The sequence below is a fragment of the Salvia hispanica genome, chromosome 4 (genome assembly GCF_029641045.1).
Source record: "Salvia hispanica isolate PSC_SH4W2 chromosome 4, Shi_PSC_v1, whole genome shotgun sequence".
Taxonomy (NCBI): Eukaryota; Viridiplantae; Streptophyta; class Magnoliopsida; order Lamiales; family Lamiaceae; genus Salvia; species Salvia hispanica.
This window is the reverse complement of record NC_142695.1, coordinates 17,806,649-17,867,596: the sequence shown is the minus strand read 5'-3', so window position 1 is coordinate 17,867,596 and position 60,948 is coordinate 17,806,649. Positions and strand designations below refer to the sequence as shown.

Genomic DNA, 60,948 nt, shown 5'->3' with positions numbered 1-60,948 from the left:
CTACATTTTTTATACCTTAATTTTTCCATAATATCAAAAGGTGATTTTGGACCAAAAAAAACAAAAATGCCATTAAGAGCTTTAAGACTATCCCCATTGGTGACACCCATCCAACCCAACCCCAATCAACTTTTGAATTAAATAATCATTTCTCTTTCATCCACATATACAACCCCCAACTTATTAAAACTTTTACCTCCATCAATGACTCCAACTCAACCCCAATACATATTTTCTTTTTCATATACTTTCAATCAATATAAATTTTATATTTATTCAAATATATTAAAAAACTCATATAAAATTATATAAATTATTTTATAATTCAAATTTATAATAAAAATTATTACACATCCATATATAAGTGAAGTACAATATAATAAAAATACACAAATAAAAGAAATACGGTACAATAATAGAAAATAAACAAACCAAATTACAAACTAAAGTGAAAAATAAGAAAGATTACTAAAAAAGATAAACATTACAAATTCAACTATTTGTGCCAAATTTATCCCAAATGTGCTCAATCAAATCATCTCGAAGGACAATATGAGCTTCTCTATTGCGGAGTTGATCTCGATTTGTTATATAAGAAAACAAACTTCCAATTCGTTGAGTAGAGTAGCAAAAAGCTTCAGCATTTCCTTCTTGTGCTCTTATAGGTGTATCTTCAAAAAACTCAGTAGGATCATGAGGACGTTTTGCACTAAAAAAGAGTTCAAATATACTGTGGAGTAGTTCACTTATAAGAAGGCATGTATTGTGTTGTCACCTTTACAGATGGATTTTGTGTGCAGTCCACACACTATGCAATGTGTAGCTAATAAATTTATGAGAAGGTGCTGATAGCTGATTGGTTGATCAGAACTCTGGATTCTATCTTCCACTGCGTAAAAGGATTTTGTAGTTACTTTGTATTTTAAGTTAGTACTTTGTATTTTAAGTTAGGTAATTGAAAACGAGAGCTGTCTTAACAAATCAATTAATTTCGTCTGTAATGATACGATACAATTAGATAAAAGGAAAATATTATGAATGCATGAGTGTTGATTATATACATTGATTGTGTAATAAGTAAAATATTCAATCCACTTAATATGTGTATGTAAATTCGTTCGTGGAGCAAAGTTTTCAGTACTTAGTTATGAATTTGAAGTGAGACAGTATATAAGTTAGTACTCCTATATATTAAAATGGATACTAAAGCCTCACCGAAAAGGATTAAGAAGCAAGTAACTTACTCTAGTTCCTATATTAATTTCACTTAGCATTAATAATATTAATAACAATTTTAAAGTATTCGAATCCATCAAAATACATATAAATCAAAATAAATATCGTAAAACATGAATTGAAGGAGAATGATAACTACATATGTGCTTACAGGGGTACATTATAATGATAACCCCAATTTGTGTGATAACCCTATAACTAAATCTCCACCACACATTTTTAAAATATGTGGTCTAGATTTAATCTAACAAAACTATCATTTTATCAAATAAAACTATCATTTTCGAATATATTAAGGGCAAAATTGTCATTTCAATTTTAAAATTGGTGGGAAAAAAAAAAACGATCTGAATTCATCTCAGACTCAAACACTCTGAATCGAATTTCAAACCCTACGAATCGAAGGAAACACTCAAACACTCTGAATCGCATTTGAAACCCTACGAATCGAAGGAAAAATCATCACAATTCTGGAATATGTCGAAGGAAATCATAGTTTTTTCATCGAAGAAAGGTTGGATGAAGTTTATTACTTATTTCACTTTTGATTTTGATCGATTTATCATTTTGCTGATGATTTTCTCGATTATTTTTAGATTCTGTAGTTTTTTAGTGTAGATATTTCTTATATTTATACAATATCGTTCATGCATAACAATATATGCTGCTGGTGTGTGTTTTGCTTTGTTTATGTGTGTTTTGCTTTGTGTGTTGCTATGTGTTTGCATGATCTGTTTAAATGTAGATAAAATGATACTTTCTGATAAAATGATAGTTTCAGATTATAAAATGATAGTTTCATGGGATATATGGAATAAAATGATAGTTTCTGAATGAAAAAATGATAGTTTCATGGGATAAAATGATACTTTATGTTTGTTTGTGTGTGTGTCCTGATGCTACTGCTGCTGTGTTTTTGTGTGTGTTGTTGTGTGTGTCTCTGTGTTTTTGTATGTAGAAATTGTGCCTTTGCTTGATAAAATGATACTTTGGGTGCATAAAATGATAGTTTCTGAAAATGATAAAATGATACTTTGTAAATAGTGTTTTGTTCTACTTAAGTGACAAGTTATTCCCTCTCTGCTTTTTTAAACTCATTGAAATATAGAAAATGATAGTTTCAGAAGAAAAAATGATAATTGCCCTTGATAAAATGATAGTTTCAGATTATAAAATGATAGTTTCATGGGATATGGAATAAAATGATAGTTTCATGAGATAAAATGATAGTTTCTGAATGAAAAAATGATAGTTTCATGGGATAAAATGATACTTTATGTTTGTTTGTGTGTGTGTCCTGATGCTACTGCTGCTGTGTTTTTGTGTGTGTTGTTGTGTGTGTCTCTGTGTTTTTGTATGTAGAAATTGTGCCTTTGCTTGATAAAATGATACTTTGGGTGCATAAAATGATAGTTTCTGAAAATTATAAAATGATACTTTGTAAATAGTGTTTTGTTCTACTTAAGTGACAAGTTATTCCCTCTCTGCTTTTTTAAACTCATTGAAATATAGAAAATGATAGTTTCAGAAGAAAAAATGATAATTGCCCTTAATAAAATGATAGTTTCAGATTATAAAATGATAGTTTCATGGGATATGGAATAAAATGATAGTTTCATGGGATAAAATGATAGTTTCTGAATGAAAAAATGATAGTTTCATGGGATAAAATAATACTTTATGTTTGTTTGTGTGTGTGTCCTGATGCTACTGCTGCTGTGTTTTTGTGTGTGTTGTTGTATGTATCTCTGTGTTTTTGTATGTAGAAATTGTGCCTTTGCTTGATAAAATGATACTTTGGGTGCATAAAATGATAGTTTCTGAAAATGATAAAATGATACTTTGTAAGTAGTGTTTTGTTCTACTTAAGTGACAAGTTATTCCCTCTCTGCTTTTTTAAACTCATTGAAATATAGAAAATGATAGTTTCAGAAGAAAAAATGATAATTGCCCTTGATAAAATGATAGTTTCAGATTATAAAATGATACATTGACTTTATATAATGACATAAACTGTTTAACACACTGAAATCTTTTGTTTATTAGGAAAGAACATTCGTGATGATGATGATGATCAACGTAGAACATTAGCAGAAGAAGTAGAACATATAAGAAATAAGAAGAAAAGAAAGAATGACGATACAACTGATGGTAAGACAGCATCAAAGAAGAGCAAGAAAAAAGTTGTTCAAGATATTGCAGTCATTAGGATAGCAACTTTGGCAGGAAGAAGGAATACTGACTTCTTCGTTGACATGCTTGAATCTCTAAACGAGAATCAAAGAAGAGCTGTTAGAGAGATTGGGTTTGGCGCACTCCTAAACTTCAATATAAGAAGTTTCCCAAGAGCATTAGCGTATTATCTAATCAACAACTTTAACAGTAAAACTTCATCAATTGAGTTGAACAGTGGGGAATCACTGTTTTTAGATGATGAAGATGTTCACATAACTCTTGGGTTCCCGATTGGATCTTTACCTATCAATAAAAGCAAATTTCAGAAAAATACCCACATCAAAACTGAAATTGCTAAATTCTGTAAAGGTGGAGAGAAAAAAATGGTGCCAAAGTATGTTGTAGAGCAGATGGAGAGAGACAAAGAAGGTGGTGAGTTCTTCAAATGGACTTTTATGGTTCTCATGGAGTATGCCTTGATTAACACTCCTGCTGATGGAAATTTGAGGCCAAAAATTTTAGATTACATAGCTGATGTTGAGAAGATCAAAGAATACAATTGGTGTGGCTATGTCATATCCAGATTGCATGAAACACAAAAGAGGTGGAAAAAAGACACAGCAAAGATATTTACCGGGCCAGTTATCTTTGTAGTGGTAAGAATATATTTGTTTTCCATTGTCTATGAATCTATTTACAGAAAAACTAATATTTAGTTTTTGTTTAATGTAGGCTTGTTACGTGGACAAGATTCTCTTTGAAAAAAAAATGGTGCCAAGATGTTACCCAACAGTGAAAGGATGGACTGCAGAACTGTTGAAAGATAGACAAAGAGCAGAAATGGAGAATTCAACATTTGGTCTGGGTCATATGTATGACCGATATAAAAAGCAGCCACATGAAGAAAATGATAAAGATGACGAAGAAGATGAATCTCAAGATGTAGAAGTTTTGAAGACAAATGATCATCATGATCATGATGAAGTGGGGACAACCAATGAATGGGAGAATTTCATAAATGAATGGAAGGGAGCTGCAAAGGATGTTAAAGCCTCAATGTTGAAGATGGTTGATGTCCTTGAAGCAGCGCCGGATAAACTCAGGAATCTCAATAGCTTTAAGATAATCTGTGATACAACGAGAAATGCAATGGGATTGAGAGAGGAAGGTGTGAAGCATGTTATAGAAAGTCAGGATACAATGACACAGGCTATAAACAATGATGAAACTGATGATCCTGAATGGATTGATATCATGATTGAGTTAACTAAAGCTGCTGAGAGGACATATATATTGAAAAATAAGAATGAGTTCCCTACCTTCACTCTGATACCTGAATGTGATGACAGTCCTAATGAGAATCAAGAATTTAATCGGGAAAAGGATGTGGAGAAGGAAAAAGATGATGAGGTGGAAAACGAGCAAGAGAAACAGAATGAAAGCGAAAAGGAAAAGGCTAATAAAGCAGCTGTAAAAGAAAAGGAAAAAGTTTCAGAGAAAGAAGTTCAGAATGAAGAATATGAGGTAACTTTTAAAAATGATAGTTTAAGTACATAAAATGATTGTTTATATGTTTAAAATGATATATGTTTGATGATGTTTTTTGGTAGTTCTGTTTTATTTGAAAACTGATACTTTTGAATCATAAAATGATAGTTTAAGCGGATAAAATGATACTTTTGCCTGATAAAATGATAAAATGATACTTTTGCATGATAAAATGATAGAAATTGTGCTTTTGCATGATAAAATGATAAAATGATACTTTTGCCTGAAAAAAATAATAGAAATTGTGCTTTTGCATAATAAAATGATAAAATGATACTTTTGCATCATAAAATGATACTTTTGCATCATAAAATAGTATCCCTTCTGTCAATAACAATTTATATTTTTTTAAAATGAAAGCATGACAGAGTTGATAACATAATATCCACTGTCATCAAGGATATAAATGTTGAAAAAGGAGATGATGAAGTTTTAAAACAGAGAGAATAAAATTTGAATAAAGACAAAGGGAAGAAGATGGTTTCTCAAGATCAAGATCCTCCAGTCGAAAAGGAGAAGGAGAAAGTGGTCAGAACAACAAAGAAAATTGTTGAAGCAATGTGCTCTCCCTACAATGTCAGAGCAGTAAATCTGAAAGGAAAGCTGAATAAAGAAGAGAGAGAAATAATGTACTGGTTGATGAAAGATGAAGAAAGTGAACAGTAAGTTTTGAATTACATAATTATATTCTTATTCAGTTCTTTTAACTAACATTAAATATGAATTTGAAATCAGTTATGAGGTAGTTTATGAGAACGACAAGATCACATTGTTCAAGATTGACTTCCACAGCTCCACATTCATACGTCAGGATCAACATCATAGATGCATGGGTTGTGTTCCTCAACTACAATGAAAAATTCAAATCAAAGGCATCACCGAGTCGTCTTTTCATCAACACCACACCTACGGTACAGTAAACGAGTAAATAAATAATAGTATTACATTAAAAGTTAAAATATATTTACAAAAATGTAAACATGACAGATTTACAACATTACTGCAAGGAGATCTGGTTGGACTGAAGCAGAGAGTCGAGAAAGATTTTGCTCAAACTTGAATGAATTTGTGTCACAGATTGAAAATTTCAAATGGGAAAATTATGACCTGGTAAGTCATAATTAGATATACATTACAGAACAAGGGTGCGTTATAATGGTAACCCATATTTATGTGATAAGCTAATAACCCTATCATTTTATGGGTCAAAAGTATCATTTTTACTAAAAATGATATTTTTCGTCCATAAAATGATATTCTGTTCTACAAAATGATACTTTTCATCCATAAAATGAGGGTTATTAGGTTATCACAATAAATATGGGTTATGATATGATCACATCCCTTACAGAACAACATACCTATATTTTTGAAAATGACATTTATATATAATGTTTTGAAAATTAGATATTCTTTCCAATCTGGGCGTACGAACATTATTATATCATCTGCTTCAATCTCAAAATGCAAATGATGGATGTGATTGACAATTCTCTGGTTAGTCAAGATTTACTTGAGAAGAAATATGAAGATGCACCAAGTACTCTGGTATGTTTAGTTAAATGCATTCAGTATTTATTAGTTAAAATGCATTGACTATAATTCAGTATGGAACATAATATAATTTTTAATCAACCTCATGTATGTTTTGTGTTATTTGAATAGAGAAATTTCTTCCGAACTTATCTTGGAAATGGACTCAATCCATCAATGGGAAGAACTGTCAAACTGTCAAAAACCAGATACATGAATATGCCATGGCAGAACGATACAAATAAAGTTGACTGTGGAATTTATGTGATGCGCCATTTGGAGACTTACATGGGTGGTCCTGTTCGTAACTGGAATTCGGGTTTAACGAAGAAGGGAACAGAGTCTTTCATAAAACTTCGTGCCAGATATACTGAAGCATTGCTTATTGGAGATACTAACAAGAAGGCTTTTGAGACACTTACAATGATAAAGAAGAAGTTTGATAATGACAGCAAAAAAGAAGAAATTGATGTTGAAAAGATGATTAGAGAATTTAAACCCCCTATATACTAACTTCTATGACTTGATAATAGCGTTTTGTAATAGTGGTTTCGAATATAATCACCCAAATTATCATTTTATCTGCTACAACTATGATTTTGTCATTATATCGTTTTATCAGTCAGAAGTATCATTTTATCATTTTATCTGCTGAAAGTATCATTTTATCAACTGCGAGTATCATTTTATAATTTTATAAGTCAGAAGTATCATTTTATCAGCTTATATATCATTTTGTGAGATTAAAACATCATTTTATCCGTTGATAGTATCATTTTATCAGCTTATATGTCATTTTTTCCAGCTTATACATCATTTTATAAGGTTATTGTCATTTTATTTGCTGCGAGTATCATTTTTTCAGGTTAAAGTATCATTTTATCAGTTTATAAACAAAAGAATGATGTTATCAGCCAAAGTATCATTTTATCAGTCAGAAGTATCATTTTATCATTTTATCTGCTGAAAGTATCATTTTATCAACTGCGAGTATCATTTTATAATTTTATAAGCCAAAAGTATCATTTTATCAGCTTATATATCATTTTTTATGTCATTTTTTCAGGTTAAAGTATCATTTTATCAGTTTATAAACAAAAGAATGATGTTATCAGCTAAAGTATCATTTTATCAGTCAGAAGTATCATTTTATCAACTGCGAGTATCATTTTATCAACTGCGAGTATCATTTTATCAGCTTATATATCATTTTTTATGTCATTTTTTCAGGTTAAAGTATCATTTTATCAGTTTATAAACAAAAGAATGAGTTTATCAGCCAAAATGTCATTTTATACACCTAAAATACCTAAACTATATCAAATGGCTTCAATCTGACTTCTCATTGACTCTACCACAATTTCTTGAATCATGACGACCCATCTCATGACATTTACCACACCGTCGTAGAGGCTTATTTGCTTTCCTTATTGCACTCTGCCTCTTTGCTACTTTGCCATTAGCTGATCCTTTAGTACTAACAACGTCTGGAGGATGTACATCAATTACATCAGGTACTGCCATTCCATAAAAATCCTCAACCATCTTCTTCTTTTCAATGACTGAAGGTGCTGCACAATTTCCAAACATATGCTGTTCCAAATCATCAAGACCAGCACTTAACAAAGACAAATGATCCATACTTCCTTCAGACTTTTGGACTAATCGATAAAAGTTGGAGAACAACTTTTTCTTAACTTCCTGCTTTTCATCCAAATCTGCAAGATAAAAGATAACATTATTACAATAAGTACTATCATTTCTCTGACTGAAAAATAGAATTTTTACAAATAAAGGTTAAAAATGGAACACACGTTCAAATGGTTGTTGTTCCTCAGATGGTAGACCATGTGCTGTCTTTAGTAAAGAGCTCTTCAACCACCTTCGACCAAAATATTTCTCAGGAATGAGATTAGCAGACTTATTCTTCAACAAACAAAATATATGACAAAATAACAAACCAATTCTGGAAAACTTCTTGCAACTACAGTCGAATGTGTCTTGCTTACAATCATACATAACATCCAATGTTCTACCATATTGGTCCTTGACCTGATGCTTCTTGATGTTATCCTCAACAGTAGTTATAGAAACAATCTCACACACAATACTTATTTCCTGTTGTACATGTTTGAAAATAGAATCAGTGTAGATTGTAGATGCATGCTTCTCAATAGGCAATTGGGTTGACAAATCAGGAATAGTTGAGTAATCCAAGTAGTTCATCGTGAATTGGCATTCCTTTGATCTCCCACAGCATAATTAAAGAAATTGATGAACTGTACAAGATTTGCACGTGGCTTTGTGTAGTTTTTAAAAAAGCTATTCTCCGATTCAGACATCGATGTAGTCCTAAGAAGCGACCCCATGGGAAAATCTCGAAAATAAGCAGGAACCCAGAATTCTCTATCTTCAAACATTGATCCAAACCAGTGCACGTCTTCTAATCCATACCGTTCCATTATATCATTCCATATTATATCAAACTCATCAGGCTCTAACAAATCAGACCAAACACATGCATTCAACTCTTTTTTGAAATCTTCATTACCAAGTAAAGATTTAGGCAACTTATCTGACACCTTAACCATGATATGCCACATACACCATCGGTGCCTTGTTTGTAAAAGTACTTGTTGAACAGCAAGTTTGATCCCCCAATCTTGATCAGTGATAATCAATTTGGGTGCTACCCCCATGCATCGAACAAAACAGCCAAACAACCAAGAATAGGATTCTCTACCTTCACTTGATAACAAGCCAGCTCCAAATGTAACTGGTCTAGAATGGTTATCTTTTCCAGTGAATGGAGCAAAAATCATGCAATACCTTCAGAATATAACATAAAAATGAATTATATTTATCAGCTATGAGTATCATTTTATCAGCTATGAGTATCATTTTATCAGCCAGAAGTATCATTTTATCAGCAATGAGTATCATTTTATCAGCCAAAAGTATCATTTTATCAGCGATGAGTATCATTTTATCAGCCAAAAGTATAATTTTATCAGCAATGAGTATCATTTTATCAGCCAAAAGTATCATTTTATTAGTAAGAAGTATCATTTTATCAGCAATGAGTATCATTTTATCAGCCAAAAGTATCATTTTATCTGCAATGAGTATCATTTTATCAGCCAAAAGTATCATTTTATCAGCAATGAGTATCATTTTATCAGCTATTGACAGAAGGGATACTATTTTATGATGCAAAAGTATCATTTTATCATTTTATTATGCAAAAGCACAATTTCTATCATTTTATCATGCAAAAGTATCATTTTATTAGTAAGAACTATCATTTTATCTACTGCAAGTATCATTTTATCAGCAATGAGTATCATTTTATCAGATATGAGTATCATTTTATCAGCAAAAAGTATCATTTTATGTCTATTAGCAACAAAAGTAATATACCTGTTAGTGTTGTATGTTGAATCAAATGAAATTACATCTCCAAACATATGATAATTTCGTCTTGAAATAGCATCAGCCCAAAAGAGTCTAGTTAACTTTCCATGAGATCCTATCTCAATTTCATAATAGAAGGCATCAGATGATTCCTTTTGAGAACGCATATAATCAAAAATCATTTGAGCATCTGAACCATCAATATTGGACATAATATCACGATAACCATTTCTAATATCAATAATATCACATCCAACATTTTCAGGTCCACCCATTATCTCCTTCAAAAGTTTGAATGTGAGAGTGGGACCAATATTACAACTGCCACAATCCTCCATAAACCTCCGATGAATAGGATCCAGATTGCGATTGGCCATCATAAAATGCCTATGCTCATCCGCAACCATTAAGTGATTATGATACTCAACAAACTGATAAACCTCATATCCTCTGCTCTTGCCATCTGAATAATATCTCAAATTGAGCTTAGCAAGACATTCACACCTAAATGACTGACACCTACGCTTCTTAAAAGACACTTCAGTTGATTGGGATGCATGACCAGGTATAAAATTCTTAGAGCCTTGTCTGTTGCAAGCCAAATACTGTCACTTAGTAATACCTTGAACTGATTTGTTACCCATTTTACGAATGCCAAAACCAACTGAACGAGCATAATGTTCATAGAAACCAACTGCTTCTACTAATGTATTGAATTTCATACCAATCATTGGCTTCAAAGCATCATCACAAACAGGAATGTACATACCTACAAATCAGTAAAAGTGTCATTTTATCATAGTATCATTTTATCATAATATCATTTTATGCACTAAAAGTATCATTTTATGCAGTAAAAATATCATGTTATGCAATAAACCTATCATCACAAACAGGAATGTAAATACCTACAAATCAGTAATAGAATCATTTTATCATAGTATCATTTTATCATAGTATCATTTTATCCGACAAAACTATCATGTTATGCAGTAAACTTATCATCACAAACAGGAATGTACATACCTACAAATCAGTAATAGTATCATTTTATCATAGTATCATTTTATCATAATATCATTTTATCCGACAAAACTATCATGTTATGCAGTAAACCTAACATTTATAAGCCAAAAGTATCATTTTAACACATAATCGACAATACATAATATAATCAAATAAGAATTTCAGTACATCAGAAACATAAACCAATCAACAACTAATATTAATCTAAAATCAAATTCAATACATGAATATGAACACAATCAATAAGCTAAATAATAGATAATGATTGTTACCTTCGTTATTTGCTACAAATTCCATCGAAGCAAATTTTCACAGCAATTGAAGAGGTAATCAATGAAAATAAGAACGCAAAATTGAAAACATCTTCCCGATCACAATTATGGAAACAAAATCTGAAGACTATGGAAAATGAATCAAATATGGAGCCTATGGAAACAAAATAAGCGAGAAGTATGGAAACAAAATCGCAGAGAAGAGGAGAGAATCAAATTGAGTGATCTGGATCAAAATGGAAACAAAATCACAGAGAAGATGAGAGAATCGAAAATCGCTGAAAAGAAACCGATGAGAAGAGCGTGAAATCTGGAGTGAATCTGGAGCGAAATTCAAAAATTAAATTAGCGAAATGACATATTTACCCTCTGCGCCTATTTTTATTAAGTAAATCTAAGTTTGAATCTCAACCACAAGATTATAAAATATGTGTGGTCCAGATTTAGTTATAGAGTTATCATGTGATTTGAGAGTTATGATATGATCGCATCTCTGTGCTTACATAAGATTTGTAATCAAATAGTAATACTAATAGCGTAATTTGTGTAATAATATGGGATTAAGAGGTACTCCGTTTCAGCTGGTGCTGTGTGTTAATTAAAAATATTCATTTAAATATTAAAAGGGGATAAAGTCTTTTTCTACCTTAGGTAGTTATAGAATCTCATGTCTTCCTCTTAATTTTCATAAAATTACATATATTTCCATATCTCTCTCATAATATCTCATAATCAAATTTACGTATTTTATTCTAATTATTCTCGATTCTCAAGAGCAGAATCAGGCAATCTATGATTTTCCTTAAAGTTTCCTTTTAAGAAGAATAAGTTCGTAAAACTTGTTTAGGAATCCGGAAATTAGGTCGCAACTCGCAAATGAAATAATGGTATAACTTGACAGTACATAGTATATACATACAGTAGGTCCTTGGTCCTTGTAAAGAGGGCTGAGAATGGAGATTCATTGAATGCACAAGAAGGATTTGCAAACAAAAGCAGGCATGGGTAAAAAAGGTGTGCATGAAATGCAAAGATTATTTTTTAAAAAAAAATTGAAAGCGGTGTGATTCATTACATGGTTCACAACTTTTTTAAGTAGCACATAATGCAATGGTCGAGAAACAACATAAGCGATCTATGAAAGGGAATCGTAAGTTGAGTCATGCTCATCTAAAATTTATTGAGGATTACACCAAAGTTTACATTGGTCTCACTCTAACATTCAACTTTATTGACAAAGTTTTTCATGGTTATGAATATTATGGGATGCACCGTGTAACAAATTGTTCTCGTGATATCAAGGAAAAAATGGAAGTAGCTGATGTTCAATTGATTTTGAATTAAATGCGTAAGAAATAATACTTTGAGTCATTTTATTAGAAATTTCAATTAGGATCCAAAGGCAAACTAACAAGTTTGTTTTGGTCCGATGTTGAATCCAAGAGAATTTATCATATGTTTGATGATATTGTAGCATTCGACACAACATATGGAACAAACATGTAGTATTGAATTTACTGATATATTTTAAGTTATGAACTGACATTTAGCATATCTTGAATTGGCATAGATCCTTTTATATACTCGTTGACATAGATGGAGGACTTGTATTAAATTTAGTTTTAGTTTTAGTTTGTGTTTGCATTATGATGTTGTGGCTGATAATTTTCTCTGTTTTATTTAATAGGTATTGTATGATCTTTGGTCTATTTACTGGTAAATATAATCATGATTGCCTAATAATGTTTGCAGGTAGATTTGTAATTAATGAGAATGTAGTCTCATTCTCATGGTTATTCAGTGAAATACATGAGTGTCCAGGATTGAGGAATGAAACTTACAGTGGAAAAGATTTTGGTTGGTACCAGTCATCGCCTATGCATATGGCACGTAATGAGCAAACTTTTCAGTAAGGTCCCAGAAACAGCTCTTGCAAATAAAGATTTTATTTGAAATTATACCTATTGGAGTCACATGAATTTGAAGAATTATGAATGAGTTGCAAAATGAAGTTTGGTTTAAGACAATGTTGTCATAGACATTTCTGTATCCCCACGTATATTAGAGATTTCCCAACAGGCTCATTGCTGAAGAAAACATCATTATCTGAATCTTTAATCCTATATCGCCTAATTCAGCTCTTCATAATCGATCATAATCAGAGCAACAGAGAATGGAAATGGCATAATTCTTCTATTCAAATTCAAAAAATGAATACGGAAAAGAAGAAAAATGGAATTCAAACTAAAGTTACTTGCACATACCTACTTCCATAGATTATTTGTCTATATATCTACTTAAACTAAATTTTGTGTAGTGACCACACTCTCTTGTTTTACAACCCTACCTTTAGGGCTCAGACTAAGCTCAACACATGTCGGGTTTGAGATGGACAAATAATTCCTAAATCGAGCTCAAAATCAATTATCTATAGGGGCTGCTAATATTATAATGAGCCAAACTTGAGCTTACTAATATTCGATTTGGGTGGTTTGCAATCCCGGTTATAGATCGTTTGTACCAAACAATCATAAATACATGAGAAGACAAGACAGATAATCAAGACAAACAAGCCTCTGCCTCTTTCGGAGAAACAAATGAAAGAAAGTCGTTGATAACAAGGAACACATACTACCGTGTCACAGAGCTAGCTCAAGTGGCAAATTTAAGGCACCCCAAAACTCTCCTTAGCAAGAGGTCATTGTTCCAATCCTGTCTGCCCTCGATGAAATACTTTCCCACCCACCTTATGTTGCAGTATAGGGGTCCCACTTTTATAGTAGTGTAGTGTAATAGTTTCACATATATGTTGGTATAGTAGTGAAGTGATAATCTTATAAAACTTTGTTCCAGTTCATTTATTAATCTGAAGATTAAAATCACATCTCACAGTCTAAGGTAAGCAGATGCTCAGGGACAGCTAGTAGCATTAAGAGGATAACAAAAAAAGGAACAACCTGCTCTTGGGAAGAATCTAGCGTCAAGAGCACTGCGAAATGGGTATAATCTACTCCCAGAAAGAAAAGAGCGCATGATGGTGAAAGATGCTAATGAGGTCTGGTAACTGGCTATTTAAGATGCGAAAATAACTTAGTAGCAACCTGTGCAAAGAAATCAGCAGTTAGTGAGGAGCTCGTATGCATGGGACTTAAAATGCATAATGAAAAATGTGCCCTTACGCAATTGTCAACACAGCGCCAGTAATCAAAGTATTGTCCCGTACAGTGCTTGTGTCCCGAGTCATCGCCTTGAATTCTCTTAGAGCAGGCCTATCACCCAAAATGCAAGGGGCGAAACAAAAGATCAGCGCTTTCTCAGATACTATTCCAATGATTGACTAGCAAAACCAGGCATAACTTTTTTGCAAAGCTCTATTTGTAGCATACCCACAAAGTAGATAGAGAGAGTTAGTTAGTGCTATATATTGTTAGATACCTGAAGATTGTCTCTCCAAAAAGTTACAGATAAAAGATTATAAAAGAATCATTTCAATGTTGAAATATCTTCGGCTCACATTGACTCTTTAACAAACACTCGTTAAAGAAACACCATGCGAAGGGGTTCATATTGGGCAGATTTTACTTTACATAGACAGAATTCAAATCCTTTAAAAGTGAGAAAAAAATTTAGGGGAAGACAGAATTTTAAATCACTGATTTAACCTCTAAAGTATGAAGCCAAGTTTCACCTTTTCTAATTAGAGCTGAGAATACATTTCAAAACATTAAAATGTATAGTACAAAAAATATACAATATCTAAAATAAGAAAAAGTGAAAAACTAACTAAAAACTGAGATTGAATGAATGGTACACACACATATAGATGTAGGGCTGTGATCAAATGCTAACTAATTCCCAATCCAGAACTACGAACTTCAATATAGTGCATTAATATTATCAACACAAAGACAAACTTTATCAATAAAACATGTAAATTTAAATATCAACACAAAGGCATAAGTATATCAACAGTCTTACGTTGATATACTTATATCTTTGTGTTGATAATTTTAACATACAAAATTGAGATTCTGGATTGGAAATTAGTTAGCATTTTAACGCGACACGATGTATATATATAAATACATAGAAATCAAATACCAATGATACTTTACTGTCTCTTGGGTATCGAAGCTTATCATAAGCATGATAGAGAATCAAAGTCCTCCAGAAAGAAATGAGAATGTGCTTCAGATTCAGAAGATATAAGATGTATTTTGACTTTCAGTGAAATCATAACAATACTTCTGCCCCTCTTGAAAGACTACATTTATATCTTTTCAAGGATAATCATCTATGAAATTTGCCTTTCAGGTGTGCCACAACTAAACTACAAGATCTCCAAAGGTTTTGCTTGTTCTACTATCAAATTTGAAAACTACACCACCTATCCATTTGTCCAATTCTTACTACAATGTTCAACCACGTCTGTAAGTTTCATAAAAAGGAAAAGTTTTGCTTGAAAAAGCTGAAGATTTGTGGCAATTCTTTTATTCTGCAAGCAAAATGCAGATTTGTTGTAAGCCCCAGTCACAAATTGTAAATTTCTGAAATGTATTTTCTAGTTTCTACTCAGAAATACAGAACTCCATTGTATAATCATCTTCCCTTCACGACAATTTCACCAAGATTCACTCTTCTCGGTACATTTACGCAGCCAACAACTTTTGTCAATCTATATTTCTATAAAATTGATAAAGTGACTCATCTATGATCCTGTACACTTATATTGCAGCTTTTTACCATCACATATCCAAACATAAGTGCATAGCTTAAAAGCATGTTTGGTAGGGTAGATAACTCATCGAGGGATGAAATTCTATCAACAAAAATGACAATAACCTGATATTCTTTAAGTGGCCTCGTGCATGGTGCCTTGCAACGATCTTCAAGTTCTCTTTTTGGATCTACAGGTTCTTCGTCAGCCCTAGCATACATTAAGTAGAGAGCTCAGCCAGATATACAAATATAATGTTCCCATCTTGTTTACATGAGCACAAAGCATCCCGCTTGAAAAACTGTTCAATGACAGTGACATAATGGCAAACTTAGAGAATGTGTGAACAGATTTTGGCTGGTTCTGGAAAAAGAATTGAATGTGTATTTTGATAAAATACTACTCCAATAAGAAACTAAATTGGAGATAATGATTGTGATTGGTTGTTCACTGAGCAAGGAATCGAACCAGGAGAGCGCGATATGCATCCTACAACAGATAGGACATTGTGACTAATAACAGAGACTTAGGTGCAATCAGCTCTACATAATCGCATGATATGTATCCTACAACAACAGACCATCGAGGGAGATCCGGATCCCTACTGCACTAAATAAGCCGGAGAGTTTTAGAATTACAAGGAGGTAGTGAAACTTTTCCCACATATAGAACATTCCTTACAATTTCATGGGGACCAAATCTCTTCACATTAAAGAATTCCCTTTTCTTTTTCACATGTAAACAGAGTTAACTAGACCTAGTAAACCGTATAAACAAGCAATCGTGTAGTAAAGAATAACAGAAACTGCATCAATAGTGGCAAAACCATTAGTGCCAAATTAGACCTTAACTCGATAGAAAATCCAAATTACCAAGCAGAGTAACAGCATGACTTTCAGTTATCACTAAACCCTCATATTGGTCTGCAATTTTTTTAAAACAAGCGTAGAGTATACTGCCAAGCACTGTCGATTAAATGCAATGGTGAAATCATTTTTTTGCACACTCATTCCTGATATAAAAATAAGAAGGCCAGTACATCTGTAAATCGCATATAACAGTCGGATTTTCTGAAAATAAATCAACAAAAAGAAAAGAGTACTCACATAGTAGTTTATAATTCCAACAATTAGCGGAACCAATCTGCAAAAGAAAGCCCTCAAAACTCAATACCGGTACAAGCGAAAACCCCGAAACAGAAGAAAAAAACCCCTAGATTCGATGATCAATGAGAATTGCGGATCTGGAAGACAGAAATGGTATGAATTACCTAGAGCTGGAAGAGGAGACGTTTGTTTGTTATATAGTTTTTGATGGAACTGCATAAAAAATTCATATATGGCTAAAAATAAATTAGTACACTTTAGAGCATCCCCACTGAGAGCCCTAGTGGTTGTCACGTCAACATGCTCTATCTTTCTGTAATTGTGGAGTTCAGTGCATGCTCTATTTATTATCCATTTCTCATTTCAATTTTAATTTTAACTTTTTTTATGTTTACCAATTATAAATAGCAAAATTAGACTTCTAAATTTACGAATTAGAAAAAAACATACATTACTTAATTTTTTTCTAAAAAAAGTTACAATAAAGAGGTACAATTTCAACGACCACTACATGTCCAAACTTCTTCAATCATGTCATTCATAAGATCAAGATGAGCTTGTTGGTTGTGCATGCTCTCCTGAGCTTGTAATCTCTCGCTGAGTCCATAGGATAAACCTCGAACGACCGACGGGGCTGCATGACCTGCGGTCGGAGCGGCTTCATTGTCGGACCACTGGCTAGCTGCACGACCTTCATCGTGAATAATCATGTTGTGCAAGATGATGCACGCGTACATGACATTGGCGATACGATGTCTGTACCAGGAACGAGTCGGGCCTTTCACTGTTCCCCAACGCGCTTGAAGCACACCGAATCCTCGCTCCACGTCCTTCCGTGCAGCCTCCTGCTTTGCCGCAAAAAAACTCTCTCCTCGCACCCGTTGGGCAGGAGATCGTCTTCAAGAAAACTGGTCATCTCGGGTAAATGCCGTCGGCTAAGTAGTACCCCATATGATGCTGTCGTTCGTTGGCAGTGAAGCTGATAACCGGACCGTTGCCATTGCATTGCTCGGTGAAGAGACTGGACGAGTTCAGCACATTGATGTCGTTGTTGGACACCGCCACACCAAAGTGAGCATGCCAAATCCAAAGACTATGGTCAATGATTGCTTCAAGGATCATCGTCGGGTGGGTACCCTTATACCCACTGGTGAATTGGCCTCTCCACGCTGCAGGACAATTCTTCCACTCCCAGTGCATACAATCAATACTCTCTAACATTCCAGGAAAGCCGTGCACCGTATCGTGCATCCGCAGCAGGTCCTGGCAGTCTTGGGCATTCGGCTTGCGCAAATATGTGGCGCCGAAGGCGTCAATAACGCCCGCACAAAAATTTACCACACTCCCGGTCAGTTGTATCCCCAACGTGAAGATACTCGTCGAACATGTCCGCCGTAGTGTCGTATGCCAACTGACGAAGCGCAACCGTGCACTTCGTCAGCGGGGATGGACCCTTTTTGTGGGCCGCATCTTCCCGCCACTTGAAGTATTCGTCGCGCGCCTCCAACGCGTGAACAATGTGGAGAAACAGCTCTCGCCGCATCCTAACCCGTCGGCGAAAAACCGGCGCACCCCACCGGGGATGTTCAGCGAAATAGTCCTCGAACAGACGTTGATGAGCTAGGACGGACGGATGTCCGTCGGCGGATGGGCCTCGGGACCTGCTCTTGGGCCTGCTGTTCGGCTTGCTCTTGCTCATGTATTGCACGAATACCGGCGAGAATCTGGTTCCCGAAAGCAAACATTGCGCGTTCCATAGACCGACCAATATCTTCCCCGGGAAACATTTTGGAAAAGTGAGTGAAAGAGATATTGCAATGGAGAGAGAGTTGAGAGAGATGTGTGAGAGTTGTGTGAAAAATGAGTAAAATTAAGGTATATTTATAGAATTGAAAAAGAAAAAAAATAAAAAATAAAAAACGCGTTGATAGGGCCAACGCGTGATCGGGCGCGCCTCTGCAATGGGCGCCCGATCTCACGCATCGATCGGGCGTGACCGAAGCCTGCAATGGATGCCCGACCACGCCCGAGCCCGATCTCAGCCGATCGGGCGCGCGATCGGGCATCCATTGTGGATGCTCTTACTCTCTAAATTTGTATATTCACGTATGAGTTCTTTTCCACTTTTTTTGGATATTTTTTAATGTAAAAACTCTTGATTCGTAAGAGTATTTTAGTTTTTCTATTTTTTAAGAGTATTTTAGTTTTTATGTATATTGGCTTATCCAATGGGATCACCTACAACTTTCCCCACATCACCCTCTACTCCACACCTCACAAATAAAAAATATGATGGTGGAGCTCATTGCTTATGTTTGTGAGGGGTGGTGTAGAGGTGCCCACGGTTCAGGAACCGACGGTTACGGTTCGGAACCGCCAGTTTCGATTTTGGAAATTGTTGAACCGGAACCGAACCATGAGGGTGTTTCGCGGTTACAGTTTCGGTTTCGGTTCCGAACCGGCGGTTTTTCACGGTTCCAAACCGTAGTTTTTTTTTTGCGGTTTTTTGCATTTCCGGCTTGATTTCACGGTTTTCTGGCAGTTTTTTTGCGGTTTCGGTTTGAAACCGACGGTTCTGGCACGGTTTCGGTTCGAAATTTTTTGAACCCGAACCGAACCACAGTTTAAAAATTTTCACGGTTTCGGTTCGGGTAAATTTTCACGGTTTCGGTTCAGAACCGTAACCGCCGGTTCAGTAAACCTTGGACAGGTCTAGGGTGGTGTAGGAAAAATTGTAGGTGATCTCAACTGCTTATATTGACATTTTATCTAGAATTCACAGTCCACTCGTCTCTCAGTCATTTATATCAAAAAGTCAACAACCTCAAAACAAATAAAAGAAAAAAAACTCATTTTTATATAATATAAAGATGATCAATTTCTTTTGTATTTATAATTATTTTGACATAGACTATCACTTTTAATAATTAAACACAAAGTAAACACTGCTTCATTGTCGTATTAAAAGTGATGCTGGGTTGAGTAGTTGCTGGTATTCGGTCAAACGTAGATAGTGGTATCTATAATCTTCTCTAAATAAGAGCCAAATGGAAACAATGTACGGTACTAAATTCCAGTGACTTTTTAAATCTTGAAATTAGAGTTTCCGCGTTACAATTATTTCACATTTGTTAATTCAAATCCCCCACGTCCTCTGCGCTATTCCTCCCAATTAGATTCAGCTGCGTTTCTGAAGGTCGGTTGCTTTTCTCTTTCTTGATCTGCTGCTTCTCTCTCCACGAAAAGTAGTTTAGGAGCTGGAAATCTTAGTTGCTTAGTATAATTATTTTTGGGGGGTTTTGATTTTGTGTAGATCTCCGATCTAATTTCCTTCAGCTCGAATTTTTCATGCTAAAGGTGGGACCTTTTTTTGTCCCAAGTCAATGCCACATTCACATTTTATAGAATTAGGAGTACTAGTTTTCTTTAGAGCTTTTTGATAAATCTTTTAGCCTTGGATTAGTATATACTTTGTGAGTTTAGCTCAGACTTTGCTTGTCCTGTGGTTTTTCTTTTTTTATCAATCTGTTAATTTTTATTAAAAAAAATTAAAAATTGGAGGGTATATGTTCAACCCTTGACTCTGTTAATCTATAGAGAGATTATCCATACCAAAGTGACTGCGTTTTTGAATTGGTTATAATTAATAAATTTGCTATTCCTGCAGATCTTCGAAGAAACATTGAAATTTGATATTTCTTGAAGTCCTTGTTGCAGGTATGCTGTTTCTTTTAAGGGCGTTCACTTGGGTGATAGATGACAATACATATAAATATGATTGAGTATTTGAATGATTAAATGATCAAATTGTAATAGATTAGCCTATATCATCTAAAGTAAACACCTCCTGAGGTGTGACAAATCAATGAGTTGTATTCAATGCTATTTGCTAATTTTAATAGTCCATGTGGAACTGTTTCCTTTTCTGTTTACAATGAATGTGATTCTTATTTGTCCTTTTCATCTTCCTTGTGCTTCATTTGTTTAGTTCTAAAACTCATCTCTATTTTTGCTCATCGACAGCTGATCTCACAATTCAATCTGCCTGTAAATAAAATCAGGCAGGCTAATCCTTACCTGTTTGGCACGTCGAGGTCCAATGTCATTCCGAAGTATAGCACGTGATATAAGAGACAGTTTTGGGAGTTTATCACGGAGGAGTTTTGATGTGAGGCTTTCTGGTCATCATAGAGGTAAATCACATGGTTCTTTGCATGACTTGGATGACCAGCCTATGGTAGTTCAGAATTGTCCTTGGGCTAATCTTCCTCCCGAGCTACTCTACGATGTGATTAGAAGGTTGGAGGAGAGCGAGAGTACCTGGCCTGGCCGAAAACATGTGGTTGCATGCGCCGCTGTTTGCCGATCATGGAGGAGCATGTGCAAGGAAATTGTTCAAATTCCCGAGTTGTCTGGGAAGCTTACTTTCCCAGTTTCACTAAAGCAGGTAACTTGCGTTCGTCCATGCTTTTTGGGGCTCCTTTTGCTGAGTGAATTTGTTTTTAGTGATATGCAAATAGTAAATCCATTTTCTCCTGTGTACAGCCAGGGTCTCGGGATGGACCCATCCAATGCTTTATCAAGAGGGACAAATCTAATTTAACTTACCACCTGTTTTTATGCCTTAGCCCTGGTGAGTGTCTTCCGGATATCAGTTCATTGCCTCAGCAGACTCAGTTCTTTTTATTTGGATGAATGATTAATTTATTATTAATAACTGTATTATTACTTTATTTTCATTTCCCAACCGATGAGCCAATTTTGTCAGTTGGTTTAGTTGATTGTGAAAATTTACTGGTTTTGTATAAGCTAATACCATTCCATGTTTCGAGTTGAAACAATATCTCCAGATGCTTTCTTACTCATCATGTGTCCTTATTGTGGTAATTGCTTCTTGCCGTTTAGCATAGTCATAACTTCATTTGAAGGTAGCAAATCCCTGTAAAGCTGATAGACTGAGATGCAAGTGATATTGATTTGATATCTTATTCTTTCCAATCTTAAATTTAATGTCCTTCATTTATAGTACAATTTAATATCCCTTGTATTTCTACTTTTGTGGCAATGCTGATGTGCTTGTGGTATCTGCAGCTTTGCTAGTTGAGAATGGGAAGTTCCTTCTCTCTGCAAAACGAACTCGTAGGACTACTTGCACTGAGTATGTTATCTCAATGGATGCAGACATCATCTCAAGATCGAGTAGCACATATATTGGAAAAGTCAGGTAGAATTCAGCAATTTTCACATTCAGCATTCAATGCATTTTTGGATTAGATTTCTTCTTTTTGATTGACTTCACAATTCAGATTGGCTCCTTTCATGTTAGTATATTACTACACCACTGTGATCATATTATGTTTTGCATTATTCAAAACTTAACCAATGAAACAAATTTCCTTAATTTGTCTCAATACTAATGTTATTTTGACAACTTAATTAAATAATTACATCAGCTATTTTGATCATTATTGTATAAACTAGGCCATGGTTTTTGGTCCTCCTAGAATGTTACTTTGTTCAGTTGTGTTCTAATGTGTAGCTGCTCCCGTCTTGCCGAAAATAGAAGGAAAAAGAAAATCTATGTTACTGATAAAAAAAAAGCTTTACTGGTTTTTGCAGATCAAATTTTCTTGGGACCAAGTTCATAATATTCGACACACAACCTCCACATAATTGCTCGCACATAGCACCACCGGGGAGAACCAGCCGCAGGTTCTACTCCAAGAAAGTTTCTCCGAAAGTGCCAACTGGGAGCTACAGCATATCCCAAATTTCATATGAACTAAACGTGCTCGGGACACGGGGTCCACGGAGGATGAACTGCATTATGCACTCAATACCCGCCTCATCCATAGAACCTGGTGGGGTGGTGCCCGGGCATCCAGAACTTCTTTCGAGGCCTCTAGGAGACTCATTTGGCAGCATTTCTTTCTCCAAGGCTCTTGACATTTCGACTGAATTTAGTAGCGCAAGATTTTCTGACATTGCTGGGATATCGAATTCAGACGATGACAGCAAACCGAGGCCCTTGGTTCTAAAGAACAAGTCTCCGAGGTGGCACGAACAGCTACGGTGCTGGTGCCTGAATTTCCGGGGGAGGGTGACTGTTGCGTCCGTGAAGAATTTTCAGCTGGTTGCGGCCACACAAGCGTTGCCTAGCGCTCCAGCTACTTCTCGGCCAGCGCAATCGGACCAGGATAAAATCATTCTTCAGTTTGGGAAGGTTGGGAAAGATTTATTCACCATGGACTATAGGTACCCACTCTCTGCCTTCCAGGCATTTGCTATTTGCTTGAGCAGCTTTGATACCAAATTGGCTTGTGAATAGAGACAAGATACCCATGAGTTGCTGTTAAAAAAGTACTCCCTCCGTCCCATTGAAGATGACTCACTTTCCTTTTTGGTTTGTCCCAATCAAGATGACCCATTACTTAAAATGGAAACACCTTTATCTCTACTTTATTCTCTCTTTCTTACTTTACTCTCTCCTCTTAACACACAAAATATAACTGCATAAAATCCCGTGCCGCCCAAGAAAGGGGTCATCTTCCTTGGGACGGAGGACGGAGGGAGTAGTTGTATGCATTTAGTTCAACAGTTGCACTATATTTTTCATTTTTCATTGAAAAAGGATATTGTTGTATTTTTCCTTTTTCTTTAATATCCCACAAATGTCAATATTTTATTAGTATGTAACTCAAAACTAAACATAGTAATTAATGGATTATAGACGTATCTTGTAAACTGCCGTGCCTTCTTAACATTGGATTTTGCTTACTAAATTCTCTTGTGGTAGCTAAAATTCAACTCGCAAATACTAATATCTTGATTCAGATTAGGATCCGAATTCCATTAATAATTTCATATATAAGTCTCAAATAATTTAGCAATACAATACTTGAACTGAATATCAACTTTATTTCTGTATCAATTCAATCTGCAACCAATTTAGCCTATTTAATTTACCATCCCAAAATCTAATTTATTTCAATTATGCTGAATATAGAAAATCAATTCAGCCCAATAAGTATAGCCCAATAATAATTTATACTACTACGAACCAAAACCCAAATAAATAATTAAAGCAAGCCCAAATATTAAAACAACGAAACCGACCTCCCTGTAATTTCCACCCCAAATCCGGCGAGCAGCGCCGCCGTCGTGATAGCAGCAATACCACTTGAATTCCATTCGACGTGATAGCTGTTAACTCTGTGAAGGTGACAATTTGAGCTATGTGCATGTTTTTGTTTGTAGTGAATTTATTTACTGGATTAGAGGATTGAACTTGTTGGAAATTGAAAGCACCTATGCTGCTGTCTATTGTGACCTATGAGATGTGTCGACAATTGTAACTTTGCTAGTATGCCAGCATTAAAAGTTGAGATTAAAGGCAAATTGAAGCTTGTTTTGTTAGTTTGTTTTTGTTATAGTTCGGAGAAAAATACGATCAACGATAGTCGACAGTAAATCAGAATTTATTTTCCTTTTTCTTTGCAGGTATGCTGCTTCTTTCTCTTATACTTTTGCTATTTGTTCTTATTCATGTCTACTTGATTTTATTTTCTCTATGAAGATATACAGCTCCATAGTATCATTATAAATCCTAAATCACGATTGTTTTATTCAGGTTTTTTTATGACAGAATGATGTAGAATGGGGAATGAGATTATGGCTGATATGTTGAAAGCTAAGCGGTGGGAATCTTTAGAATTTCCACTGCATAGCTTTCAATTCATCAAATGAAATGTGAATTATTTCCATATTAGATTTTCAAAGTTGGAATTTAGTCATAGACACTGAACCTGTTATGATTCATTTTCCCACATTTATTGTTATTGACTAACTCATTGAAGCGTGCACGAATTCTCTTATTTTCTTTGAAGCAGAAAATGGCCCCCAGATGGAAAGGCAAAACAGGTGAAGCAAAAGAGCCAATGTCTGTTATAGTCTCAAAGCTTCAAACCTCTCTGATCGAATCTAATGCTCAAGGACTGCTTTCAGGGTGTGTGGTGCTTCTGGAAGCTCTCCCAGAACAAACTGAACTACTATACCGTGCTTGTATTGGTCGTCCTCTTATAACCGCAGAGAAGGATAAGCAGTGGCACCAACTAAGTTTCGAAGAAGCTCTGTACTTATGCTCTGTCTTGAAATGCATCAAGGTTGCTGGTGAAAATAAGAGTGTGAAAAGCGATGAAGAGCTGTGGCATTACATGGTGGCCAAGAGAGTCAGTTTCCCTGTTATGTTTAAAGCGTATTCTCATCTTCGCAGGAAGAACTGGGTGGTGAGAGCAGGGTCGCAATACGGTGTCGACTATGTTGCCTACCGTTACCATCCAGCCTTCGTGCACTCTGAATACGCAGTCCTTGCCTTGCCTGATGATGACGATGGTGATGGTGAAAATTCCCGGTTGAAGGTGTGGTCTGATTTTCACTGCACACTTCGACTTTGTGGCAGTGTTGCAAAAACCATGTTGGTTCTTCACATCAGCAGAAACGGTGAAGACGCTACCGTCTCTCTTTCGGGTTTGGAGCATTATTCTGTGGAGGAGAGGATTGTGACAAGGTGGAATCCTGAGGTAAGTCGTGACACTAATTGAGTATGATGTAAATTATCCATTTCAAGCATAATGTATGTAGATAAATTGTGCGACGATGTGATTGTTTACATCAGCGCTCCTGCTGATCCAATTACGGTTAGATATTTTTCGATTGCGAAATGAAGGTTTTATTCAAAGAAAGAAACTACATATAAAACAATCAATTAACATTTTTTAATATACTAAAATTAAACTAAAACAAAGAAGTTAAACTTACTCTCAAACGAATGTGACGTTCATATAAGCTAATACTCAGTAGGATGTGGTTGAATTATGATTAATAAAATTATGGAAGAAGATTAGCTTTTGTAGACCGATTAAAATAAATAAAAAATACTACTAAGTACTCCCTCTGTCTCAGATAATTCGTCCCAGATTTTCATTTCGGTCCGTCCCACTCCCACATAATATCCCATTTCACTTTTACCATTTTTGGCAGTGAATCTCATATTCCACTAACTCATTCTTACTCGCATTTTATTATAAAACTAATATATATTCCATTAACTTTTTCAACTCACTTTTCATTACAATTCTTAAAATCCGTGTCCGGTCAAAGTGACCCGAATTATCCGGGACGAAGGGAGTACTCAGTATGATTATTTATGGAGTAAAAAATTACTCCCTCCGTCCCAGATAATTCGTCTCACTTTGACTGGGCACAGACCGGACACGAGTTTTAAGAAATGTAATGAAATGTGGGTTGAAAAAGTTAGTGAAATGTGGTTAGTTTTATTTTATAGTAATAAAATGTGAGTATGAATGAATTAGTGGAATATGAGGTCAACTACTGAAAATGGTAAAAAATGAAATGGGACGAATAGAAATAGAAAAATGAGACAAATAGGAGTAGTAATTTTTTCCTTATTTATACAGTCCCTGATATATTAAAATTTAAAAGTATAGAAACACTATTAAAATTGATTCGATGATATTTTTACAACCTAGTGGTAGTAAAAAAATTGATATTAAGACGACGTCAGACGCTGAAGCGCTCATTGTTTGTTTCAGCAAAAACTTCGGAATTCCATAACTAATCATTGAATTTGACGGATTCTTTCCCGCAAAAATTCTGATTTCAGCAACTAATCTTTTCATTTGGCGGATGAGAATGCAATTTAGGGCTGGAAGGGTAAGTATCTCTAAGATTTTCACCTCAGCTTCGTTCCATACTCACAAATCTTCACGCTCTGCTCCTGCATCCACTTGTTGGTTCATTAAAGTGGTATCCACCTTATGCATTCACCTCTCCAACTCGCTCAATTTTCTCCAAACTGATTATTTCCGCCAGAACTTGAATCCCCTTGTAGCTTTTGGCGTGGTCCATCGCATCGATACTAGATTGAATAACCCGCGTTTAGCTTTTGAATTCTTTCGTCACTCACGCCAAAATTTGGAGTTGATTCACTTAGAATCCACTTTTGATTTTCTGTTAAGGTCGCTATGCGAGAAGGGTCTATACGATTCAGCTAAAATGGTGTATGAAATTATGAAATTTGATGGCTTTTGGCCCAATACCTCACTTCTTGATACATTAGTTTCTGCAGTAGCTAAGGCGGGTATGTTTAGGGTAGCAGAAGAAATTTTGATTGCAGAAGCTGAATTCTGCGTTGAGAAAGAGAAAAGAGTTAGTTCTTTTGTGTATAATAATTATCTGAGCATTCTAGTGCATGAAAATCGCATAAATGAGGCTGTTGTATTTTTCAGAGGGCATATATTAAGGTTAAGAAGCTTTGATCCTGATACGTGTAGCTTTAACATAGTGGTGCGAGGACTGTGTCGCGCTAGTAAAGTTGAGAAGGCTTTTGAGCTCTTTGATGTTATGAGGGATTTTGATTGTTATCCGGATCTTGTTACGTATAACACACTTATTAATGGGTTATGTAGCGTTGGTAGAGTAGATAGAGCAGAGGAGTTACTAGAAGAAGTCGAACTGCAATCTGGATTTTCCCCAAATGTTGTGACTTACACAACACTCATCTCTGGATACTGTAAATTGGGTAAGTTGGATAGAGCTGTGACTATTTTCGATAGGATGATTAATAGTGGGGTCAGACCAAATTTGTTTACTTTTAATACTATTATTAATGGTTATGGAAAAAAGGGTGAGTTGGCTTCAGCGATTAAGATGTATGAGAGGATGGTAAATGGTCGTTTTCCACCTGATGTTATCACCTTCACCTCTCTCATTGATGGTTGTTGCCGCCTTGGAGACTTGGCTCAAGGTGTGAGATTCTGGGATGACATGAACGATAGGAAGGTGCCTCCTAACATTTTTACCTTTTCAATTTTAATTAGTGCCCTATGCAAAGTGAATAGACTAAATGAGGCACGAGGTTTGCTTAATCAGTTGAAGAAGAGGGAAGACATTGTCCCAGAGCCATTTGTTTACAACCCTGTTATTGATGGTTATTGTAAAGTGGGAAATGTAGATGAAGCAAATGTGGTTGCTGAAGAAATGGAGGCAAAAGGATGTATCCATGACAAGATGACTTTCACCATTCTCATTTTGGGGCACTGTATGAAAGGGAGAGTGTTTGAAGGTATTCGATTGTATGAAAAGATGGTGTCAGTGGGGTGTGTACCCGATAATATCACTGTAAGGTCTTTGATATCTTGCCTAAGAAAGGCAGGGATGGCACGAGAAGCCAATGAAATAGAGTTCAAGGCATTAAATAATGTTCACTCAGGTTTATTGTTTGAAACTACTGCTGCAGTTTGGAAAGTGAAAGCGCCAATGACTAAACCTGTTTAGTCAGAGGGTTATGTTGCTGCCTCAATCTGTCATTGAACATTTTATGAGGCACTTGAGCCCAGAAATGTGTGGGCCAACTATAGGTAATTGCTTCTATTGTCTCTAGTTTCCTTTCTCTTTTTGTTTTCATCCTTGTCTGTATTTGATGCTTTGTCATTCTTACTTATTCATTGTTTAGTTAGACCAGAGTAAGTCTAATAGCCAAACACCTTTTTTGCAGATAAGTCAAGAAGAAAGTAATGTAACTACTCTATTCCCCTCGTGTGCAAGAATTAATGCATATAAACATGACTAAAGTATTCTATCACCAGCATACAGGTAATTTTTTAAAAGGAGTAGGATTAGAAGAAATTGGAATGAATTTTACATCATCAAATTTTCTAGGGGTTTTGGTTTTCCAGTGTATTTTGTGTGTGTAATTTCTCTGATTATTTGCTCATATTTTTCACTTTTATGGAAATAACCAGCACATCTAAAGTATGACAAAGGACATATTAATAGTTTATATTCTAGAAACAGTAGTAAGAAAGTTGTGTATCCGTGATGTTCTCTTGGGAATTTAAATTTCATGAATATAGGACTCATATTTGGAGAGGAATTATTTTGTTCAGTAGACCTTTCCTTGGGGGTTATGGGCGAGTTTAAAAGTGGTACGTTTGTAGGTTCAAAGTTTAGTACTTTAGTTTATTCGTCATTGATACTGATGGTAATCAGATTTTGGTTGCTGAATGCCAGTTTTGTGTTTACACCTTTCAATGAATGTGAAGTCCACTAACCTTTAGAACAAAATAATTTGTTAACAGGCCATTTATTGTTTCAGTTTATGGTAGTTCAGTGTAGTTTTGATTCATGTTGTTTTGTATTCCTTCCTTTTCTCTGCAGTTGACATGATTTGTTGAATTGATGATGTTATCTAGGTTCCGTTCGTTTAGGCAGCTTCTGTTCTCCATCGCAGGTGAGAAGTGTTTTGAGGTTCTCTTCAGTTTTTGCTCAGTTTTTATTCTGCCTGCAAGTGTTTTTTTTCAACCCCAATCATCCTGTTTTAGTCATTGTACTCAGATAACAAATGCTACATGCCTCTAATTCTGTCGTGTTTTCAGTATCCAGATTTTATATCATGCCTCTGTTGGTGTTTGGCCATTGCATCTGCACCTGATGAGATGGTTATAGTCAGGGAAAACTATTGTCTAGTTTCTTGAGGCTACAGGTGTGATACTTTATCAAATTCTTCCTCTTTTATTTTTCTCTCTTATCTTAGCCTACCTGTGATTAGTTCCTTCTACAATATTGTGCATGGCTAGATCCCTCTCACGATGGCTAAAACCTGGAAACTAGCATGTTTTATTTTTCCTTATTCATATCTACATTTAGATTTTGCAAGTTGTTCAGTGTTTCATTACTAATTTCTGGAGTAAAATGCTAAATTCTGCAGGACTTTTTAATTCTGTGTTAATGTCTAAAAGATTCAACATGTTGCAACTGAAACTGCATGTCACATGACGAGTATCCGGCATTTTGACCGTATGGGGTTGCCTATTAGACAACGTCTTTTTAGCAAGACGATTAGAGTCATATAGGAAATAAATTGACATGCTTGCCTTTTAATTTTGATGGTCTCCTTAAAATTATTTTGTCTAATTCTAGTACTACTAAAAATAAGAATGTCATGTTTCACAACCTGGCACTCTCCCTACATCATACGGTTCGGGTTTTGTAATAAAAAAACTTTGAAAGTTCATAGTATCATCATAATTGAAAAAGTTGTCATAGAATGAGGAAATATTAAAGATTATTTTTTCAGCAAATTTACTGTATTTCTGCTATTTCCTACAGTAGCTTCTGTGGTTGTATTTATGAAGTCTGGAAGTTTATTTGCAGTGCATATATGCATTCAATTTAGGGTTATTCTACCACACTGACTTTTTAGCTTGAACTTAAAAATAAATTGGTCAGATTTACCACAAGTTTGGGCAAACTTTAAACTTAATATGATGGAATGGAATGGAATGAAGATAGGAATGGAATGTCAATTTTCTTGGATTTTCTTTGCATTTTCATCCATTCACTCATTCATTTTATCACACCAAGCAAATGAATAGAATGGAAGTAGGAATCACATTCCATTCTTCCATTCCATTCCATCACCAAGAAGCCCTTAATGTTTCAATTCTAACAAGTTGTGTGAATTTCCCACGAGTCTTTCCGGTCATAGTTTAATTAGACGAGGCATATTTAATCCTAGGTGAATTTATGTGGCAATAAGAGGTGGCATAAGTTAGCAATGTTGATAAAATTTACTCTGTACGGAGTAGTACAAATTTTTTTATTTTCCCAAAATAATCAAATCATTTCTTTTGTTATTTTGTTGCAGAGATGTTCATCCTGGAGAAACTCATGGAAAATTCACACAATCTGTTAAGTTCTTGATTTGAAGACCAAGTTTAGTGTTTGCGGAAAGTGTCATATTTGGCCAAAGTTAGTGGTATTTTTTTTATCAATAACCCCATAATTTATACGTATCTCCGTTATTTAATTCATAGCCCCAATTCACAATTTTAGAGCAATATAAAGAGAGTTTCTGTTGGTTTGGTGTTCAGTCCTTTTTTTATGTCTTTTTCATGAAGACATTAGTTTATGTAGCCGGAAATTTTGACTTGTGCTATAAACAACGGAAATAAGTATATTTGTAGTAATATTTTTTAAGTTTAGGTTAAAAGGCCACCATATGGTGGAAATTCGATCTACTATAATTTATGGATAGTCCTTTAATTTACTGAGAAACATGCCTGATAACTTATTTTATTTTAATTCTAATGTCTGTGGTGTTGCCGGGGGGGTGGGGTTTTAAGAGCACTCCCAATGGAGTTCCCTTATTTCTCCCTTATTTCTCCCTAACTCCTGCCACATCAGCGCCACATCAGCATCACATTTTATCCCCAGTTTTTAGCCAACCCCTACAATGGTTTCTCCCTTATTTCTCCCTTATTTCTCCCTAACTCAACATTTCATTTTTACATCATCACTAATTTAATTGTTTTATTTTTATATATAATAAAGCTAGCTTATTTAATTTATAAAGATAAATCAAATAAATAGTAATAAAGTTCGTTGTATTAAACACGGGTACACATTACAACGAAGAAAATTAAAAAAAAAAAAAGTACACGAATGGAAATAAAAAATCAAAAAAAAAATTCAAAGAAAAAAAAATTCAAGGGCGGTGGGCGCGGTTTCTATTTGCCCACAATTCTTCGATGATATCGTGTTGTAGTGCTTGATGGGCCTCCTTCTGGTGTATGTCCATGAACGCCTGGAACCGTTCATGTTCGTTGTGCGGTACACCCTGGCGGGCGGACTCGGTTGAGACACCGTGACTCGATGATGCAACACTTGGGTCGTTGGTGACGTCGAGGACGCCTTCGTGTTCATCTTCGATGATCATGTTATGCATGATGATGCACGCATACATGATATCGGCAATATCCCCCTGGTAGAAAAAGCGCGTCGGACCCTTTACCAGTGCAAATCGCGATTGGAGCACCCCAAATGCCCTCTCCACATCCTTGCGCGCAGACTCTTGCGCTCGGGCAAAATACCTTCTTCTATCTCCGAGTGGGCATCTGATCGTCTTCAGAAACACGGGCCATTGCGGATAGATGCCGTCAGCCAGGTAGTACCCCATGTTATGCACATTGCCATTGGCCGTGAATTCGATGGAGGGGCCTAATCCGTTGATCCGCTCGTTGAAAAGGGGCGAGGAATTGAGAACATTTAGGTCGTTGTTCGACCCGGCTATACCAAAATAAGCATGCCAAATCCAAAGCCGTTGGTCGGCAACGGCTTCAAGAATGATGGTGGGATGCGTACCTTTGTAGCCGGTAGTAAACTGGCCTCGCCACGCGGTTGGGCAGTTCTTCCACTGCCAGTGCATACAGTCGATGCTGCCGAGCATCCCCGGAAAGCCGTGGGTCCTCCAGTGCCAATCCAGTAGGAACTGGCAGTCAGCTGCGTCCGGCGAGCGAAGGTAGTGCTCCCCAAATATCTCTCGCACGCCCTGACAGAAATTCTTCAGGCACTCGTTGCCAGTCGTCTCGCCGCATTGCAGATACTCATCGAACATGTCGGCGGACCCTCCATATGCCAACTGCCGGATGGCAACAGTGCATTTCTGTAGGGGCGATAGTCCGGGCTTCCCTGCTGCGTCTCGCTGGAGCCGGAACTCGGGGTAACGCGCGGACAACGCATTAACAATGCGCAGGAAGAGGGAGCGGCGCATTCTGAACCGGCGACGAAATACATCTGCCGGATAACGTGGTTCCTCCGCGAAATAATCGGCGAACAGCCGATCGTGCGCACCAGTGTGGTTGCGAGGGATGTATCGGCGCCGCCGGCGGATTGGCCGTTGGGGGGGTGGCTGCTGCATTCGAGCGATCTCGCTTTGTATGCAGCGGGAGATATAGTTGTTGATTGGGTTGTTGGCGAAACCCGCTACATCCCATCCGGTGGGAGCGGGAGGTACCTCTTCTTCGGAAGAAGAATGTGATATTTCCTCGTCGGACTGAGCACGAGACGATGAATCAGAACTCATTTAATAAAGATGGAGAGAAAAAAGATTGAAAATTTGTGTGAATGAAGTTTGTGGGTGATGAATGGAGGAAGAGGATGAAATATTTATAGGGGTGGGATAAAATAGCCGTTCGGCCAAAAAAAAAAAAAAAAATTTTAAAAATCGCCGATTATCGCCGAGCGTCGCCCACAGTGGCCGGCGATCGCTCGGCGATAATCCGGCGATAAATCGCCACTCGGCGAAGCAACGGTAACATTATCGCCGAATTATCGCCGACTTCGCCACAATGGCCGGCGATAATTCGGCGATAATCGGCGATTTATCGCCGAGAATTCGCCACCTCCATTGGGAGTGCTCTAAAGACTACTTACTGACTTTATTTTTATTACTGCCTTTACACGTATTTAGACGTTGAGTCAACACGTTATTTTTATTTATTTTTTGTAAATGTGGTGTTGCTTGTTTGGTTCTAATTTAATGCATCAGATGAAATGCAATTTAATTAGTAAAATGATTTATCTCCCATCAAGAAATTGACGGATAATAAACAGAGAACTATTCTTGATTTTATTTTGAGAGAAAAAAATGTGCATAGTTGGATTTGCTATTGATTGAACTTTTTCAGGTTTAATGTTATTCGTTCCAACTCTAAATGAAAATGTAACAGAAAATTGTTTATATATATTGTTTTGACAAAAAAAAATAGACCTTATTTTCACACTTCATTTGAATCTGCGTCGCGTATATTGAGAAATGCCAAAGGGACTCAATTTTAAGATATTGCTAGAGTCGTTGTGAATAAGCCAAAATGAGTACGGTATAACTCACTTTATTCCATAAAAATAATCAAATTATTTTTGGCTAATACTTACAAAATTTTGAATTAGATAGTGTCATTCCCAAAATCTCTGTTTTTAGGTGATGAATAGAGTGTTTTTATTCCAATAAAAATGATTTATTTTTTTCATTTTAGCTTATCTCTTAGCAATGATATTCAATTTTTAAAATTAAATATTTTTTTTTCTATTTTAACTTATTTTATTTACTTTTCACTTGACCTATAAAATAACTTCCCATAAAATAATGTGTAATCAAGAAAATGGATCATCTTTATTATGACAGATGGAATAATAAATATTTTTAAAATAACAAACCGATGAAACATGAATCTGAGACACAACATATTATTCCTTTGAATTGAACTATTCATATCGACTTTCCCCCACGTAACACCACTTTACTTTTAACTTGTACTAATATGTTTATTTTATTATTTATGTAAATTATACTTTAATTTAATAGGGTTATTTAAGAAACATACTTCTCCCACAAGGACACAAAATAATTCTTAATCCATAAGGCGGTGATATTACGTCAAACTAAATTACCATCTCACCCTCGCCAAAACTCTGTCCGAAGGGTTCACCTCGAGGGCAATACAGTCAATTAGCACATAAAAACTCCTGGTACATTCAGCATCCACGCATTTCATATATGAAGACGAAAACATTTGCAACGCAACAAAACCTCCCAAAAAAGAAAAACAAAAATTAAAAAAAAAAAGAAAAGAAAAACAAAATCTACTTCGTTTAGAATCAACAGAGATGGAATCCTACTGCAGCCTCACCAAGCTAGAAATCGACGCGGTTTTGCAGCTGATTCATCTCAGCGGCGGCTCCGACGACGATCTCCGCGTCTTCTGGCCGGATTCCGCCGTCGATAGATACAGCGCGGCTGATGCGTCGTCGATGTCGAGCGGCAGCAGCAGCTTCGTAAATCAGGAAAAATTGGTGTTGGATGATGAACCGCTGCCTCGAATCAATCATAGGTTTGGATCGCTCGTTGATATCTATGGTAAGACTGCCGCCGCGCCTTTGAATTCGATCAATAATCGCTCCAAGTCGAAGAAGAGGGCCAGGTTTTGAAATTATATGACCTTTTTGTTTCCCCTTTTTTTCTGGAGATTTCTCAATCAATTTCGCTGTATAGATTTACTTTGGCGCTTGTATAAATTGCTTTTTGTGATACACCTTCTTTTTATTTCTTGACTTTGAAATACTCATACATTAAGTAGGGTTTGATACTAACTAAAGTGAGTGTGTGTGTTGCTGGTAATTTGGGAATAATTTTGACAAACTAGATTTCTGATGTTTTATTGGTATATATGTTGTGAATAATATGTATGTAGAGGTTCAAATTAAGCTAACAATTCATGAATACATTATGTATATCATATAAATGTGGTATATGTATCGGTTGTATAAAAAACAATCATGCAGGCACGTACGAATAATTCTTATTTGCATAAGCAATTTTCCTTTGATTTGTATGAGCGTGTGTTATACTACTGTTATCAGTTAGTGATAGAAATTCGTTCCATCCTAAAACCAATTGGTAATAGGAGGAGGGCCCATGAGACTCATATACTAGTTTCAGTTTTCTCTTGACATCGATGTGGGACAGTCATATGTTATATTTTTAGTTTCAATTGCCAACCGTTAGAAATTTTGCAATTCCGTCATTTATCATTCAAATTTTGGAAACAAAAATTTGATAAGTTTCATGATTTTATAGTCCATTGACCCTAATATTAATGTAGAGCTATTTTGATGGAATACCATTTTTCACATAACATCCGTGCGCGCAAGCAACTCTTAGCGTGTAGGAATTCTTCTATTGAGAAAAGGAGTTTTGAGCTTTATTGTTAATCTAAATTCTAAAGTAATTTTGTTTTTTTTGGGGAACGGATATTACATCTATGATGTTGTGCAATTTATATACTCATTCAAGATATTAGATACCATTAACCATGACTCCATGAGATCTGCATATATTTACATGACTGCATTTCACCCTTAATTATTAGCTCTTCTAAGATAATATATACTCCATTGATCAATGATTATTATCCTAAGAGAAAGCGTGACCTAGTAATACCAAACCTAGCTAGATAATCTTCATTAAGGAAAATCATTTAGCACAAGAGAGAGAGCGACCTAGTAATACCAAACCTAGATAGATAATCTTACTTAACAAGGAAAATCATTTATAAGGTATAAAATCTTGAATATATATATACTTCCCCTCCCTCCATCCTATATAAGTTGAGTTGTATTCATTTTTGGGATGTCCCAACTAAGTTGAATTATTCCCCTTTTTAACAAAAAAATAAAATATCTAATCACCTCTTATTTTCCTTTCAAATCAGTTACTTTACTCTCTATTAATTATCTCTATTACTTTATTCATTTTTTCTATCCATTCAACGCAATTTTCTAATCTTCTGCCCAAAAGTTTTGCCAAATTTAGTTGGGATAGAGGGGTACGGTTATGATGATCAAATTTATTCCGTGTTCATTCTATACACAAAAACAAGACATCTGGGGGTAAAATTGTCCAACTGATAATTATAAATATACATATACAATTTGAAAATCTACTTAATACTTTTTCATCATTATATACACTTGGGTCATAATATCACTACAATAATGAACTTCATTATACGTAAATTGATGGAATATGACAATTATCAATTTTATCATTGCAATTTTGAAAACACACTTAAATATTACATTTTCTCAGCATTATATGTATTGGACATGAGTCGTTTTATATATTGACATGGTCGGGATCATAACATTAATGCAATGAAGAGCATTATATTGCAAGTCGGCATAGATAAATTGATAAATTATATATTTCGTGCAAATTTCTTTGATTGAACATATTCAATTGAGATTTTGTTAGTATCTCCATAAAATTACGTTTAATCCCGTATATGGGGTATGAAAAAATAGTTTAAAATTGAGAAAGTTATGTGAAATTTATATTTTTAATTTGATATATTTAATGATCATGTGACATTAAAGATTTGAAATCTACAACATTATTCATTAAATCTACAACATGATATCAGATTTGATTATATTTTGTTCACACATCAAACTTTTCGCGGACATCGCCAAAAACTCATCCACCCGCATACGAACAAATCTAACAACCTACCCCATTCTTGAATCTTGTTATATTATTCAACCCCTTCCATTTTTTTAGTTCCTAGACCCACCACTATGTACGTACAAGATAATAGTGTCTCATTTCCTGAATTTTGAGCATATTTCAGAAAGAGTAGTGATAAACGTAAATAATTTCTACGTACGTAATTGGATATTTTAGGTAATTCATGCTTAAAACCGATTTATGATTTTCAAATACTTTTAAATCAACTAGCATAATGCATATTTACCCTTTGAGAATAAATATACTATTTTTAATGATTTTTCTCGTCTCCTTATTTCTTCCGTTGTGTCTTCTAAATATACCATAAATGATTTTTCTCCTCTCCTTATTTTTTCGTCTCTGTCCCAAATATATATATGAATGTGTGGTTATTTCAGCATCAAATATTTTCATACTTTTTGTACTACCGATAGAGTATATGGCCATATCTTAAAGTATGATTTTCATGAACATGATGTGTGCAGCCGACCCCCGGAACAGGCGGTACCTGACGGCCTCCGGGGAGGATGAGCACGAAGGAGGTCGACGTGCAGAACAAGACGAGAGAAATGTAGTAGTAATTTTTTACTTTTCTTTTTTACATTATTTTTTATTATTTTTACTAAATATTTTATTCCATGTTTGCACGATTCCCTATTTTATGCATTTTGTTGTAACTAAATGCTATTTATTTGCTTTTTTCTTATACTCTTAAGTTTTATTGTGGATCACTTTTTTATTTATACTTTTAAATAATATTATAAAAAATTTAAATAGATTTATAAATTAGCATATTTGTATGCGTTAATAATCATATCAGATTTTAACCATGATTTATTTTTACAATATCTTTATACTATTTTACACTTTTCTTGGTTTATTTAATATTGTCATTTTATTTTAAAAATACTTTTTTTCTTTAAAATCTCAAAGCTAATTATTTAATTATAATATAACAATTTCTTCTTCGAATAAGTGATTAAAATCTTATAGAATTCCCCAATACGTTTTGAATCACGAATAAATGCATAAAATAAGGAATCTTGCAAATCTACAAAAATAAGAGAGATAGAAACGAAATAAATTGAAATAAACAATAATAAACCAATTCCATTAACGTAAGCAATTGCAAATTGAAAAATTGAATAGAAAACTGGCAACAAAAACAAGAAACGAAAACAAGAATCTTATTCTAGAAACTAAACTTAAATCAAAATGAACTAAAACATATCAATCCAGATCTATGATATCGTCGCTCGCCGTCGACACTCCAGCTTCTTCCCGAGGTGGAGACTCATCATTATCAAAGATTATATACTCCTTTTAAATCACGATACATCGTGTAGAGTTTGAGGAGAGGGTCGGAGCAACATATCCTTTACAAATATACCTATATACCTTTAAAATATTAAATAAATAAGTTTTGAATATACAATTATTTTTTTGATTGAGATTCAAATAGTATAACTTTTCAAAAATAAAAAAATATATAAAAAATATTATTGTTAGTAGAAAAATAATTGGATGAATTCACTTTTATCATTTTAGATTAGTTTAATACTCCTCATATATCTATGAGTTGATTAAGAAATCATAAACTCTACTAATTCTATATCAGACAATTTTTTAGAGTTAGCAATATTTGCAAAACATGAGAAAATATTAGTTATATAGTTTTATAATGTTAAATAAATGAATTAAGAACATGTGGTTTTTATTTATCAAGTTGTAATGTTCTAAAAATAATTCAAATTTTGGAATGTAAATATTAATATAAAAAGTAAGAAAAATCTTAAATAAAAGCCACATAGTTAATTAGTATTAATACATCATAGATCATATTATAATTTCTTATATTATACATTGAATTGAGCAACAAACTCTAATATTTTATAAAAAAGAGAAAATATTAACAATATTGCTTTAAAATATAAATAAGTTATTTTTCATCGAGCTCGATTGTAACATTCTAAAATTTAAGAAATTAAATAAATTATAATTTTGGGATCTAAATAATTAAAATGAAAACCGCAAACTCAATCTTGTATTAATATATCATACGAAGTATAAGTATAAGATTTTAATTTGTTGCATTATATAGTGAATTGATCCAAAAACACTAATATTTTTTTTATAAAGCAAAAAAGCATTGGCCATATAGCTATAAAACACTAAACAGATTAGTTAAGAAGATGAGTGTGTGTGCGCATTTTTTTTTTTTTATCGACGTTCAATTGTAACGTTTTTGAAATTATGACTTTATAGAAATTAAATTTGATTGAGTAAAGAATTGAGCTAACAAGGAGTATAATATTTTCTAAAAAAAATATTAATTATATACCTTTAAAATATTAAATAGATGAGTTAATATTACAATTATGAAATTCTTAAATCAAAATTGTAAACTTAATGAGTACTCCTCAAGGAGTATTAAAATTTACTTGTTGCATGTTACAATTATTTGAACTAAGAACTCTAATATTTTTTAAAGATAATTAGAAAATATTAGCTACAAATCTTAAAATATTAAATAAATAAGTTGTGAACATGCGATTATTTATTGATCAGGGTTCAACATAATCGTTCAAAATCATAAACACTAAACTCCTTTGGTAATATTACACCATATATCAAATTTTAATTTATTGCATGTTTTAGTGGGACGAACGAAAGAGGAAATTCGGCTTATTTCTATGAGACAGATAGAGTATTGTATAAAGAAAAAGAGAATATTTTTGGAAATATTAAAAATATGAAATAGATATGATAAGAACATGTACTCCCTCAGTCCCATAAAAGTTGAGTGGTATTCCTTTTTAGTCCGTCCCAACAAAGTTGAGTCATTTCCTTTTTTAACAAAAGACAAAACATCTAATCACTCTTACTTTATTCCATTATTTACTTTACTCTCTCTTATCTTTCCTATTTTTTTCATCTCTCTTATTTATTTAATATAAATTATTAATCTCCGTACCCAAAAGTTTTGTATCAACTTTTATGGGACGGAGGGAGTAATTTTTTTTATCAAGGTTCAACTGTAACGTCCCAAGATATTAGAATTTAAAGAAATCAAATTTAGGAAATAAGAAATTAAAATTATAACATTCTTAAAATTCCAACAATACACTTATTTAGTTACTATATTAGTAGTATCAAATTTTAATTTGTTGGATTAGAGTGAATTAAGCTAAAAAGTAGATATATTGAAAATTATAAGTTTATCAATATTGAAAATTACAATTTAATTATAGCAGTAATTTTTTTTATCATATACTATTATAAATCTGATTATTGACACTTCAATAGTACGTTATAACAAATTTTTAATACTTCATAACGCTAATTATTTATACTATTAAATTATTTAAATCAAAATTTATACGGTAGTAATTATTTTTAATCATATATTATAAATTTGATTATTGAAACTTCAATAGTATTGGATAACAAATTATTAATACTTCATTACACTAATTATTTGTTAATATTAAATTATTTAAATTAAGATTTATAAAGACTAATTTGATAAGAGACCTGATATTGTTCATTTGCTACCAAATAGATCTTTATTTAATATTTTAAAATTTTAATATATTTTTAAATAAATGCAATAAAAAAATATATTATCCAATCATATTTTAAAAAATTGTATGGCATATAGTATGAAAAAGGTAACTTGTACGAGATTTCTGAAGTCGCATATATCAAAACTCTATTTGTACGATGAATAACTAAACCTATAAACTTAATCTTGAAACCAAACTTATAGAAAATTGAAGAAAAATACACAAATTCCATTGAAACACAATAATAAACAAAAATAAAGCAATTCCATTCAACCATAATTGGATTGATTTTAGGACTAGATATGTACATTCAAAGTTTTTGATCGATAGACATGTATAAGATATTTGGAATTGGATTGATTTAATTTGATTGAGTAGGAATAAGAATATTAATTAGAAATACAATTACTAATTCATCTAGGAAATATCAAGATTATAGCATGTAATTTAATTCGACGAGATGACTAGATATGTATATTCAAAGTTTTTGATCGATAGACTTATGAATAAGAGATTTGGAATTGGATTGATTTAATTTGATGGAGTAGGAATAGGAAATTTAATTAGAATATAATTATTAATTCACCTAGGAGAGATTTGATATGCTGAGGGATAGATTCGTGAGTGTGTGTGAGCATCTCTTCTATACCAACTCTCATTTTTATTTTTATCGATAGTAAATATTAAATACTATCATTTTTAGTAATATTATTTTTGTTTTTATTTTTATTTTTCATGATATTAAATATTATTTTTATTTTTCTCGATATTAAATATTATTAGTAAATTCTCTCTCACCTATTCTCTCAGGAACTCTATGAACTCCGTCTCCCAGAATTCAATTCTTTTGATTTTTTTCTTAAACCTGAAAAGGTCATCTTCATAATCTCTCTGTCACTCTTTTACCAAACTAAATCTCCAAGTAATGTTGTACTTCTTTATTTCTAAAAAGTTGGATCTTATTCTTGCTCAATTTCAATATTCTTACAAGACGGAAACCAGAGTTTGTCATTTTTTCTCCAAAAACTATTCTGAATTTTTATCTCGCAAGCACAACAACGCCGCTAACCACTGTTCTTATTTTTTTCACAACTAGTCAACAAACGCCTCTGCGATCCAATTCACCCAAAATTTGGAATTCTGCCGCAGACCACCAGATTTATCCCCAATTTTTTTCTCTTCAGATTTCGAATCAATGAGCATTGAAAATTCGACATCCCAAAAATTTCCATGAAGTCAAGTAGTCAACCTTGTAGTGAATTTGTCCAGTTAAAAATCTCAGATTTCGTATGAGGTAGTGAATACAATTACGAATAAATTAATTATTAAGAGCTGAGAAGGTACATTTTGGAGAAAAAATGGTAAATGGTGATGTATTGTGAATTTTCACTTCGAACAATAAATGATGGAGAGAAAGTCTCTTAATATTTAGTGAAGATTGACGTAAAAGTATTAGAAGAAATTGGGAGAGAGGTAGAATATGGTCGACAAATTTAAGTTCAAAAAATAAAAAGGGAAAAGGAAAGATAGGAGTATTTAGATATGGAAATCTTAATTTGGAGATTTATATCAAGATTAATATTTCTTTTACTATTAAAATATAATAAAAATATAATAGGGATAATATAGTAAGTAAACAGTATAAATAATAATAAAACCGGTTAATATAAAATCGGTTCGGTCTGATTAAAAAGTTAAGGGTATTATGTACGTAGAAATTCACTACGAAAATCATTTCCCTTTCAGAAAAGTCTATTTTTTTTATTCAAAAATCCCGAAGACGTTTTTAATAAAATTCATCGACATTTATTTCTATTTAAAAAATATTCTAACTTTTAGTGTCTCCCATTATACTCCCTCCGTCCCGCTTTAGCATTCCCATTAACTTTTCTGCTCTGTTTTTGTAAAAATGATAAAAAATAGTTAAATAGGAGAAATGGTAAATTAAGAGAGAGAATAATATAGAGAATAGTCTTATCTACATTATTGTCTCTCTTACGTTACCATTTCTCCACTTTAACTATTTCTTTTATCATTTTTACAAAAAGAGGGCAGAAAAGTTAATGAGACTGTTAAAGTGGGACGGAGGGAGTATATCCTATTATAAGAAATTAGGTGATGAAAGATTGATTCATTTTTTCAAAGTATGACTTTCCATATGAAAAGATATATCTGGATTTACAAACCATCATTCTTTTTGTTGTCACAACTTTTGTTGGTATGTAAGGAGGAATTGATATATGTAGGGAGGCAGTCTTTAACAAAATTAATCAGATTTATGTCATGAAATTTGATATTCCAAAATATTTTATAAAAAACAATTGAAAATTGAAATACTAAAATATAAGTTTGGAATATCAAAATAAAAGTTGAGGGAATTGTCTGAATAAGCTAAAATTTGAGGATAAAAACAATCGTATAAATGGTTATGTTAATTTTTATAGAACTCATTTTGTTCTATGAAATATACTAGTACCTCAAGGTCCGAGCATCTATGAATATAAAAAACAAGTGTATTATACAAAATAAAATACAAAAAAGAAGATATTTATTATGAATAAGTACATATTCCATTTGTCCCATGTTATTTGAGTCACTTTTTTTTTCCACTCCTTTGGTAAAATAATACTTCTTCGTCCCAATTTAAGAGTCTCTTTTAAGAAATGTAAATAAAAGTTGATATAAAAAGATAGTAGTAGAATGTAAGTCTTACTTTTATATGGAGTATTAGGAAATAAAATAGGAGTGGAAAAATGTTAGTGGAATGTGAAGCCTATTGATAGCATTTATAGAATATTCCAACCGGGACTCCTAAAGCCGGACACCCAAAAATGGTAAACCGGACTCCGAAAGTGGGACGGAAGGAGTAATAAATAGTTAAAGTGGAGAGATGGTAAGAAAGAGAGAGAATACGAACTATAAGACTCTTCTCTACATTATTCCATCTTCACTTTAACTATTTATATCATTTATCCTAAACGAGCGCGAAAAAGAAATGACTCATGTAACATGGGATGGAGGGAGTATTAATTTATAGCAAAAAGTAGAAAATAGATATGAAAGGAAAAAAATAAAGCCACAAATATAATGAATTATATAGATTGCTGTGTTTATTATATTATATTCATTGAATTCTGTTGTAAAAATAAAATAAAATAAAATGACTTATTGAAATTGGACGGACGAAATGCTAGATATCGACCATAAATTATGATTTTTACAATCTATATTGACCATTAATTATAGTAATTTTTATAATCTATATGCAATTCACCTTAATTTATCTTTTTCAATTTTATACATGCGCATATTTTGAATTTACTCACATTTTGTGATTACTTTTTAACAAGCACTTTTGTGTTGAGAACAAAGAACATAGTAACTGTGTACCTCAATAACTAAATTTTACTACTAATATATGTTCACACATCTTTTTCTCGAAAACAGCTCACCGTTTGGTGGTTGAGAGCGTCCCTCTCCTAGCTAAGGGTTATCTGATTTATATTCTTATCATTGTTTTGGTAGTCATTTTATTGTCTTTATTTTTTATGATACTTTTATGTAACACAAATTGTCTGGCGCACAAGTTTAACCAGCAGATGCTTGCATGTTTCTATTATTGGAAGAGTTCGACCTGCTAATAAAAATAACAAAATGAAGAAGAGAAAAAGTAATTTCATGAAGCAACAAATTCAGCCTTCCAAAACAGAAGTACCCATACAATTTGTACGTATACTCATACATACTAAACTCATGCTTTTAACCATTCTTACAGTCTACGGACATAACTCTCATGGAATGTTCTCAACTTTCGTTTTATCCTTACAAATCCTCAACTTCACCAAAAATTTGATCACATCTCGCTTGAGATAATCTACACGAACCATGAGTTGATTCGCCAGATTACTAACCGGATTATAATTTAATTCTGCAGTTTTTTTGGTTAATCCACCTAAGCATTCACACAATCATCATATATATAGGCTAAATTTAGAGTGTTTGAAGAAAAAAAGTAAGTTGAAAACATGCGGTATGAGATGAAGACACAAAAGAAATTAAACAAAAAAACAAGAACATACAACTACTATCTCTCTGCCGGAATATACACAAAATTGAAACAGTGAGTTCATCGTTTGGCAGATTTCTTACCGCGCTTGCGGCTGACACAGACAGCTGGGCTGGTAATACTGTATATCTCATCGATCAATCGAAACCGCTTTCTCTTCCGCGGGAGAGCGTCGAGATCTCCGACTTTCGCATACCACGACGATATTTCGTTTGAATCGCCGACGCTTTGCTCGGGGCTTTGCTCCGCCGTCCTGGCGCCGGAGTCGCCGCTGAGTTGGATCAGCTGGAGGGCGGCGTCCATCTCCGGCTCGGTCATCTCGAATTCCATCTCGATTTCCTTCGATTTCGTCATTAGATTTTTTTGTTTTTCTGAGATGATAAATTCAAATTATTTTATAAGTATTTCTGAAAGTGGGCTATGGAAAGAAAACATTATTCGTAACCAGATTTTTTGGGGGAGAGAATCGTCTTTTCGTGGGATCCCAAAACATTTAAATTTGGAAACCACCGCCTTAACTAAAAGTAAACTGTAGTAGTGCTAGTATCGTATTTGGGGTTATAATAATGATAATTGAGTAGGAAAATTTACTAAAACACATTTATCTCGAATCAAGATGGTGGAAGAGGCTTCTAGAATATTCAAGGTTGAATTTGTGAGCCTTATATGGTTCATGTAAAATTCGATTGCAAATTTTTTTATTCATACGGATTAATTTGGAGTATAATTTTTTAACAAATATAATTTTAATAATAATTTTATATCTATAATATCAGAGTTATTTCAACTTAAAACTGATACTCCGTGAAACTCAGAGTTACAAATATACATACTACTACTTCCTATAATTGTCATATGTTATTTATATGTAGTATATTATTTTATGATATGTTTAAAAGTACAGTAAATAAAATAAATCATTAGTATAACTTTTAAATAATTGATCAAAATATATTTTCATATTCATTTGAAAAATCCTGCTCCAAGATAGAAACAAAAACAAGTGTTTATAGTATTGTCAGTGGATAATAAAATTGACCTTATAAGATGTATAAAATTTGGCAAAAATAGAAGTAGCCTAATAATTTTGTGAGAAATCTCAAAATAAAAAAGAATTATATTTTTACGGGACAATTAGAGAGTATTTAACTAGTTTTTCAAACGTTTGAAAAGAATAACACTATAAATTAAAATATAAATAATGGGAATGACCTTATTTCTGAACAACTCTATGAGGTTCATGTTATTAGTTTAGGACCAATCTCATATTTAGGTTGTGATTTTATTAGACTCAAAATTTTCTAACACTTAGTTCTAAAAAATTATCAAGCTATTTGGATCAATATATTTGTTTTAAGTTGAATTGACATCCATATTCATACTGTTATTTGTTACAACCAATGTCACGACTCACGATCTTCAGTTGTAACCTCTTCATTGCAACAAAATTCATTGCTAGCATTTTATTTCATCTCATGGCATTTGTATCACTGGCCTCTTTCCAGCCACATAGCAGTCAAAACTTCATTTTTCACCTACGACATCATCCAGCTCCAACTTTTGCAATAAGAGTAACCTCATTTCATTTTTTATAAATTAAATTCTTAATTAAAAAAAATAACTAAAAATTCATAACTTAAAACCCTTAGCTATATAGTTCCTATATATACATAATTAAACTTTCTAAATTACGAATTAAAATTACATAACCCTAATTTTGAACTATTACAATTATAAATTTTGTGTGTTTTCCTATATTAGGATATACTCACTCTGTAAAGATATTATCGTTTTCTAATTATAAACTATTGCAATTATATACGAATAGGTATATGACATCTCACATATTAGTACCATTTTAAAATTTAAAAATGATACTAGTATTTCTATAAAAAAAATGAAAATATATTAAAATAAAATGTTGTTAAAAATTGAAAAAGCTAAAAAATAAAAATGCAAACTTAATACCAAAATGACTTTAAAATAGAAAAAAGTTAATTGAAATTATAATATTAAAAGGCTAAAAAAATAAATTCAAATAAAATAATATTGAACATGAAGACGTACAAAATAAAATATTGAACATGAAGTAAAACTAAAAATAATTAAAAAATTTACAAAACTTCCTACAGGAAATAAAAATAAGAAATTGCATAAGTACCAAAAACAAGCAAAACTAAGTCTAGAGATATTTTTTCCAGAATCAGCATTGGGCCAAGCTATCGGCCCAATCACTAATTTAACTCAGAGCCCAACTAGTAGCTCATGCCATTTTTACTTGAACATTTTTGGAAAACTATATATTCGTATTCGTATACCTCCTCAATCTAGGTTTTTCTCTTCACCGTAAAGCCCTGTAGCTCACCACTCTGGTACGCCACAGTTGTTTCTGTATCTGTTCTGTTATTCGCGAATTGCATTTCATTATTGTCCTTAGGTTTTAATTCTTCAATGTATATGTTGTACTCGCAAATAAGTCGCATTTGATTTTGTACTATGTCAGCATAATGCATCAGCTATTCGTTTTAATTTGATTTATGGTTCATCTCTGCGATTTTGTCATTTCTGTTGTATACTTTTGCCAAAACTGGTGGTTTACCTTGTAATTTATGCATCATTTTCATGAAGAGCTGATGTTTTTTTTTATGTCTGCTTAATTTAATTGATTGCATGCTGAGCTCAATGCGGTTTTCTATATTGCAATTATGTGAGAAGTTTGTTTTAGTTTTTGTTCATTATCTGTTTTTTTTTGTTACAGGTTGAAGGAGGGCGAAAATGTCGCATAGGAAGTTTGAGCACCCGAGGCATGGTTCTCTTGGTTTCCTCCCAAGAAAGAGAGCTACTCGCCATAGGGGAAAGGGTACTCATATTTTTTTATTAAACTGAATAGTTGTTGAAATCTTTCTACGGGGATACTGCCATGCTTTGCACTCATTCTACTTTTGTATAGATAAAATATACTCCACTAAGCTTTTATCAGCCATTAGATCATCTCCACCCTGTAACTAAAGTATCTTCATATCCATTACATAGTAAATATAGAGTATATTGTTGGGAGATTGGCAATGCATATCAAAGTAGGGAGGGCATGGAAAAATCTATTTTACTTTCTAAATTAAGTATGCTTGTAAATGCTCTTATCTAAAATCTAGAAGAACTATAACTGAGTCACTGAAGACAGTTTACATATATTGAAAGTAAAATTAATTGCATGTTTAGGCCAGGTATATGGTCAATGATGATAAGTATAACTGTTAAGTGGAGTATACTGACATCTTTACTGCTATCCTATTTTCTTGATAACTTATTTGCTAAGCTGCATAATGTGTTTGTTTGTTTGTTTATCTTTCTTTATATTTAATCTCTTTACTGCCATTTCCATATCCTAGCTTGTATTTGTCTTGAACTTCTTGTTGAATAATGCAGTGAAGGCGTTCCCTAAGGATGACCCAACCAAGCCTTGCAGCCTGACAGCCTTCCTGGGTTACAAGGCTGGCATGACCCACATTGTCAGAGATGTCGAGAAACCTGGATCAAGTAAATTACCTCCATTATTAACATTGTTATACCTTTTCCATGCTGGCTTTCTAGATTGCTGACTTGATGCGCATATATTATACGGAGTATAATTATTTTTGGACCGCTGTACCCTTCATAGTTCATATAATGAAAAGTAGGCTCCGCCAATGTTTCATACAGCACTACCTTTATTTATATCCCTTCCATTACCATTTAGTTTAGGGTTGCACATTTTAGTCTTATTCTCCTTGTGAAGTTTTCTGAAGCGGCATTTATACTAAAGGCTATTCAATGTTATAGTCAACTATTTTAATAAGATGCTTTTTGATAAAAAATAATTAGATGTATTTGTGATGCATTATTTCTTGTGCATTCCTATTGACTTCTAATTTGTTTGTCATTCCCGTGGTAGACATGCTGTATTATATTACAGAGATTCTATGTTGAACTAGGCCAAAGTTTTATTGAAAGCATGAAATGTGAATATTCTGAATTGAAATATTTATTGCAGAACTTCACAAGAAGGAGACATGTGAAGCTGTCACCATGATTGAAACACCACCTATGGTAATTGTTGGTGTCGTTGGGTATGTGAAGACTCCTTGTGGTCTTCGCTGCCTGAATACAGTTTGGGCTCAGCACTTGAGTGAGGAGGTAAAGAGAAGGTTCTACAAGAATTGGTGCAAGTCAAAGAAGAAGGCATTCTCCAAATACTCGAAGAAGCTGGAGACTGACGAGGGGAAGAAAGACACCCAGGCACAACTGGAGAAATTGAAGAAATATTCTTGTGTCATTCGTGTCCTAGCTCACACTCAGGTATAAACTAATTTTCTTTTTTTGGAAATTTTTTATTACTATTAGTTATTTTTTTCACCAGATTCGACCATAAGTAAAGTTGTCTATTGCTATTAAATATTGTACAGATAAGGAAAATGAAGGGATTGAAGCAAAAGAAGGCACACATGATGGAGATACAAGTGAATGGTGGGACTATAGCACAGAAGGTTGATTTTGCATATGGTTTCTTTGAGAAACAGGTCCCCATTGATGCTGTTTTCCAGAAGGATGATATGATTGACATTATTGGTGTCACCAAGGGTAAAGGATATGAAGGTGTGGTTACACGTTGGGGAGTCACCCGGCTTCCTCGAAAAACCCACAGGGGACTTCGTAAGGTTGCTTGTATTGGTGCATGGCATCCTGCTAGAGTTTCCTTCACAGTTGCTAGGGCTGGACAGAATGGATACCATCACCGAACTGAACTGAACAAGAAAATCTATAAGCTTGGCAAGGTTGGGAAAGAAGAACACACGGCCTCTACTGAGTTTGACAGGTTCCAATACTAGCACCTTTGCATTTTGCATTATATATACTTCCATCTATCGATTCTTTAAGTAGAGATATAAATACCTGTTCCATTTGAGTGCATGAATTCCTGTCTGTGTTTCCATTGATCTGGTTGATATTGGACACTAAATGGATCTCATCAATTTAAACAAATAATGATTTGTTAGTTTGTGAATGAACAGATCCAGTCAGTCTACCTAATGTATGGAAATATGCTTTGTCTCGTTTATCTAATGACTTGTATGTTAATTGATTGCAGGACTGAGAAAGATATTACACCAATGGGTGGATTCCCTCACTATGGTGTTGTAAAGGATGATTACTTGATGATCAAAGGTGGGTGTGTGGGTCCTAAGAAAAGGGTTGTGACTCTTCGTCAATCTCTCCTAAAACAGACATCTCGTGTTGCCCTCGAGGAGATTAAGCTCAAGTTTGTGGATACCTCATCCAAGTTCGGACATGGACGTTTCCAGACAACCGAGGAGAAACAGAAGTATTATGGTCGGGTCAAGGCCTAAATTATTCTCTGAATAGTAATTTAGTACTCACATTATTTGGCTTTTATTGGTCGGCTCATTTTTGAAGTAGTCTTGGACAGCTTAGTTTTTTGACTTTTTCTCAACTTGGTTAGTCGTGATAGTTTGTGATAGTTTGTGAGGGTGACATTGTTGTATTGAGTTGTAATCTTATTGTATTTTCATTCTTTCAAATTGCTTTTTAACCCAATTGTCTCAGATTTTTCAACTTGCAAATACTGGGGCACATGACATAAAGAAATAAGGCAGCAGGAATGAGTTAAGTTGGCGGTGGAAACAAATATCATTGAATTATCAACTTTACACAAGAATACAAAATTTGCAGAAACCCATCAGAGCTATTTCTCAATCATCTCAATTTGCTTTCAACTTTTTGGGAATTCACTTTGTCAATTCTCCATCTCTGTCAATTTTTAAAATAATTCTAGAGAGAGAAATTAAAGGAAGAAAGAGAAAGAAAAAGGTAGTGGTGGGAATATACTATATCAGACGCTGAGGCCGTCGAATCCACACTGCTTGTATATCAGGGATTGCTTTCTTGGACTAATGGCAATTGTGCAATCCACCGACACCTATAATAACAAAATCAAATAAATTTTGAGTTCATCTATAGAGTTCCCATTTTGTTTAGTGTATGAGAAAGAAATGAATACAAATAATTAAAACCAGAAACAGTTGAAATGCAATTATATAACAAAACAATTAAACGAGAAAAGCGAAATGGAGACAAAATCCACGCACAATACAGCAATATCGAGGGCATCATCACCCACGCTTGATTATTTTAGATATCTTAGCTTTTGATAAAACGTTGATTCCTTAAATATAAATAATGGAGTAAGTATTTAGCAGTATTAAACACAAAAGTGCATAATAAATTAACTAAAAAACATAACATTGCATGTGTGTTTATATATAATGTATTATCAAAAGCACATGAATTTAGTATATAGTATACTAGTACATTGTACTATAGTTAAAGGAGGAAGATGAAAAAAGAAGGAATCAGAAGCCAAATCTCAGTTACACACATTTTTTGTTTTTTTACCTCAGATTACTTTTTTTCAATTTCACAAACGTAAATTTCCCAAAATTCACAATAAATCACCCTCGAAGCCTCCATCATCTTTAAGGACTGTGACAAATGTCATGCTACACAAGATCAACCAAAAAATCCATAGAGAAGAAGAAGAGATACACTCTCCTCCCAAAAAAATATGTACTCCTACATTTTAGTCTTTCCACTAAAAAATGGAATAGACTCATTCTCCATTCATTTTCTTCAACTACGATACCTTTTTCAATACATACATTTTTCTCCAAAATAGCAAAGTTTCAGAGTTGATTTAATCATGAGAGTGATGTGTACAGTTTGTGCGTGCCAAATTGAGAGCAAAGGTAACAAACGTACCAAACCACAACAATAATGGCATTCACACTCACACTAGCATGGACCATTATGCCTATCCATTAATCAGCAGATATATTTTGTTTTTTCATATCGCCAATTCATTTATACATAGTCACATTTGTCTACAAATTCCTGGAGCAGTATTTATGTAAAAGAATTACCGCTAGCACACCGGAAGCCGACAAAAGCAAAGGAAAAAAAGATTCTTTGAAAACACAAACCAAAGAGAAAATCGTAAAAAAGCAAAGAGTTAATTAAGCAATAATCCATGAAAGAAGTTCATAATTGAGTAATAATAATGAAATTGAAAAAGAGTAAAATGCAAAACCTGAACACCGGGTGAGGTTAAGCCGAGGATCCGGATCTTAGCTCCGACGTCGCCGACGACCCGCAATTCGACCCGGTCGTTAAGGGAGGCGTCTCGGACCAAATCGGCGGCGTCGGCCTGGAGGAGGCTGACGCGGTCGACGACGATGAGGGTCTCGACGCGGCGGACGCTGTGTGCGGGCTGGTAGAAGCCCGGGATGGTGCCGCGGCCGAGGGGGATGCCGCGGTACATGACGGTGAAGCGGGACTCGCCGTACTTGATGCCCACCTTGTTGTCGTTGGCGGCGGAGAACACCATGCGGATGTCGAGCGAGACGGCGGCGGCGCTGATCCCCATGTAGTGGACGCCCACCTGCTGGAGGTCGAACTCGGGCTTCTTGGGCTTCAGGGCGAGGACCACCACGAGGACGACGGCCAGGGCGAGGAGGGCGAGGAAGGAGAAGAGGAGGAAGAGGCAGCAGCAGCAGCCGCGGAATGAGGCGGAGGAGGATGGGGGGTAGTAGTGGGCGGCGGAGGGAGGGTTCGGGCCGGTGATGGGTCGAGAGGTCATTTTGTTTTTTGAATTGGGGAATTTGGGGAAATAGCTACTTATGAAAATGAAAAGAAAGAGAGCCACCCACGCCGGTGCCCACTGCTTTTGAGTTCTCGCTCGATCTCTCTCTTCTCTCTTCTCTCTTTTTTGCTTGTTTATCTTTTTAGGACAGAGTGAGAGTGAGAGTGAGAGTGAGAGTGAGAGAGTGAGAAATAGAGAGGATCTTTGCGTGAAAAGGAAAACAATAAAATACTCCATCACCGCTTTATACATTCTATTCAAAGACTAGTGTTCTAATGTGTGATGACTGATGATACTTAAATTATGATCGACTTCATGAAAGTCAAATACTAGTAATTGTTATTTTCCTTTTCGGCTACATCCTTTTCATTAGACCGATGATTAGTGAATTAAGTACGTAAATAGTACTAATAAAATAAAAGAAAACATAATTATATATAAGAGTATAAAATGAAAGAAAGAATGAAGACCATCATTTACCAAACAAAGAAATATAATTCTCCGTGTCACTAATCTTGGGATATTTTCAAAATAAATATGAATCACTTATCTTGAAAAGAGGGAGTTGTAAGAACTTATTAAATGAACTAGTACGATATATGGTAATAAGAATAAATATAGGAGTACGTACAACTAGTAAATTAGAAATTTATGAAAATTTTAGGAGGATTTTATGTTTAGGTCTAACTTCATATTCTTACCTCTTCGACTTTTGCGAACTATGCTTTTTAATATTTTAATTTTAGGATAATAACTAGCATGCAATTTCAGCTTATAATGTCTGCCCAAAAATAGGTCCACCCAAGTACTTCAACGTCTCCGTCAAATTCCAATGGCAATCTGATTCGAATTATTTCTGGACATTTTACAGCCAAACTTAAAGTCTATTTCTTTTACAGCGATAAATGACAACTATGATGAATTGAAGTACTTTGGGAATGCAATTTGGTAAACTTCTACTAATGCATATTCCTCATGTCACAAAAAAAAACTACTAGTACTCCATTATTAGAAACCAATACAGTAAAATAATCACACAGTGAGCTACAACTAGCTTTAATTCAAAGTTTCATGGATCAAGCAGCACAGAGGACCTTTGACAAAGAACCTGAATCCTAATCATCCTAGCAAACATAAAACACTGAGGGCGAAATACCAAACGAAATCTAAGCATGGATAAAATTTTGCAAGGAAACCTACTCATCCTTCTTGTCCTCGTGTGGAATATTACCTGTTTCTAGTTTCTCTGTTTCATCAACCCTTCCCCCATTATCATCAACACCCAGCACATCATCCATCATATCATCCTCTGCCACATTTATATCTTCCACATCATCTTCATCTTCATTGTTACTTTGCCCAGGAATTTTTCTGTTCTTGGGACCATGCTCAAGCTGATGGGTCTCTAGCTCTTTGTCCATTGTCTCCTGTAAGTTTGCCACACTGTTATTTGGCCTTCTACCTTTCCTCCCATTTTGCCACCTTTCCAGTTCCTTGTCCACATTTGCAATGTACTGGTCCAAAATTTGTTTCTGATATTGCGACAGTTCCTCTCTCCTAGCAGATTTCCACTCTTGAAACATCTGAGATAATAAACGGTACAAGGAAATAGTTAGCATGAATTTTTCATACACTTGACATTACTAACACTTATCTTTAAGCCATGTGCATCGAAAAACAACTTGTATGTGAATTATAAATGCTTAAAATAAGCTTCGACAAACACCCTCTAAATGCCATTTGAAGAGTAACAGGGAAAGAGCTGCATTTTTCAGTTAAAACATGATTTTAGTTTAAACTCATGCATCAAAGTGGGATGAACTTACTTTTTCTTTCTGCTGCTCAATCAAAGTTGGATCCTGATCCAGAGGCTTGGCAAACGAGTAATAGATTGGAGGTTCAGCCTTAGTCCTGAAAGATTCACAAGCACAAGAAATAAACAAGGAATGTCAGAGCATATTAAAATAAAATTCATGGGTTTAACCAAAATCCAAAACAGAAACTTGGATCATAAGCTACTTCAACTGTCTGCACATAAGTGAACACTTATCTTGAAGTCAATAAAATTGTGAATATGGACACTTTTGGACCAGAAATAGACATAACCTGCACCAAAGTAACAGTAAAGCAGTTAGGATTTTATCATTCTTAAAGCGCAATAAGCAATTTATATCCATTCAGAATTAACATGCCTTATGAAATTTCCAAGTTTTTGGTGGTGCTCACTCCACCGAAGAAACAGCAATTCCATATTCTTTTCCTCTGCCTTTGCAGCTATACGTGCTCTGAGGGTCTGATAGAACATGGGAAAGTAGCAACAACAATCAGAAACTGAACTTAAGCAGCAGTTCAGCAAACAACATAGGCCTTTAGAGTAAAAATAGTACTACTACAAAGGTTTGAGTAATATGTTAGAGAAACATACCAAATCTCTCTTTCGCTTTTCCGCAATCTGTTCACGCTCTTGTAGCCTCAGTTTTTCACTTTCTTCACGTGCCCGTTGCTCAGCCTACAAAAGAATACGAATTCTCTTTTAAATTCATGCAGAATAATTTCTCTACAGTTCAGTTACATTTGGTTTCCAATACAAGCATCTGCATCTTATTCTGAAGTTTTATGCAATCCTCAACAATATACTGAATGAATAGAAGAGAAAAAAAAACTTCTTAATTTAGTAAATTAACATCCGTTTGGAGCTCTAGAGGTGAAACAAGTATTTGTAAGGTACCATTTGCTTCTTTATTTATTTTCTTCAATAAGCTGACAATTGTTAGCACATTCCATAATCCCTTTCTTTACCATGTAAAACTGTTCGCTCACATTTGTTTGACAGTGTCCTCAGAAAATTAGCCAAATCCAACTCCAAGCAGTGCTTATAACTTACAGGATCAGTAGTGTCTAGTCACCAGTCAAATATATAACAAATTTTTCAATCTAAGCTAGTAACCATGACATCCTCATTGCCACCATGGTAATCTTACAATTATAACATGAAGAATTGAAGATGTAGAAAAGCTAGAAGATAAAGGGCAAAGTAAAATCAATCTCACCCTTTTCAAAGAATCAGATCTTCTCATGTATGCCTCCGTGCCGGATAGTTTCACGTCCTCTTTCCTGAACCTCTGGATGTGCATCAAACAATAGAATATCAAATCCAGGCATTAGTTAAGCTAGCATGCTAGGTTATGAATTTATTTATTAAAAGATAGCTTCTCAATTCCTGTTCCAATAACTTGTCTCTCCTTCCCCAAGTGAAAGAGGCAGCAAACCAATTTCCCCAAATTCACTCGTAGACCAAGATTATTCTAATATAGTAGTACTACACAAAGTAACAAACTCAGATGTATGAAACTCAATGGTATTCTAAATTTTAACAGCATTTTTCTGTTACCTGTGTTAGTTAAATTAGCCTCGTTTGACATCACTTTCCCATGACTATGTCACGTTTATGTAATAATAATTTTTACTCAATATATCCAAATAGCAGCACCATTAGTTGGGAGCTCCTTCACCAGAGACTCCAGAACCTTACAAAAATTCTCTGGGTGAGGGTAAAAAAGTAGTACTCCATTAAAAATCTTTTCATACAAACATAATTGGACATCAAGTACCAAACAAGGCAAATTCGCCTCACTTAGTTCTAAAATACAGGAATAGTATGCCATATAGTCAGAGACTTCCTTTTGAAGACGTGACCACAGAATTTAGATGCGCACAGAGAACACAACCAAAGCAATCTAAAACCATACTGTAAAGGAAGACATTGCCTCAAAACTATTGGTAGATGCAAACCAAATAAGAAGCTATGAGCATGTAAGAGCATAGCATGCAACTCATCAGGTAAACAAAAAATGAAATGTTACAGAGAGTGAGAAATGGAAATAGCATACCTCTAATGTACCAAGAAGCTGGCCAAGCATCCTCTTATTCCTGCTGACCAAACTAGGGTCCTCATCCTTAGGCAACACCCTTGGCACGTGTTCAGGAGGGATTTCAAAATCCTAAATAATCACACACAACAAGTGAAAAGTTTGAAATGAACTAGACATTCTACACATGAGAATAGTTCAATCCACAACCGCAAACGAAAAAGGAATTCTAATATACCATTTTCGATGGCTGCTGACTACCAACCCTCTGAGACCAATTAGACGGCTTTCTCTCACCCTCGCTTCCATTGGTATTTACAGCATCTCCTGTATCAAGTGCTACTTCTTTCTCTTCCACATCAGTCACAGCTTCAGGACCACCTTCGATAATCTCCCCATCCTCAACCTTTAAAGAGAAATAAAATACATGATTCAAGCTAGAAATTATACTGCAGAGCATTAATAATATCGTATACAAGAGTAAGGAATGATTGAAAAATATGTTCTATTTCGAGCTCGTTGTCGTTCATTCATCTCAATTCAGAAACTTCACTCGTTTAATTGTAGACACCAAAACATTAAATTTGAAATTTTAGAGGATTCCACCTTCACAACAGCTGAAGAGAGTCGCCTTTTTGCAGGAGGCTGGTCGTCAGCATCATTCCTGTCCGCCTAAACAATGAACAATTAGCTGATTAAGAAACGGATAAGGCAAAATAGCAACGGGCAGCGACGGAGAGATGGTGAAATTTACAGGTCGAACGAAGCCACGTTGCCGATTGCCATTGGCAGCAAAATTGCGTGGTCCGGCACCCGTTAAGCCACCGCGGCGAATACCCCTGGGATCTCGTAGACGCTCTGTAATCTGTTGGCACAGGAAAAATTAGGGTTTAGCGAGAAGATTGATTAAACAGAAATTGTAAGGTATTCCTGAGCAGATATATCGATAAATGTAAATACCTCCCGCTGTTGGCGGCGGAGTTCATCGATTTCTTTCCGAAGCTCTGCCTCTGTCTTCTCGGCCACCACCGTGCTGGCCATCATCTGTATGTCGAAAGAGAGAGAGCTGTCCGCTGCTGCAAAACCCTTGCAAACCTATGACCTATGCGGTGCCTGTGTCGTTTACAGACTTCTTTCCCTTTTCTACTATTATTATTATTATTATTATTATTATTATTATTTCATTATTATTATAGCATCAAATTTAGCGTGGATATGAGTTTTAAGAAATTTAAAGAAAAGTGGGCTGAAAAGTTAGTGAATTATGAATCTCACGTGTATATATATATTCCCTCCGTCCCAATAAATATGATATATTTGGGTTTCGGCACGTAACTTTTTGTAGTATTATTTTGTGAGTTAATGAAGAGAGAGAGAGTAAAGTAAGAGATATGAAAAAATAGAAAGAATATTGTTTCTATTTTAGGAAATATTTCATTTTTAATAAGACAAACGAAAAAGAAAAACATTGCACTTTTAATGGGATAGAGGGAGTATTAGTTTTATAATAAAATGTTTGTAGAATTGGTTGATGGAATGTGAGGTCTACTTACCATTTATGGTAAACGTGAAATGTGACTCTTATTGTGGGACGGACCGAAATGACAAAATATGACAGGACGGAGGTAGTATATTGTAGTATTAAAATAAGAGGGAACACCTTTTATGGTCCATCAACTTTGTCAAACTATCATTTTAGGTCCGTAAACTTTAAAAATATCATTTGAGGTCCGTCAACTACGAGTTAATATCCATCAAAGTACTTCTTTACTATTTCAAAAAAAATTGGACAATAATACCCTCAATACATGAAGGGTGTCTATTTTTACTAAACTTATCACATACTCATGCTTTTTATAAATATCTTTACTATATACTCCTTCCGTCCCACAAGAATATGCACTCTTTCCTTTTTAATCCGTCCCACGAGAATATGCATTTTCTAATTTTCTTTCTAATGAAATGGAACCAATTCTTTACTAACAATACTTTATTTACTTTTTCTCTCTATATTTCTCTTACTTTACCAATTTTGTATTAAAACCTGTGCCGAACCCAAAGTATATATTCTTTGGGGACTGAGGGAGTATTGTTAATGAATTTTCTAAATATAATTTGACCTTCAATATGGAGTATCACTTTATTTTGTGACATAAAAGTTTAATTTTCACTTTTTATAATTAAATAATTTTAAAATAGTTTTGAGGTATAGACACTCGTAAAAATTAATGCCATAATCAGTAATTCTAAATTTTTTAAAATAATATATCAATATCCCACCAAGATAGTGTAGAACTCTCTACGCTAGTTTGAAATAATTGGATTCCCTTCATTCGCCGCCAACCTTTTGGAATTAGGAATTAAATCCACTGACCTTTTATAACATGGAATCGAGACATGCGAATTTTTCAGACCGGCGAAAATTTTCCTTTTGTTCTTCTAGTTTCTTATTATTTTCTTCACGATATTTTGAATTGACTGAATTACCCACTTTGAACTATAAATACCAAAAATAAAATAAATTTTTCTCTCCACATTCTTGTTATGTCTCTCTTACTCCTTCACGTCTTTGAAAATGTGATGTTGAATTGAAGCACACGTTTACGATTATAGTGATGTGAATATAAGAACAATCAATTTTTTGGCATGGCGACTTGATATCCGCACGCTTCAGCATTGCTTGAAATTTGCACGGTTAAATTCACATAGTGTTTTAAATTCGTACGCTCCAGCACATACTCACAGTGACTCGCATTGTTCTATTAGAATGACTTGAAATTTGCACGGTGCTTGCGACATAGTCGTGATGATGGGCGATGGGCTTTTGTCATCTGACATCGTTTGACATTGTTTAGGGGGTGAAAAAAGTAATTTACTATTTTTTTGAATTCATTTTTAATGACGAACAAAGTGAGTATATTTTTTAAAAACTAATGTCACAGTCAATAAACGTAATTCAGAAAATAGTACTTTGATACTCGTAAAAACTAATGTCACAGTCAATAAATGTAAATTTTTTAAAATAATATATGAATATCCCACCAATGTAGGGTAGAACTCTTCACGCCAGTTTGAAATAATTGGGTTCCCTCCATTCGCTGCCTAACCTTTCGCCATTTGTGGGAAGCATCTCATCAAGAAATATAGGGAGTACAATACAAGCCATCGTGAGGGCAATTAATTTTCGCCTCTATCTATAAACACGAAGTTGCTTTTGCTCCCTCTCAACTTCCCTCACTGCATCGCCGGATTTTGATTTGAAATCCTCATACTCCTCGCGGAGTCGGCTAGCGTGAGGGAGGATGTCCCCGTCGGCACACGCACGTACATTGCCCAAAGCTTTCTTGGCGTTCGCCGCAACGCGCGCGCACATCAAGTTGCAGCGGCCTTGAACCCCCCGCTCGCCGATAAGTGAAATAGTCTTCTCAGCTATTTCACTCAGGAACGCCGCCTTCACCTCCAACTCTCCCGACGGAGTTGGCATTGCATCCCTCTCGTAGCGGAGATGAAACTCGAATTCCTCAAGGATGGAGTATTCATCCTCTTCCAACCGCTCCATGATTTCTCGGCGCGGGATGAAGCTGAAAGTGAAACCAAGATTGAAACCGAACAACATTTTTCTATACTACGGTAGTATATTGGAACTCTCACCGAATAAATATAAATACTAATGTGGCGAAATTTGGAATTAAATTCACTGACTTTTTAGAATATGGGATCGAGGCATGTGAATTTTTTCAGAATGACATAATTTTTCCTTTTGTTCTTCTATTTTCTTATTATTTCCTTCACAATATTTTGAATTGACTAAATTGCCCACTTTAAACTATAAATACCAAAAATAAAATAAATTTTTCTCTCCCACATTCTCGTTATGTGTTTATCTCTCTTTCCTTCACATCTTTGAAAATGTGATGTTAACTTGAAGCACGCGTTTAAGATTATAGTGATTTGAATATAAGAACAATCAACTTTTTGGCATGGTGACTTGATATCCGCACGCTCCTGATTTGTTTGAAATTCGCACGATTAAATTCACATGGTGTTTTAAATTCGTACGCTCCAGCACATACTCACTGTGACTCTTGCATTGTTCTATTAGAATGACTTGAAATTTGCATGGTGCTTGCGACATAGTCGACTAGTCGTGATTATGGACAATGGGTTTTTGTCATCTGACATCGTTTGACATTGTTTAGGGGGTAAAAAAATGATTTACTATTTTTCTGAATTTATTTTTAATATACTCCCTCCTCCTATCATTAAAATAATTTACTATTTTTCTGAATTAATTTTCAGGATAACAAAATTGCAAAAAAGAGTTGGAACTGCATAGAGTTCAACTTTTTTTGTAATCTTATTATCTTGAAAGAATCGATAAAGAAAATCCATTATGGGCTTATAAATATAGAGGGAACATTTTTTTTGGTCCATGAACTTTGTCAAAGTATCATTTTAGGTACATGAACTTTGAAAATATCATTTGAGGTCCGTCAACTATGAGTTAATATCAATCAAAGTACTATTTTTTCAAGTTTTTTCAGACGAAAATACCCGCAATACCTTTAAGGATACATATTTTTAATAAACTTATCACATATTTATATATTTTTTTATAAATATATTCACTATATATTTTTGACTAATTTTTTAAATATAATTTGACTTTCAATGTTATCACTTAATTTTGTGACATGCAAGAAAAGTTCCTTCTTCATATAATTAAAGACTTTTAAAATATTTAAAAGGTATGGATATTTGTAAAAATTAGTCTCACAGTCAATAGACGATACTTGAATATTG

At 34.3% G+C, this 60,948-nt stretch overlaps 9 protein-coding genes across 26 annotated transcripts; 4 read left to right on the top strand and 5 right to left on the bottom strand.

The window, feature by feature from the left end:
- Positions 1 to 7,734: 7,734 nt before the first annotated feature.
- LOC148927383 (uncharacterized) lies at positions 7,735 to 11,234 on the bottom strand. 2 transcript variants are annotated; one of them, XR_016128735.1, is made up of 3 exons: positions 9,913 to 11,225; positions 8,307 to 9,321; positions 7,735 to 8,210 (listed from the first exon to the last, which is right to left on the bottom strand). XR_016128735.1 is itself a non-coding variant. In XM_089056192.1 (3 exons), exons 2-3 carry the CDS (start codon positions 8,716 to 8,718, stop codon positions 7,822 to 7,824), a joined length of 801 nt encoding a protein of 266 aa, XP_088912318.1. In that variant the 5' UTR covers positions 8,719 to 9,321; positions 9,913 to 11,234; the 3' UTR covers positions 7,735 to 7,821. The 2 variants fall into 2 exon arrangements, 1 of the variants encoding a protein (XP_088912318.1); XM_089056192.1 differs by having other exon boundaries at positions 9,913 to 11,234.
- Positions 11,235 to 14,038: 2,804 nt separating this feature from the next.
- LOC125193787 (cytochrome b-c1 complex subunit 6-1, mitochondrial-like) lies at positions 14,039 to 17,299 on the bottom strand. The gene is made up of 5 exons (XM_048091671.2): positions 17,192 to 17,299; positions 17,028 to 17,064; positions 16,047 to 16,131; positions 14,384 to 14,473; positions 14,039 to 14,305 (listed from the first exon to the last, which is right to left on the bottom strand). Coding segments are annotated over exons 2-5 (210 nt in total). The 5' UTR covers positions 17,030 to 17,064; positions 17,192 to 17,299; the 3' UTR covers positions 14,039 to 14,272.
- Positions 17,300 to 20,020: 2,721 nt separating this feature from the next.
- Positions 20,021 to 23,771, top strand: LOC125193784 (tubby-like F-box protein 8). 5 transcript variants are annotated; one of them, XM_089069850.1, is made up of 6 exons: positions 20,021 to 20,085; positions 20,695 to 20,744; positions 21,051 to 21,474; positions 21,573 to 21,660; positions 22,119 to 22,251; positions 22,647 to 23,771. In XM_089069850.1, the coding sequence occupies exons 3-6, from the start codon at positions 21,127 to 21,129 to the stop codon at positions 23,353 to 23,355; spliced, it is 1,278 nt and encodes a 425-aa protein (XP_088925976.1). In that variant the 5' UTR covers positions 20,021 to 20,085; positions 20,695 to 20,744; positions 21,051 to 21,126; the 3' UTR covers positions 23,356 to 23,771. The 5 variants fall into 5 exon arrangements, with proteins under 5 accessions (XP_088925976.1, XP_047947614.1, XP_047947612.1 ...); XM_048091657.2 differs by lacking the exon at positions 20,021 to 20,085 and adding an exon at positions 20,092 to 20,223 and having other exon boundaries at positions 21,089 to 21,474; XM_048091655.2 differs by lacking the exon at positions 20,021 to 20,085 and adding an exon at positions 20,092 to 20,223.
- A 120-nt stretch (positions 23,772 to 23,891) lies between these two features.
- On the top strand, positions 23,892 to 25,747 carry LOC125193786 (tRNA-splicing endonuclease subunit Sen2-2-like). 7 transcript variants are annotated; one of them, XM_089069853.1, is made up of 4 exons: positions 23,892 to 24,247; positions 24,461 to 24,527; positions 24,917 to 24,947; positions 25,032 to 25,747. In XM_089069853.1, exons 3-4 carry the CDS (start codon positions 24,920 to 24,922, stop codon positions 25,625 to 25,627), a joined length of 624 nt encoding a protein of 207 aa, XP_088925979.1. In that variant the 5' UTR covers positions 23,892 to 24,247; positions 24,461 to 24,527; positions 24,917 to 24,919; the 3' UTR covers positions 25,628 to 25,747. The 7 variants fall into 7 exon arrangements, with proteins under 7 accessions (XP_088925979.1, XP_047947622.1, XP_047947625.1 ...); XM_048091665.2 differs by having other exon boundaries at positions 24,445 to 24,527; XM_048091668.2 differs by lacking the exon at positions 24,461 to 24,527.
- A 118-nt stretch (positions 25,748 to 25,865) lies between these two features.
- On the top strand, positions 25,866 to 31,126 carry LOC125192416 (uncharacterized). Of its 5 annotated transcripts, XM_048089978.2 has the most exons (6): positions 25,866 to 27,887; positions 27,978 to 28,465; positions 28,603 to 28,700; positions 29,300 to 29,337; positions 29,483 to 29,589; positions 30,754 to 31,126. In XM_048089978.2, exons 1-2 carry the CDS (start codon positions 26,733 to 26,735, stop codon positions 28,380 to 28,382), a joined length of 1,560 nt encoding a protein of 519 aa, XP_047945935.1. In that variant the 5' UTR covers positions 25,866 to 26,732; the 3' UTR covers positions 28,383 to 28,465; positions 28,603 to 28,700; positions 29,300 to 29,337; positions 29,483 to 29,589; positions 30,754 to 31,126. The 5 variants fall into 5 exon arrangements, with proteins under 5 accessions (XP_047945935.1, XP_047945931.1, XP_047945929.1 ...); XM_048089974.2 differs by having other exon boundaries at positions 25,866 to 28,465; positions 29,490 to 29,589; XM_048089972.2 differs by having other exon boundaries at positions 25,866 to 28,465.
- Positions 31,127 to 44,172: 13,046 nt separating this feature from the next.
- On the bottom strand, positions 44,173 to 45,090 carry LOC125197078 (uncharacterized). Of its 2 annotated transcripts, none has more exons than XM_048095777.2 (2): positions 44,667 to 45,090; positions 44,173 to 44,469 (listed from the first exon to the last, which is right to left on the bottom strand). In XM_048095777.2, exons 1-2 carry the CDS (start codon positions 44,935 to 44,937, stop codon positions 44,309 to 44,311), a joined length of 432 nt encoding a protein of 143 aa, XP_047951734.1. In that variant the 5' UTR covers positions 44,938 to 45,090; the 3' UTR covers positions 44,173 to 44,308. The 2 variants fall into 2 exon arrangements, with proteins under 2 accessions (XP_047951734.1, XP_047951735.1); XM_048095778.2 differs by having other exon boundaries at positions 44,173 to 44,391; positions 44,667 to 45,081.
- Positions 45,091 to 46,840: 1,750 nt separating this feature from the next.
- LOC125197369 (large ribosomal subunit protein uL3z-like) lies at positions 46,841 to 50,170 on the top strand. The gene is made up of 6 exons (XM_048096105.2): positions 46,841 to 46,955; positions 47,342 to 47,443; positions 48,010 to 48,120; positions 48,614 to 48,918; positions 49,026 to 49,435; positions 49,709 to 50,170. The coding sequence occupies exons 2-6, from the start codon at positions 47,359 to 47,361 to the stop codon at positions 49,965 to 49,967; spliced, it is 1,170 nt and encodes a 389-aa protein (XP_047952062.1). The 5' UTR covers positions 46,841 to 46,955; positions 47,342 to 47,358; the 3' UTR covers positions 49,968 to 50,170.
- A 70-nt stretch (positions 50,171 to 50,240) lies between these two features.
- LOC125197370 (NDR1/HIN1-like protein 13) lies at positions 50,241 to 53,117 on the bottom strand. 2 transcript variants are annotated; one of them, XM_048096106.2, is made up of 3 exons: positions 51,725 to 53,117; positions 50,467 to 50,557; positions 50,241 to 50,388 (listed from the first exon to the last, which is right to left on the bottom strand). In XM_048096106.2, the coding sequence occupies exons 1-2, from the start codon at positions 52,526 to 52,528 to the stop codon at positions 50,471 to 50,473; spliced, it is 891 nt and encodes a 296-aa protein (XP_047952063.2). In that variant the 5' UTR covers positions 52,529 to 53,117; the 3' UTR covers positions 50,241 to 50,388; positions 50,467 to 50,470. The 2 variants fall into 2 exon arrangements, with proteins under 2 accessions (XP_047952063.2, XP_088913250.1); XM_089057124.1 differs by having other exon boundaries at positions 50,241 to 50,557.
- Positions 53,118 to 53,254: 137 nt separating this feature from the next.
- Positions 53,255 to 57,267, bottom strand: LOC125197368 (uncharacterized). The gene is made up of 10 exons (XM_048096104.2): positions 57,106 to 57,267; positions 56,900 to 57,010; positions 56,752 to 56,817; positions 56,384 to 56,551; positions 56,167 to 56,277; positions 55,327 to 55,398; positions 54,702 to 54,785; positions 54,469 to 54,569; positions 54,103 to 54,187; positions 53,255 to 53,859 (listed from the first exon to the last, which is right to left on the bottom strand). The coding sequence occupies exons 1-10, from the start codon at positions 57,187 to 57,189 to the stop codon at positions 53,473 to 53,475; spliced, it is 1,269 nt and encodes a 422-aa protein (XP_047952061.1). The 5' UTR covers positions 57,190 to 57,267; the 3' UTR covers positions 53,255 to 53,472.
- Positions 57,268 to 60,948: the final 3,681 nt, after the last annotated feature.

Bases quoted from the DNA above. Each gene is read 5' to 3' on its own strand.
- LOC148927383 (XM_089056192.1), bottom strand. From the start codon at position 8,718: ATGAACTACTTGGATTACTCAACTATTCCTGATTTGTCAACCCAATTG. The intron at 8,211-8,306 runs GTGTGTTCCATT...TTTATCTTGCAG, and splicing joins GGAACAACAACCATTTGAAC to ATTTGGATGAAAAGCAGGAA.
- LOC125193787 (XM_048091671.2), bottom strand. The intron at 14,474-16,046 runs GTTATTGTCATT...TTTGGGTGATAG, and splicing joins GGCCACTTAAAGAATATCAG to GCCTGCTCTAAGAGAATTCA. The intron at 14,306-14,383 runs GTAAGGGCACAT...TTCTTTGCACAG, and splicing joins GGCGCTGTGTTGACAATTGC to GTTGCTACTAAGTTATTTTC.
- LOC125193784 (XM_089069850.1), top strand. From the start codon at position 21,127: ATGTCATTCCGAAGTATAGCACGTGATATAAGAGACAGTTTTGGGAGT. The intron at 21,475-21,572 runs GTAACTTGCGTT...TCCTGTGTACAG, and splicing joins TCCCAGTTTCACTAAAGCAG to CCAGGGTCTCGGGATGGACC. The intron at 22,252-22,646 runs GTAGAATTCAGC...TGGTTTTTGCAG, and splicing joins ACATATATTGGAAAAGTCAG to ATCAAATTTTCTTGGGACCA.
- LOC125193786 (XM_048091661.2), top strand. From the start codon at position 24,920: ATGGCCCCCAGATGGAAAGGCAAAACAGGTGAAGCAAAAGAGCCAATG.
- LOC125192416 (XM_048089974.2), top strand. From the start codon at position 26,733: ATGAGAATGCAATTTAGGGCTGGAAGGGTAAGTATCTCTAAGATTTTC.
- LOC125197078 (XM_048095777.2), bottom strand. From the start codon at position 44,937: ATGACGAAATCGAAGGAAATCGAGATGGAATTCGAGATGACCGAGCCG. The intron at 44,470-44,666 runs GTAAGAAATCTG...GTGAATGCTTAG, and splicing joins CTGTGTCAGCCGCAAGCGCG to GTGGATTAACCAAAAAAACT.
- LOC125197369 (XM_048096105.2), top strand. From the start codon at position 47,359: ATGTCGCATAGGAAGTTTGAGCACCCGAGGCATGGTTCTCTTGGTTTC. The intron at 47,444-48,009 runs GTACTCATATTT...TGAATAATGCAG, and splicing joins TACTCGCCATAGGGGAAAGG to TGAAGGCGTTCCCTAAGGAT. The intron at 49,436-49,708 runs GTTCCAATACTA...AATTGATTGCAG, and splicing joins GCCTCTACTGAGTTTGACAG to GACTGAGAAAGATATTACAC.
- LOC125197370 (XM_089057124.1), bottom strand. From the start codon at position 52,528: ATGTATAAAGCGGTGATGGAGTATTTTATTGTTTTCCTTTTCACGCAA. The intron at 50,558-51,724 runs GTTTTGCATTTT...TTGTTATTATAG, and splicing joins TAACCTCACCCGGTGTTCAG to GTGTCGGTGGATTGCACAAT.
- LOC125197368 (XM_048096104.2), bottom strand. From the start codon at position 57,189: ATGATGGCCAGCACGGTGGTGGCCGAGAAGACAGAGGCAGAGCTTCGG. The intron at 56,278-56,383 runs GTATATTAGAAT...GTGATTATTTAG, and splicing joins GTCAGCAGCCATCGAAAATG to GATTTTGAAATCCCTCCTGA. The intron at 54,188-54,468 runs GCATGTTAATTC...TGAATCTTTCAG, and splicing joins AAACTTGGAAATTTCATAAG to GACTAAGGCTGAACCTCCAA.